A 72,089-nucleotide genomic window follows, 5' to 3' on the forward strand; every position below is an offset into this window, starting at 1 on the left:
TGCTACTGTATCCTACATTAACGAGTTAGCTAGAAAAATTATTTCTAGCCTGTCCAGTAGCAGCTTTACACTCTTGCTACTGTATCCTACATGTAACGAGTTAGCTAAAAATAATTTTTCACATTCCATCTAAGCATTAATGCAACGCTGACCCATTCCTTCCAACACTCCCTCAATTTTGACGGAGATTTCTTTAAAGTAAATCATAGTCTTGATTATATTTTTGCCGCAGTTGACATTTTTGAAGATACTGCCATTATTCTGACGGGAATACCTTCCGTAACAAATTTTAAACTTGGATAGTTGAATTGGGTAAAAAAAAAAAAAAAAAATGAGGTCCGTATCCGCGGATCTTGACACTAATGATCCGGATCCGTATCCGTATCCGCGGATCTACTTTTTTAACGATCCGGCACATCACTACTTGATACCATAAGATGTCGAAAAAAGAAATATGCTGAATAAGAAGTTGGCGGGCCGCACAATATGTGCCAGTTGGACAGCCCTGCAGTGAAGACAAAAACATACGTTATCACAAACAGGGCCGGTTAGCCAAAAGGCTTGAGAAGCTTGAGCTTCCCCTCAGAATTTTTCGAGGGCCCAAATATGACTAAAAATGTGCTTAACAATTCCTGTTTCTGCTTTTAACTTTTTTTTAAAAAAAGAGATTGCAGTTATTGGAATTTGATAAATAAAAATGTTTGAAGTAATTAAATAATTATAGAAAGTGAGGACACATTTGATAAAATGTAGTAACAAGCTATATTTTCAAATGTGGGATTTCATTCGACTCTGTTACATTGTACTTCTATGACATTTAATTTCCTTTGTGGAGTGTCAAATATGATTCAACATGTTACTACCCATATTTGCTGAGAATTAAAATGCAACACGTATGTAGTAAACACAATTTCTGGTGTGGAATAAGCTGAAATTTGAATTTTGATAAGCCATTTAGTGCACTTAGCACCAGTCAGTGTCGTATCAATCTGCATAAAATGTTTAATAAAATTTCCACAAACAAAAAGTGAGAGGAAAGGGGGCAAAATGAGACCAATCTTCCCCTTTTATCAGAGGTTAATCGGGCCCTGATCATAAAGCAGTTAAAAAGACCAAATAATTTTTACTTCCTTTTACAAAAAAGGAAGTATTGTAATCGCGAAAAAATTTTCTCTCAAAAATCGGCCTTAATATCCATTTTTCTCAACCCCGAATGAATGTTGAGTTTTTTTTTTCGAACCTACCACACGTGGATATATGCCTAGAAACGTACAGACACCTGAAATATCCATTTTGACGAATCCGAGATAATTACAACGAATTTTCGCATGACGTTCGTATGTACGTATGTATGTGTGTATGTGTGTATGTATCTCGCATAACTCAAAAACGGTATGTCCTAGAAAGTTGAAATTTGGTAAGTCGATTCCTAGTGGGATCTAGTTGTGCACCTTCTCTTTTGGTTACATTCGGATGTTAATAAGGGGGTCTTTCGCTACTTTTTGTGGGGAAATCATTGTTAATTTCGATGCAAACTCAAGTGGTGTTATAATTTGTCGGACACTTGGCGATATATCGCCAGTCCTTTGGTCACCAACTTGGCGACAAATTTGGCGATTTTTTTATTTTTAATTTGGCTTCAATTTGGCCACTGTTGGTGATATTTAGAGAGTAAACAATTGAATCACATTAAAATTGCCAATAATGTGGAAATGACATTAAATTGGAGTAAAAGGAAGTCATGTGATGCACACATCAGCTCCTTTTAAAAAGATCTGAGGAACTTTTAAAAAAATCTAGTCTAAAAAACAGCATTTTTTATCAAAAGGTTGTTTAAAGTTATTCGAAATCCAAAAAGCCAAAAAAAAAAAAAAAAAAAAAAAAAGCCAATAAGCCAGACGATTTTTTTCAAGAACGTCGATTTCCAAAAAAAAAAAAAAAAAGAGCCAAATTTCTCGAGTTTAGTTCAAAAACAGCCAATTTGTCAACCCTGCTTACTTCTTGTAATCTATCTCTCCTTGCATGGAACTGTTCGCTTAGTTTCGAATCTGAAGAAACGCCAGCAGCGGTCTCTTATCATTGGATAAGAGTCACGGCGACACTTCGTTTTCCGTGGAAATCGTCGTTTAAGCTATAATAATAATAAATAAATGTTTTTAAACTTATTTTCAGTGAAAGTCAATATAAGAAAAAAATTATCATTCATACTTCCTGTCAATTATGGGCATACAAATGAGAAATGAAAATTATTTTTGGAGAGCCCAAGCTCTGCTTGGTTTGCTTGGGCGGATTGCACGTCACAGGATTTTACGAGTAGATATGGTTAAATTGCAATTCTACGGATAGTTGTTGAATCAGATTTATTTCAGTTTCATAAACTTGAGTGAATAAAGCATATCATAGTTATAGAAGTACATTTAACAAAGTTTGGCTAAACCGTTGAATGCAGTGTGCATTTTATTTTGCTCCGACAATTTTTCTGGGAAAGTCCCCTTCAAAAATACATTTAAAAGCTGGAATTTTAAATCAGTTTTTCAGTCACTTTTGGGTGCCCTGAAAATTCTGAGAGGAAGCTCAAGCTTCCTGATCCTTTCCAGTAATCAAGGCGTGGTTCACGAAAAGTTTTTTTCCCTTATTTTATTTAAAAGACGAGGATCATCTGGGTTTCGTGCAATTCGTTTTGAAGAATACAAAGAAATCAAAGAGCTCCATTACTTTCTTTTTTGTAGAAATGGAGAATATTAAAATAGAAAAGCCATTGGCAAACGAGCACGACGGTCCCCTTATCACGACAGAGTGTAAAGTAAGGATTTTATTAATATTTTTTTTCACTTTTAGTGCACCAGTTAAATTACGGTTTATTATTTTCAGGTATCCAGGGTGCCACTTTTGCTAGTTCTCTTCCTAAACTTTTTCATAATATTAAACTTGGTCCCCTCCCAAAATAAATTTCTGTATACGCACCTCGGAGGTACAGTAGGACCTCGATTATCCGAGCTAATTGGAACCGCTAGTGCCTCGGTTGTCGGAAATCTCGGTTAATAGAAACTTAGTACAAAAACTTGTCAGGATAGCAAATTTCAAAAAGTATCAATAAAAAACGCAATAGAATGTTCTTAAAAGATGAAAATGAACTTATAAAAAGGAATGATTTTACAGTTAAAAAACTAAAAGTGGAAATAACTTGTAGTCAGTGGTTGGAAGTAGCGCGCTACAAGTAGCGACGCTATTGTAGTAGCTACATTTTTTAGTAGTTTGTAGTGTAGCGCACTACTTTTGAAAAAAAGTAGAGTAGCGAGTAGTTCGATACAAAAAAAAGTAGTTTGTAGCGATTTCAAAAAACTACTTTTAAATAAAATTAAAAAAAAAAAAAAAAAAAAAAAAAAAAAAAAAAAAAAAAAAAAAAAAAAACGAGGTTTCAAACGAATCTGACAGGTGGAAGTCTTAAACGAGTAAAAGTTACACCAATCAAATACGCGTAAGACTTAGAAAAATACGAGCTGACCTCAGCACGGTTGCTATTTTGTCCACTTTTTTGTAAAAAGAGTTGGGTTGCTATTTTGTTGTTGTCTGAGACGCCAAGAAACTGAACAAAAGGACAAAACTGGACGAAATGGACAAAATGGATGAAATGAAAAATAAACTGATTATGCATACATAAATTTATTGTTATAGTGTAGTATTAGTATATTATTCTAATACATTTTCTATTATGAATTAATCATTTAATTAAAATAGAATCATAAGCTTTTGAATTTCATAAATCTAAAAAACATTTAATTACACATCGGTGCAGCTAGTTTTAGATCATAATTTACTTAAATGTAATAAAATTTAACAGTGTTAATAAGCTATTGGGCGTGATTAGACGAGTATATATACAATAGTAGAAAATAAACTCAATGAGAAAGTCAAATGAAATGCTTGGAGATATACATACAAAACAAAGATTTACAAATTAAAAATATTTTATAACTGTTTTTTTTTTTTTTTCAAGTTTTTATTGATGTCGCCCCATAGTAAAATATTTATGTACTCAGCATATTTTATGAATATGTTAATGTCATACAAATTAAGAAAAATTACTACTTTAGTAGTGTTATGGGTACTTAGAACAGTGTACCAGAAGAGGCAATAATAGGCAAGATGGTAGATAGCTTTGAAAGGGCCAAAAATCTTCATTGGGGCTAATAAATTGACTAGGGAACAGCCTAGTCAGAGCCTGTTGCTGATCATCACATTTGTATTTGTATTGCAAGGACAGATTTCACTTCATGCCAACATTTCTTTTATTAATATCAAGTAGGTTTTCTTCTCTTTTTGTGAAATATAATTTTTAATGTTTTGGAACTCCAACCTTTAAAAACTTTTTATTTCTACTTTTTGATTTCATAAATGCACTTATTATGGGTAATAAACCCCTATATCACAGATAAACATCTTAAAATTTACAGCTGATGTGCTTGTTCTCTAAATGCTATTACATGCATTATAATTTGTTTTAACACTCATTTGATTTCTTAACACATTTACATAAACTTCAACTGGTCTTACTTTTTTTATTTTCACTTTAAAATATCTTACTATCGATTGTTTATATACATATTTATGTATGCTATTTTTGTATTAAAATATTACTTAAATAGAAAAAAGCTATATAATTATTTATTATTTTCGAACTTCAATTTTTTAACTCAAAACTTTCAGTTTACCCATGAAGTGGACGAAATGAACAAAATACATTTTGTCCGGGACGGGTTTTTTTTTTTTTTTTTTCAAGTTTTTTCCTGCGGTTTTTCCCGAGGTGGACAAAATAGGACAACCCTGAACCTCTGACATATGGTACCGTACGTTCTTTGTTTGATGCCATTAATTTGTTTGGCGAGATGATCAAATTTCCCCAATATTCGCCTCGCATAGAGCATGCATAGAAAGAAAAGAATAAGCTATAATTGCCAATTTAGTGCAGCGTTTGTGCTTTCGGGCAGCAGAAAATGTCCCGTGAATGAGCATTTTAAAATGTTTTAGGCCCTGACCAGTTAACAATAAATATTACAGTGTTATATAAATTTATGATAACGGAAATTTTTCCGTTTCATGCAAACTTTACCCGTCCAGCAAAAAGTTTTCGGTATCAATGTCATCAGCATATACAGTAAAATATCAACTTACGCGAGGGATGCGTTCCTCGCATAGGTGAAACAGTTGTGTTATTGAATAAAAGTACTGTTAGGATGCACATAATCAATGGGAAAGAATGGCGTAAAATTAAACAGTACGGTACGTATAGTACATAACAATAATAAAGTGCAGCACAAGCACAACAATGGTACTGTACAATAGATGCAGTAATTATATTCGACGCATTTTTAGTTGTTCAAGCATTTTAAAAATCTTTAAATTTCTTTAGTTGTCAGAAACTTTCTATTTTTCCTTTCATTTTCAAACTTTAGCTAAACGACCCACTTGTGTGAAATTATGTTTAATCAACGCCATATTTAGAATGAAAAATATACGGAGTGGTGATTTGTATGTCAAAGAAAGCGATTTTTAGCGATTTTTTCAAAGCGGTGTAAGAACTTCTGCTTTCAGTGATGCTAAAGAAAAAGTCCAATCACGGCACAAAAAAATTTAATTACCCAATAAAAAAGGCAATACTTAAGCCCATCGATTTAGTTCCGAAAATTTTCGTATTGCGGGTGAGGAATTCGCGCTAGCTCCAAAATTCGTTCTTCGAGAAGAACTCGCTACATAGCCGTTTCGCGTTTTTCGAATTGCATTGCAGTGCGAATCCTCTGCAGTTTAAAATTACACATAGAAGTAAAGTAAACATTCTTAGTTCTGTTTCATATTTCGGATATTTATTAATATTTGATTTTTAATGCTAGGACCGTTTGGGATATTTTTAATATTTCTTATTTTTTTTCTTTTTTACTGATTGAGTTTTGACATGTTAACATAACAAAAGTCAATTATTAAGTATTGTACGTTTTTGAGGTTATTCGGTAAAACTGAATATTTTTTTTATTCATTTCATCAGTAGCGTAAGAAATTAGATGGTGTCCATGTCCAGACCCATAACTTGAAGCTAAAAATCAATTACTTAGCTCCTACAGAATATAAGTTCCTATAAAATCAACTCCTATAATGGAAATTAAAATTTTTCTCTTTTGTTTAAAATATGTTTTTCTTCTCCTAAATCAATTTTATGTATATGTATGCCTATGTAAAATTTAAATCAAATTACACCTGCATCTATTTACATTTTCAAGTAGCCGAGTTGTACTTCTTGAATGAAAAATTCACTGTCAGGAAAGAATTAAAAATTTAAAGGTTGAATTCCTTCACATTTTAAATCCAATGCTTTTCATTTATTTATTTTTTAAAAAGTAGCGAAGTAGCGACTACTTTATGAAAGTAGTTTGTAGTTGCTACATTTAAAAAAAAGTAGTTGTAGTTGTAGTTAACTGCATTTGTAATAAAGTAGTTGTAGTTGTAGTTCGCCACGAAAAAAAAATGTAGTTTTTCCAACCACTGCTTGTAGTGAGTTTTAAAAATTTTAAATATTTTTACAATATCAATTTTGATACAGAAAAAAAACCCAGAAATTTCGGAAAAATATTTTTATTTTCTAATTAAAAATTCATCATTTTATTAAATGTACATTCTTGTTTATAAAAAAAAAGGCATAAAAAACCTGAACAACAGAGAAATGAAACATCTTATCCTTCTCAGGGCTTACCTATCTACAAAAAGTAGGCTTCATTATCGGCTCGGTTAACAGAAACCTCGGTTAATCGAGGTTCTACTATCAGGGCTGAACTGAGGTGTCGGAGTCAGATTAATTTTCGGCTGAAGGAGTCGGAGTCTGGAGGCGAAAGCTTAACTCTAAGAGTCGGAGTCGGTCAGTTTCTCTTCGAGTCCGCAAATCTTCCACAGCAGCGAAGTCAGAGTCGGAGTCGAAGGCTCTAAAATTCCACGAGTTGAAATCGATTAGTTTGTTCCCTCCGATTCTGCAGCCCTGGCTTGGAGGACACCATCACTTGGACATATGTCACTTCTCCCTGGTGCTTCTATTTCGCGTAATTTCACTAGAAAAAAGAGATATTTTCTATTTCTTTGGACCTTTGAAATACACTATAAAATTTATTTTTCACTTACATGTTTTTAATTATCAATTACAATTTCAATGAAATAATATTTTCAACATTTTAAATATATTTTTTTTACTGTTATAAAAGTAATTTAGATTGCTTATCAAAAATAAAACTTTTAAAAATGATAAAATTATTCCTATTTTCGTAAGGAACTTAAGCAATGGTTTCTGAGGATCATTTTTAAGCAAGGAAGTGGAAACTGGGACAAGGAAGCGGGACAATATATCCCGTCACCAAGGGCAAGTAGCTTCCGGTTTTGCAGGGGGTCATTTCTGGAGGGGGGGTCATAAATGTAATTTAAAGATTTTAATAGAGGGTTAGGGGCAAATTTTTCGTAGTCCCCAAAGTGCAGCTTTAGGCAATCTTTGGTCAGTTAAAACAAGGGTGCTTTGGGGGGGGGGGAGTCATGACCCACATAGCACCATTGAAATTATTAGGGGGGATATTGAGGGGCATTTTTATCTTTTTCAGGGAGGGGCGCGCTCTTAGAGGGACGTCCTAGTGGTATTTATTGGAGGGGGGTGCCCTTGCTCTTGACGACACCCCTTTTTAAATGGGGGCTATGACCCCCTGGATCCGTGTCTGTTCACCACCAGCCATTCTGGTTGTCAGAGGTAAGGAAAAAAGTTTTCTGTCTTTCAAAGATCAAACTGCAAAATCTACGCGATGATAATCAATCATTTCCATTCATTGGGTTTTTCGCCCTAAAATTTTATTGACCTGTTGCCAGGGGCGGACTGGCCCATCGGCCAGCGGGCCGGTGTGCCCTCCCGCCTGTATACGCCCTCGAAGGCTTCTGATCACCTTCGTTTTTTTTTTTTTTTTAAATTCCTTCGCGCTTTTTTTTTTTTTTTTTTTTTTGTGCACCCTTTAATCTAAGTGCTTTCTTTTTCTTTTAACCCTCGAACCTGTGTGCTTTCGCTATTATTATTTTTTTTTCACGCCTTAAAACCTATGCGCCCTTGGTTTTTCTTTGAGCCCTTGAGGGTCTTCGTCTTCGTTTTGCGCCCTCAAGCCTTTGCTTCGATTTCAGCCCTCGACTTCGTTTTTTTTCTTTCTGCGCCCTTGAACCTGAGCGTCTTCATTTTTTTCTTGTACGCTGCATACTTGTGCGATCTTTTTTCTCTCTTGCTCCTTCCAACATGAGCTTCTTCGGTTTTCCTTTTGCACTCTAGAGCGTGTGCGCCTTGTTTTTTTTTATTTTTTATATTTTTTATGCTCCCTCAAACTTGTGCGCTTTCGTTTTTCTAAATTTTTTTGCGCAAGAATTTGTGTACGCCTTTGTGTCGTCGTCGTTTTTTTTTTTTTTTTGCCTTCGGTTTATTATTATTTTTTTTTATTTTTAATTATTTTTACATATTTTTATTTTTTTCATTTATTTTTATCATTTTTTTTTGTTCTAATGTTTTTTTTTCTTTTCCACCTTCGTTTTTTTTTGTCCTTTGGCAGAAGGCTCTGGGGACCCCTCCTTCCAATTTCTTTCCTCACAATTTCCGATGTTTCGTAGTGCTGCCATCTGTCGATGATGTTTTGATGGGAGAAAGATTGTGCTACAAATATCCGTTTTCAATTTTAGACATTACGTCTAGTTTATCCCGAATTGGATTTGTAAAAATGAAAACTACATGACCCTATCCAGTAACAAGGCCTATTTTTTCAACGTTTTATTCACTCATAACAATTGAAACTCGCTAAGAGCTTATTATACTCTTTCGAACAGATGAAGCGAAATTGCGATTGAAGAAATTTAAAACTCATTTAGGGGGCATCAGACTCTTTAAGAGCTGAAATTTGATGGAGTGAAATTTCGAAACCTTCATGTATTCGAGTACAAAAAGCGTATTCGATATAAACCGAATTAATGGATTTTACCGTTTTTCATCAAATGTCTGGTTAATGGAGGGGGAGGGGGGGGGGAGCTTTTAATTCAATTCGTCGAGAAAAAAAAAATTGTGAATTCAATGGCAATCCTACATAAAATAAATTTGAAAATACATCTTAAAATAGAAAACAAGTCAATGAAAAAATTCCTACGGATATATTTTTTATTAGTTTGCTAATTAATGCTTGATTTATTTACTCCTCCAGAGGGCGCTATGCCGGTTATGGAATATAAACAAACTAGCGCACGTGAGCTGAGTGTGGGTGTATTAGAAACTTTCGGAAGGTTTTAAAATATGAATATTTATTTATTTTTAAATATTATACTTTTATTTTTTGGAGCTTCAAACTGCTACAAATATGACACCTTCTACGTCAATCAAAAGGTAATTTTGTGAGAAAAACTAAAATGTCTTTATCGTATCGTAGGTGATAATTCAAGTTATTTACAACTTACAATATTTGTGCAGTTTTATATTACCGGATAATTTTCTTATTTTTTCTGAATATGATCAGTGGAAAATATAAAGCTGAGACTGTCTTTAAAAATGAGGGAATTGTTCGTCAAATAATGCGCTTCAGTGACGTCAGATAATGTTTTCATTCACGTATTTTTTCAGCTATTAAATTCTGCGTCTTGCTGTTGCAATTGCTTGATATCTTTTAATGCAAATTTTATTTTTGAATGCATAAAATTCTTTAAATTAATTTTAAAGAGGATTAGTTAACTATCTGAACTTATTTTCAGTAAGTTACCGCCCTATAGGGCAGTAGCAGACGACGTCATCCTGGTGGACAAACAAACTCCAAGTGCTGCTGACAACTAAACGTGCTGTTCACTCGGCTGTCAAAGCATTTCGTTCGCTTCCATGTTTTTACATCGTAATGCTGCGTGTGATCTAACTTTTGTTGAATTAGGCGCTGTTCAACTAATTTCTTGGCATTGATGAGCATTTATTTTAATACTAGATAAGTTGAAGTGACTAATACAACCAGTATTTTGTTAATTTTATGTACAGATTCTTTTTTAGAGTGAGATTAAATTTTTGTTTACTTCACTCACCCATTCACGATGTTTACGCTATGTTGCTATTATTGTTGTTACGTTTGCGTTGCATCAAAAATTATTTGCATTCTCGACGAGTCAAAGTCACAACTTCGTTTGCCTGTAGTGTGGGTGTTATTTCTGCTTTTTTTTCCATCCCTTCATCATATAACTTTTTTGCCTTGTCATAAATTTTGTCATTACATTTCGTGTTACGTTTAACCACAATACGCAATGTTTAGATTCTAAAATTTTTTTTTATAATCACTGAACCGACTTGCTCCGCGTTGTGTTGCTATTCAATTTCATGCTAAACGAACTTCGTTGCACTTTTTCCTCTCAGTAAAACTCATCACATTGAGATTAGATAAGTCAAAGTCACAAAATAAACAGTTTGCCGCAAATTTTATGAACTCTCTCCCCCCCTCCCTTTGTTTTTGGGAATTGTTTGTTTGACATTTGTTGCCTTCTATACTATTTCTTTTGCTGTGCAGTGTAGGTGTTATTTTCTGCTGCTATTAAGTTTTTCAGTGTTTCTTAAAGCAATAAATTTTGATCAGACTACGGAGCCGGAGTGGGACTGATTTTGGGGTAAAGGAGTCGGAGTCGAAGGCTCTAAATTGCCGGACTCTTTCATTTCCCCTCCAACTCTACAGACCATGTTGTCAAAAATTTCCCCTTGGATTTTTTTTAAATGTTCTTTATTAAAAATTTATTATTCTTGAACGTTTGTATAGTTATGACAATTCCCAAAAGAGGCAAAGGATATGTGCTTAATACATGTTCTATCGAAAAAGAATGTAATCCCGGGACAGTCTCGCAAACGTTTCGCCCCTGTAGCGCTTAAAAAATGCAGCTTTTAATATAAAAATTTAAGCTATCGTTTATAGGGGGCTTTAGTCCTGTTTAATGTTTAGGCACTTAATACTTTCAGTGTAACTCCCCTACTGATATTTTAATGTTACTCAGATATAAGTACTGAAAATAGATGAATAAAATTCCTTAACTGAAATGTTTTATCTATTTATAAATTTAATAGTTTTTTATTATGTTGATCAGAACAGCTTTCCTGTTTAATTACATTGATGTGAGTCTTTTTATGTGTTCCCCGTTTTTATTTTTTTCATTACGATGGTAATTTTTTTACTACCCGATTGCAAACACTACCGCGAGCTTAATAAGCTTTTTATGATTCTCTACAGATGAGAAGTGCCAAAAAAGTTGTATCAGAAACACAAGAAAAATTTTCACTAGCTGGATCATTTGTTCAGAGACAGAGTTAGTCTTTAAAATTCTGCCCTGCGAATGATCTTGTTGGTATGAAAATTTGGAAGAACTATTTGCACTTCATAAGGATGCATTGAATTTGACAACAGAAATATGGACTCTTTTCTGCAACCAAGGACGGAGTAACATAGTAGTATATTCTAAATATAAAGTTTCTCACTAAATTAGACCATATGATTACCACATAATGTATTTTTACCACATGGACAGAAATAAATTCAAACTTAATAGTTCATGGTTTGTGTTAAAATTTTAAGTTCATTTTGCTTTATCTGTGTCAACTTTTTTAACTGGTTTGAAATTTAATTTGATCTAAAATGTGAATTCCATTAATGAATGTGTCACTTATTTTTATTTTGATCCCATGTGCTGATATATAAGTCAGAGATAACTGTATTAAGTTTTCAGAATGAATAGAAAATTATGGTTTAGTGAAAACTTGATTTTACGCTTTCTGTAGAACCAGTGATGAAAAACGTTCCAAGGTGGAAAACTTAAAATCAGGGTCTTGTTCAAAATCTGAACACATTGTTTAAAAATTGACTCTTATCCAATGAAGTAGGGGGGAAATGTGTAATCTTTTTACTTATTTTTTGATACAATTTCATTTATAGCACGATTCGTTAACATTTTTTTACAAATTCACTTCTTGGTTGGCATTTACAAATGTAAATAGCTTTAGAATTTTTGTACTTAAAATTGCTTAATCATTTGTGGGGACATTCTCGATTATATCTTCTTTGTTTTCATCATCATAGTATCATCATTCATTTGTATCATCAAAGGCGTTCAGTTAATCTGATCTTGAAGGAATTCGTTATTTAATGAGACGTCACGTGTCACCAACTGCTGGAATAATTTCAAGAAGGGTACCGGCAGCTCTAGTCCTCAACTGCCATGAAGGAATATTGGACGGTCAGAGGAAATCCTTCTCACAGACAAAGAAAAATTAGACAGTGCAAAAAGGATGCCAGAGCGGCTTCAAACAGCTATAAAACATTTATCTTTAAAAAAAATTTTGCGAGTCCTGTAGCTGGAAAATTATTTTGATCTGTTTGTAGAAAAACAATCATGTGGGCTTTCTGAAAAAGGGTAAAGTAAATCCGGAATATTTTAACGTATCAGTAGTCTTTTTCAGAGACCAGCAGAATGGAGTTCCACTGTATCTGCAATTTAACTGCCCATTGTGGGAGAAAAACTTTTTGATGCTTTATCATTCAAAAATCATCGAAATCAATTTAATTTTGAATGGAAGGCACAAAAATAACACATTCAAATAAAAACTTTTATTTCCAATAAAATTTCTATTGCTCCTTTTTACATACATACATATTTATACTTACACACAATGCTGTAGTTGTAGTATAATTGTTTTTTTTTACTGTAATAAATGCAAATGTGATGTCAATTGGTTTGAAACCACCTTTTCTTTTAAGTCGCCTCAAACATTTTTTCTTAATTGCAGCACTGCTGACATGTATATGTTATAAGTGAAAATCAGCCCTCATATGAAAAATTCATGATTATGACGAATTTTATGGGTTCTAAGCCATAGCTATGATAACCTAAAAATTATCAAACAGTTGTTGGGGTAGGTAAAAAGAATGAGCTGGCACAGAAACCACCTCTTCTCCTTAGAACAGAGTACCCTACCTTTATAACTCTAACGGGTTTGATGACTGTCTGGCAATTGAGAGAGAGGACTTAACAGAATAAATTAACATCTGCTACCGGGCCTCTGCCCTTTGCATTTTTATCTATAAACTTTCTTCGTTATAAATCCCCCCCCCCCCCGAAATAAAATCCTAGCTATGGCCTTGCAATAATCTACCCCACCTTTATATGTCCGGCCTAGGCCCGGATCTATAGTTCCTTCCCTCCCATAATCGCTATCGAATAATTGTCTTTAGTCGTAACATCATTGTTTTGTGAAATCCTTAGATTTTTTTCTTTTTAATGAAAAAAGGAGGAAAAAGTTTGTTTTTAAATTCGATCGATCCTTGCATTACATAAGTAAAAGAAATACAGTGAAGTCCCATTACAACGAACTCCAAGGGACTGATAAAATATTTCATTGTAACGGAATCGTCTAAAAACTTACTTTATTTTTATAAAAGTGTCAGTTTTACAAACATACACCCTAATATACATAAATATGCAACTTTTACAGTTACAAAAAATCTAAATTATAATTAACACATTAATTATTCTGAAAAAAAAATTAAAATATTGAACACTGAACTTTTATTCACTGGTCGTCATCACAAAAAGTGTTGCTATTTTCTTTTATGCGAGACATTTGGTCCCAGTAGACATTATAAAAGATTCTAATTGATAATCGTTATTATACTGACCACAAGAACCCTTTCCGACAGCGCTTGGATAGACACTAGCTTTTGTTGTCACACATAAACCCATGTTTCAGTATGAGTGCATTTCCACCTTGTTTTGAAAGTACAAATGGAGTTTTCACATAGCGACTTGTGAAAGTTGTTTTTTAGTTTCTGAAAACAGCATTAAATACAAAATATTCGAACTGACGTTGAAAAAAATATTTCGTGGAACAAATTTTTGAAAAAAATGTCTTTGTTAAAATGAGATGTTTTATACATCATCTTAATACGTTTTAAAATGGGACCGCACATTTTGTTCGTTGTAATGAAAATTTCGTTGTAATGGGATTTCACTGTATATGGAATTCTACGCACTCGAATTAGTTTTTTTTTTTTTTTTTTTTTTTGTGCTATGTAAGAAAACTACGTGTAAAAAATGGACCTTTTCCATTTTTGAAGTTTCTTTCTCATTTCGGAGAGGGTTCTAACTCCCTGGCTCTACCTTTGGCTGTGCCATTGTTTGTGGTAAATATGTTGGATTATAATCTGTGCAATACGTATTTTTCAGATTTTTAACTATCATTTGTGGTAATTTGGCTGCTTCATGTTATCATACATAAAAATAAGCACATTACATATTATTTACTTGTGTGTAATATTTATATATTGTAATACTGTAGACAATAATTTGGTTAATCTTTTAGTTCTTCCATCAAGTGACCACTTGACCAAAAATTAAAAACTTCGATTCTCCCTCTCCACCACCATTTTCTTCAACTATTTGGATATCGCATTTAAAAAAATAGAGCTTTGCACAATGCATTTGTTTTAGATATTAAAGTCAACGCCTTTTTAACGATTCCGTACCTAAGAATTATTTCGCAGGAAAAAAATTAAATTTCAGTTTTTGAGGTGAAATATCCTCTATGTTATTATGCTTCAATTTTGAAATATAGTCAGTACCCTGTTATGTTTTGATATTCATAAAAATTTGATTAATTATTCATCAGTTAAAGATTAGAGAGAAATTTAGAGTGGCGTTAACTTCAGTATTAGAATACAGTAAAGCACGTGTATACGTTTTTGAAGGGACTGTATGAAAAAAGCAAACAAATGAAAAATATGTATAATAAGTATAGGTTAATGTGTATTAGACTCTGCAGGGACCAATTTAAAAAACGTATAATTGATAAGAACATATAAAAAAGATAAGTATAAATGGTGCACTGTATTTTATTTTCCGGAAACGCAATAGCATTTCAGGTGAGCTACGGAACTCGAGAGAACTTCGAGCTATGAACCAAAACATACAATTAAATTTAATCGTATTTTTTCCTCTCTATATTTGTCGACAAAACCTCACTACAGGCGTTAACTAGATTTTCCTGAACGTCACAGCATAAAGGTGCCTAAAAGACACTTGCACAAGGGCACCGATCAGGCTTGGCACAAACCTACCCGCCTTGTTAAAACCAAGTATTTAAGAGATCAAAAACGAATTTTCTACAATAAGTACAAAAAAGAATCCTGCTCAAAATGGAATCACATATTGCTTTACGAATTGGAATTAATTTTACCACAATAAATAACAGTTTATTTAGGACTGTTGTAAAGATTCAAAAAACAAGCCTGTCGTTTTGAATTTTTCGGGGAGGGGGCAAAGGGCTATATTTAATGCAAGTTTTTATTGGAAAACAACAAAACTTGCACTCTTTTATGAAAAAAACATTAATTTTTCAAAGCTGGCCATTGAAAAATTAATGTTTTTACATGTAAAAGGGTTTTGCATTGCTTGCTCCTCCCTGGAAAACTCGAAATGACAAGCCTGAGGGGGGGGGGGGGGGCAGTTGACCCTTAAATGACAGGTCTGTCTAAAAACTTCAATGACTGAAAACTTACAATGCAAATTAGCAGATATACTCCACAATTCATGTTATAAATCTGAGTTGTATGAGAAGGATAACTTTTATCAATATTCAGAAGATTAAAAAGTTGGCAAAGGAAGTTTTTCTAAATATTTCAAAATCAGAATAATCATTTATCTTTGCAGATAATACATATACTCAATATCCAGCATGTATTCTAAACAGTAAAAACACTAATTATTTTATTATTTATGCTTTCTACTACTTTTATGTCAAGGCAGTTTTTGAGAGCCAAAAAATTTCTTCTATTCTTCCATTTATTTAAAATGTTCACCAATAATTCAGTTTTATTAGCAAGTGTGAAAACTGAATCTGTGTCCGGTGTGTTGTCTTTTTTTGCTCATGAAGTTCTAACAATTCAACAATTAATCTTCTCTTGAAAAACTGCACTAAAAATTTTGTATTTCTTAGGAGACCAAGTTTAGCATAAATTCTGGGATCAATTTCATAGAAAATATGATATTCGAAACAAAAATCAATCCTTTAGAAAATGAATCGAATTTTATATTTATATAATTAAACGCGCACAAAACAAGGTCATTGCAAAAATATTTGGACAGACGCCGGTATGCTAAACATGATTTTTACTTATCGTTTCAGTCACCGCACATATATCGCCGAAATTTTACACATAAAAAATCCGAAATACATCCACAAGAGAAAAGGTAATAAGCTTTTAAACTTCAGTACGCTTTAAATTCTTCTAATGCATTGGCACTGAAGCCATAAATCGAATAATTCAGGATTCAAGTCCGTCAAGTCAGATGGCTTTGTTGAAAGCTCATTTTTACTCAATAAATATTGGTCCTTATTGTTGATTATCTTGATTTTTTCAGTTTTTCATCATTTTTCTTCATTATTATGGCTTTGACAATATTCAGAATGCATTTTAAGCAAAGAAAAAGCATAAAAGAATAACATCGAACTCGCAATAACATGCAGCTAATACGGCGAACTGGAGGTTGCTTGTCCACCAGGAACGGTTGCCAGGTTCCGTTGCTATGCAAAAAGCAGCTGACTGCTACTGCCCTATAGCCTGGGCTAAGGCAGAAATACACCACCAGCTCAGACATTCCAGCCAAGGACTGCAGTTTCGTGCTTATTAGCTCTCATCAGCCCGGCTTAGGAAGTGACTGAGCTGGAAGTGGAAAGCAGCTTAAGGAAGCCGAGAGTGCCAAACAAACTGGACTTTCAGATGGTTCCTCAAATGTTATAGATAGGCAGTTTTTGCTGGACAAGGGGTGTCATTTTCTGTTCGTTTTCGTTCGCTCTATTCTGATCCAAAATTTTTGTTTCTCTTTTTTTTTTTTGTCACAAATGAGTAAAACCAGAATTTTTTTGTATGTGCATTTATTATTCTCAAATATTGAGGGGACGTGTCCCCCCTGTCCCCTATGCCAACGACACCCATGGTTAATAATCTTGTTGATTCTTCATTCAATAATGTATTTAATGTCACTAAATTTTTACTCTTGTAGATTTTGGAGAACCTTGCAAGGTGGAAATTTGTTGGCCTAACGACCAATGAAACTGACATTTGACAAATGAAGTATTGGAAAATCTACCTGCATTAAACCTACTAGAAGGTTAATGTAAACAAATCTCTGGTGTTTTCCTTTTAATGCATGGATTTTTAACTTCAGCAAAAGCTTTTGATGGCCCATGACAAATTGAAATTTTCAATATAAGCTGCTTTTAATGCTTAAAACTACGATGAGATTATCACAACTGTGCTCAAAATTTCTATGTATCTGCTGTAAAAAAATTCAAACATTCCAGAAATGTGGAAAAGTATAAAAATATGTTAGGTCTTGACCCTATTTTGAGCCTTTCAATGATACCACCGTATTACCCAGCATTATCTGGCATGCCGAAAAAAAAGGGGTTGACCAGCATGCCGGAAAATTCGAATTTTCCTTCATGCCGGATAATTCGAGGTTTATTTTGCAACAAAACAAAAGTAAATTTCCCCATTCAGTTCCAATCAGAAAGTAAACCACTGTAACTAAAAAAATAAATCCCGAAAGTAACCTTCTTCCAAAAAAATTGTGAATTGCATAAATACGTACTTGTTATTTATGGTAGGTCATTATTAATAAATTTAATTATATGCCAATAAAGTAATCAATACAGAAGCAATCATTGCTACTGCGATTTGTTCATATAAATAAATTATTTTAGGTTGCGTTTAGAGGTAAGTTTAATTTTTATTTATTGAATAGTTATTGTAAATTCGTTAGCACTGGTTTAGGGGCATTGGCTTACTGCTTAAATGTTTGTTTACTTCGTTATAATTTAATTTTTCTAAAACTATTTGTTATTAAACAACATTTTTCTTGTTAAAATAACGAATGACATTGTTAGTAAATATTTTTTACAAAATTAAACTGTTTATGAATACCAATAAGATATGTATAGAACTTGTATTCATTTTAAAGCTGAACATTATTGTGTTCCCCCCCCCCTAACCTCAATTTTTTCTGGCATGCTGGAAAGGACCAGGCAAGTGTTATTAAAAATCTGGTGACCCCTGAATTTTTTGCGGCATGCCGGATAATGCGGGGTAATACGGCATTTGATTTTTCATTGCATCATGTAATAATCAGTCTTTGCTTATGAATTTCATCAAAAGAGTGAGTGATGAGAAGAGAATATATTCTGGCAGACTAGACTATCTTAATTTTGTTGGACATTGGGTATACCAATGATGCAGGCTTGAAAGATAGGGGGGGGGGAGAGTCTTTTCTCCATTTTCTTTTAAATTACCCTTTGAATTCATTAATCAATCTAGACAACATTAACCAGATTTTTGTTTTCTGTTGAGTGAGGGAAAAAATATGTGCTGAATTTGTTTGAATTCATTCTGACACTTGAGTTTAACTATGTATTGACTTGGACATATAAATTTTAGTTTTTCAAGAACTCGTTTTTTCTTTCTGCTTTGTCATATAGCTGGAAAAGTTAGACTGAATTTTCCGTTACAGATCCTAAATATCACAGCTTTCATTTTATTTATAACAATTTTCAGTCCAACAACTGCTTCTCATTTAAAAATATTAGTTCATTCAATAATCAACTTGGTAAAAGTTTTTGGTATATTTTATCCCTTTCTTTTTAGGTGGATCACTTCTCTTACACAACCGATGACACATTTAAAATGAGATTTTTGGTAAATACACATTATTTCACTAAAAACAATGGATCTGTTTTCTTTTATACTGGAAATGAAGGAGACATTGAAATGTTTGCAAACAACACTGTAAGTTATTTTAAATTATTTTAATGTTATTTTTGTAGGAAATTATTTAAAACTATTACAGCCATATTCACCAGTATGGATTATCTGTGGTATAATTCGCAAATTGAAGTATCGCCCGATACCGACTAATCCACCATTCTTATTCACCACCTCGCTCCAACAGCGGATAGATGAAGCGTGAAAATTTTCCACTTGTAGATGGGTCATTCCATGCGAAATGAGCAAATCAGCTGTGGCTGACATATCACAGATTTCAATGAAAATTTTTATTTAGGTAAACCATGCATATCAATGAGGAAATGCAAAGTATGAAAGTTTAAAAACTGTTTGTTGCTTTGTTATTGAAATTAGAAGTTGATGCTTATGCTAAGCCTAAATTTTCAGAGTTCATTGCTGCCAGTTTGTGACTCAATAACTCCATAAGTTATAAACGTACACTTAAAAAATAAATATTTCCGCATTCTATAAACAAATCTCTATTGAGAAAGAGCAAAGTAAAATTTACTCGGATCTTTTTTTGAATCTGAGATATTAACAAAGATTGAAATTTTGCCAATTTACTTCAGATTTTAAATCACTCTACTAGCTCTTTTAATTAAAAAAATAACAGTAAAAATGATCCAGATTGAAAAACCATCTATAAGAAACTGTCTGCTCTAATTTAGTAACTGTTTATGAATTTCTTGATGACGAAATTGTACTTAAAAAAATCGAAAATTTCCAAAAATTTCATTTTTTCCTCTATTTCAGATGTTTTTTTGAAAATGAGGGAGTCCTCTAAATTTGCTCAATTTTTTTTACATAATATATCGAAGTGTCTTTTAGATTCTACTAAATTTTAATCATTGGTATCAGCCTATTTTTGTTACTAGAGTAACTTGAACTAAGGTAAAATTTCATTAGTTATTTCTTTTTATTTTATAAGTTTAGCAAAACTAACCATTTTTTTCGTGTTTCATTTTCTCAAAAGCATGTTTATGAAGTACATGCGGAAATGTACATTTTTTTAATTGAAATAAATGTCAATTTTACTTGCTTTTGTATCATTTAGTCGTTTATCAAGTTCTTTGAATTCTCGTTATTTCACATAAGGGTCAATCCATACAGGTTCCACACAGTATTCTCATTCATGTCCAAATATTTCTAAGTTATCAAATTAAAATAATTATTTTGAAAATTACAATATGTTTTTTCAGTATAATATATTATATAGAGCACAATATACGTAATTTAAGAAGGTGCCATGAAGTTTTTACACTTTTTATTTCTGTTTTAGTGTGTGAATTGACTAGCGAAATTGCTTAATTTCAAAGACCTGTATCTTTTTTACAAACCAAATAAAAAAACCAATATACAAATACAAATACAAATACAAATGTGACGACCAGCAACAGGCTCTGGGCCCAGCTAGGCTGGTCCTAGTCAATTAATTAGTCCCCAATGAAGATCAATGGCCCTCTTAAAGCTATCCACTCCCTTGCTCATTACCGCCTCTTCCGGTAAGCTATTCCAAGTGCCCACGACCCTGCTAAAGTAGTAGTTTTTCCTGATTTCCAAGTTAGCCTGAGATTTAAATAGCTTAAAACAATGACCCCTTGTCCTGCTTTCCCCGCAAAAATTTAATCCATTTACATCTTTCATACATCGTATAACATGTATAGTATACTTGAATGGAATATTCAATTGGCCAGGAAATTTTATTTTTAATTCAATTCTCTTTTGGTTTATAGTGGTCTAAAAATGTCATTTTTGTCATTTTTCCGAATTTTGAGGGGCTGTAATCTATAAAATGTACACAAACACACAGCAACAGTTACATACTCTTTTTAGGGTACAGATGTGATATACCCCCCCCCCCCCCCCCATTTGGCGACCTCCGATTTTTTGCACAAAATTGAAATATTTTTCTCGCCAATGAGGCGATAAATTTTTAAGCATGACATCCCTGGTGAAACTAACCTGTGGTTGGCAACGCGAAGGCAAACTTGTTCGAACTTGTTTACTTGGGTTCTTGGTTTTACGCAGGAGGGATACGTGTTGTTTTGTGCAATATACCTTACAGGAATGCTTATTTTGTGTTAGTTTAGATTCAGTAGTTGTGTTTTGAAGTAAAAACATTCGAAAATGCCAGTTTCTTCAAACTTGAAGGTTAATTAAAAGTTAACTCCAACGTGGTGTGTATCTGTAACGCGCCATTGTCAGATGATGTTTTGTTTTGGACTGAGTGTGAGGATTTATACCATAAAAAGGTAAGTTCTTTATTTTAGAATTCACATAAAAATTCTCACTTCGGAAATTCTTTGTTTTTTACAAATCCTTGAGGGGTTCTTGTAGCTTTTAACTTTATTTTTACTGTATGTTAATTAATTTTACAAAAATAGTTCGGTTATTTTGTTCTAAAAGTTAATTCTTATCGATGCCACGAATTATTTAGACATTAACGTGCCTCCTTTAGGTACTGAATTTTATGTTAACAATTGAAAGTTCTTTCGGTTGTACTCTTAAAAATGCTGAATTTTATTAATAAATCTGCACAATAATGGTGCATATTTCACACTTAAAACTGTGTCATTATTGTACACTGAACGGAAGGAGCCACCCTTGGGTGTACATACACATGAATATGCATAATATACATAAATATACATAATTGTGACCATACTCCGACTGTAATGTATATTAACAGTCGGAGGGATAACGGACCGAGCAGAGCGAGGTCCTGGCGAGCCAGAGGTCTCATAGTACTTTCGTAATGAGACCGAGGCAGGGCCGGCCAGCCGAGGTCTCATTACGAAAGTACTATGAGACCGAGGGCTCGTATCCCGGAGAAATGATGAAAAAACAATTAATGCATTAATTTCGACTTGTAATTAATACAATAATTTATTTCATTGTATTTTAATATGTTAATATGTTTACAAAAAACCCCGGCCCTGTACATTTTTGAAGCATATATTCGTGATGTTTTTTGTTGTGCTTTTATGTTGTTTTTATATATATTGTGTTCTGAAGTGCTTTGATCATGTTTTTTTATCTGATTTTTTCCTGTTGGCGCTAAAAAAGCATCGCTAAGAACGATGTATGACATATGTCGTCATACATCGTTTTCTTTGCGACGCTTTCTTGGCGCCAACAGGAAAAAGTCACCAAGGGTGGGGTATATCACATCAGTTCCCTTTTTAGCATGGTTCAGTGATTAGTTTTTGCCGTATTTCATTTTGTGTTTCCGTCCCCTACGTGAGTTATCCCCCTTTGAAATGAGTAAAATTTTTACATTTGGACTTGAACTAACCTGTTGCCATTATTTTAATTATTAATGTACAGCTACGTAACTCAGCATGTAAGACTATCAAATTATGCACTTTAACATCAAAGCATTAAATTAACTGTCATAAATGTAATTCAAATAGATTTTGGCCAAAATGCAAAGATCTAAAGGTCCCATTTTTGACTACGAAAATCACTTTTGATGACCTCCAAAAAATCAAAGTTGAGAGAAAAAATAAAAGAGGTTTTAAACATCTTTCATATGTAGCTTTTACGGATATGAATTTCAAAAAAATTGAAAATGGTCGAGCGCAACCATCCGTCGAACCTGTATGGATTGACCCATAAAACAGAAAGAAAATGCTATTTTTCTGAATTTTATTTTACGTTTGGAAATCAAAAACCAGTTTCGAGTTTCTTCAAGCAAATAGTAGAAACACAGCTCTATATTCTTGAATAATTTTAAAGTTGTCTGAATTTTCCCTCATTTGAATTTTTGTGTGTACGTGAAGGGGAAAATCATCATTTTACAAAATGTCACTAAGTTTAAAACTGATTTTGAAGACAAATGAGTTAAAATACAACTTCAAAAGTAAGGTATTTCTTTTATGATACTTAGCACATTATTGGGTATTAATTTCATCAAAGCTAATGCATTCCTTAAAGATTGAGATTAAAAAATAAAATGCTTAATTATGAGAAATTTGAAATATTTTCAGTTTTTGAGACTCGGTTAAAAGTTAACTATAATAACTTTGAAAATTTTACTGATATCAGATTGATTACCCTACTCCATAGATTGCAAAAATAAATAGTTAACAAGATACAAGCCTTCAAAAGTGCAACATTTAGCATTTATGAGAATGCTGTTCAATTTGACCAATTTTCAATCGCATGTAACTATTTAAATAAAAACTTTTAAGCAAAAATATTTTAGATATTTTTATATAGGCATAAAAGGAACCTGTATACCAAATTTCATAAAAATCTGTTACCATGCGGCCACCACTTTTTTGTGAATTTTGCTGATTTCGCATGGAATGAACCAGATGTAAAAGCTTCCGTGATTGGCAGCTTTTGATCAGATGACATTGTTTACATTTTTTGAGACTATTATTCTTGAGCGATTACATGTAAAGCATTTGTAAGGCAAATGAACGAAATCTAAACAAAAATGAAGAGCAAATTATTTAAAAACAAAATCAATAGGATTGTTTCAGTAGCAAAATTACGTTGGAATAGCCATATAACAGGAAACATTTTTCTGGAGTGTCTTAACTCATCTCAAAATCTGATTGCAGTTTATTCTTACAGTACAAAGCTTTTTGATATGTATAATTCATTTTCAACATGGAGTCCTCTTACTTTCAAATCATTTTGAATGAGATATAGAATATATTACCTATGTACAGAGCAAAGTCAACGATTTTGAAACAAAAGGACAAAATAATGGCGTAAAATATTTAAATATTGTGATTTAAAAGTTTTTTTTTTTTTTTCAATTTGTATCATTTTCAGTTTTGAAAGCTTAATTTGTACAATGAAAGTATGTACATTGCTACCACATTGCATTCAATAGTTACATAAATAATTTTACTTCTATGGCATTTCTTATTTCAATCTTGAGATTCATTTTTTCTTTTTTACTTAATAAAAGTGTTCAGATATATTTGATAAAAAATCCTATGTAGCACTCAAACTCGTGTTTGAAATATACATCTTTCAGACAACTAAGTTTTTCTCCGTTGCTAATTACAGATAGGATTATATTTGGAAAAATTAATGACGAAAGAAAAGCTGAGTGATTATTAACTATCATAATGATTGTTATATTCATTTCCCTTTTCAAAAAGCACGAAAAATTCTAAATCGGGTAGAAAAATAAAAATTGTCGAGGGTTTCAAACTCTTTTCCACTGCAATTTTAGCGTCAATTGTATGTTGTTCAAGTTTTGGCTATGTAGTACATAAATTATTTTACGTTTAAAACAGAAAAAATAGTATTGGCAACAAATTGATACTCAAGTGTTTATTCCTTCACTTAAATAGCAACTGTTTGTTATACCAATAAACATGGTGATCAGAAAATGTGTGGCCAAATTCTGAATGAGTTAGAGGAGATTAATATAGAAGTGTTTTCAGAGCAATGCATGTCTGAATACGACACATGAAGACAGAAAAAGATGCTGTGTAGAGTGATAATGTTAGGTAGAGAGATGGACAGCTTCTTCCTTATTTCAACTGTCCTACGTAGTATCCCATACCGCAGTCACATGTTGTATTCGGACAGTAACGGATCCTTGATTTTTTCCTCCCCAAGTCGGAGCAAAAACCTCCAAGCAGAAATAAGGTGAATTTCGTCTTATCAGAAGTTGCTGTCTGGCCACTGCTTCCCATCCCACCCCCATATTTAGCACTTAATTCAGGCATACTGGGAATGTTTTATATTGGGTTCTTCTTATATCCTTTCAAAATTTGTTTTTTGATCACCCTGTATAACGAGTTTTTCATAGTCTACTAAACCTGTAAGTATACTTCCTTCCCTTTCTTTGAAAAAATTCATACATCCCGACTGAATATTGTATACCAGCAGGAACTTCCCATGAGAAATCGGGGCTTTTAGAAACTAATGCATTCACATACACATGGGAGTGAGTTTTTGCTGTAATATACATAGAGTAAAAACTTTGCTCTTCCCCCAGAAAAGTCAAGACGGTGGGTCTGTAAATCAGTAGCAATGATTTTTTATTAGTTGTGTTTGAATTGAGTTTCCGGTTATCCCCGTCAGTCTTATATCGTAAGGGTAGTGTCCATTGAGCCTTTTCATATTCGATCAATTAACTGGTGACTGTATTACAATGCTTCTGCTTAGTGCCAGGAGAGCTCAACTTATCTGATCGCTCCATTTGAATACCACCATTACGTAACATATATAGAAGTATATATCATTTAAAATATATATTTACTTACATAATAATTTGTTGAAAGTGATCACTTGTCTTAAAATTAAATTCGATAAAGTATATTTTCCTGATGAAAATTACAATCATGTTTCAGAATTACAAGAATCTTCCTCAGTACAAGAATGCAGGAACTTTCTAATTGCAATAGGAAGATAGAAAGCAAAAACTAGAAATAAATTGACACGTTTCAAGAAATTGGTATTATTATTTGTGTCAAAGCTGTGAATATCCTTGTAACAGGGCTCTTTTTAAACCTGAAACAGAATAATTACCATAGCTAGATAATGCAGACGCGGATACATTTGCTACAAATATGTACTTTACTCAACATTTTCAAATTAATATCAATATTAAACAATGGTTATTAGATAAATTAATCTCTTGCTTTCTTGGATACATGATTGAAAGCACAATAAGCATTAAATTATTGAAAATTTTATCTACCCACTGCATATTTTTAAAAATACCTGCAGATAGTTTTGAATGCAGTAAGTTACCGCCCTATAGCCAGGGCTAAGGCAGAAATACATGAAATATATCGCCAGCTCAGTCTGCGCTAATTCCACATTAGCTACCAGTTTGTTTGGCACTCTTGGCTTTCTTAATAGGTTTTCCACCTCCAGCTCATTCACTTCCTATGCCGGGCTGATGAGTGCTAATAAGCACGAAACTGCAGTCCTCGGCTGGAATTGACTGAGCTGGCGGTGTATTTCATACAGATAGTTTTGAGCTGTGTGCGCTGATACTTCATATTTTTATCTTATTGTGGTAATTACTAACAATTGGCAACCACATATACAAAGTGTTGTCATTACATTGCTTACCTCAAATTACTATACATTATTTTGATAGATATGTAGACAATTTTTTAAAAAATGCACTAAATGCACTGTAGAAAAAAAAATGAAATTTAAATAAAATTAAAGTTTCCATTTGAAAATCAAAAATCTATAGTTTTTTCTTGCATAGTTTTTAAAAGAAATAATGTAAATTAAAATTTGACTTGAAAATATGAAAAAATTAGAAGTTGGCATAGCAAATCATGAAAACATTTGAATGTTTATTATCCGTCTATATATGATAAAAATTCTTTTTCTACAATTACATTACACATTTCTTTCTTTTTGCATAAAATTTGAGTTTGCTTAATTATTAGCTATTGCTCAGAGACAATCCTTAGTAATATTTTAAGTATTTTGCCAATCATGTTGCGTAATGAGATAATATATTGTTGATTGGAACGTAATTGTAAGAAATAAATTCATTCTAGTTGTTATTAAATATTATAATTTAACTATTTGACAACAATAAATTCAAGATTCAGTAAAATATTTTTTATTCATTAATTATGTACTACAAAAATGTTTAAATTGTATAAAAACATAACATAAAAATGAGTATTTATCATCAATCAGTTCTACCTAGAATTAAAAGCTGCACAATTTAAAATGTTTTTCATCCTATTCCATGCATTTTCTTCCTTCCTTCAGATTTGGCTGAAATAAGAAAACATGCCCTTAAAATACTTTCAAATAAACATAGGTATACAACAATGAATTATCAAGAAATAATTTAACCGAAGCTAAAAAAATAAATAAATAAATGAAAACTGGAACAAGCATCATTACTACTAAATTGTAACACATTAAAAAAATATTAATTATTAAACATTCCAGGTAAAAGAAGGGTGTGGTGTGAAATCCCCAGAACGATGGGTTTTAATTAATATTGCCAATTCTAATATGGTAGTTTATACACATTTAAGGACCTTAGAGCAGGAATATAAATGGAGGGGGCAAGTCCAATCATTGGCTTAACGAAAGCTGAGGCTACGGCTCTAAATCACGTGACTGAACAATGACGAATGGTTGACACGTTTTGCGCAAAACTAGCGAAAGAAACCTGATTTCTTCCAATGCTTTGCTTTAAAATCTATCACATGACTTGGGGTCTTTGGTTCGCTTAAGAAAGTCTTTACTCCCTCCATTTTAACTCTTCTCAATAGTTAGGACTTATGATCCCTCAGCTTTACTAATGATCCCATGTATTGAAACATTCAACAAAAATGTATCCAATACTTGTCCAGGTGCCTAGCAAAAACAGTTAGATAACTGATTTAACATTGCTAATAAAAAAAGTTGAAGCTATTTTTTAATAATATTCGTGGCATCAGAATTTTAGCTTTGCAGTCTGTGACGTAAGTTGGAAACCTCAAAAGTAGTCTGCAAGCTAAACCAACTTTTGATTAATCGTAAAATCTAAATCAGATCACAGAAACGCCTTAAAATAAGTCGCTATGTACTTTAAAAGTGCAAGTACATGCTTGCTGTGGATTATATCCCAGAAAATAACAAATCTTCTTTCGCTGAAGTTAAAGATTATATTTTCTATATGATTTTAGGCTAAATAATAGTCTGCAGACAGACTTTCTGAAGAATTTGCTACATAGGTCGCAGCCACGACTAGAAAAAATCTTAAAAACTTTGTGTCCTACCGGGCATGTTTGTCTAAAAAGTACATGCCTGAATAAACTTTTACCTGCCCAGGTTTTTTTTAATTGTATAATAATGAAAATATTTGAGTTTGTTGTCTAGCATTAATCACACGAAAAATTAATTTCACAGCTTTATATCTGAATCAAGAATTATTTCAATATACAACATAAAAAAAGTTTATATAAATAGTACATAATAAGTCATTAAAATTAAAAATACTTAATTTAAAAACTGTAATAAGGGGAGGGGGACCCAGAGTCCAAACTAACAAGGAGTTTACCTTGGCTCTCTGCGGCCCTAGGTATTAGGGCTGGGCATTGTAGGAATTTCAACATTGTTGAAATTAAAAAGGAATTTCAACATCGGGTTGAAATTCCTACATGTTATGACACATCACAATTTACTTTTTTTTTAGAGCTTCACTTATAACTGGGTCATTTCATGGTAATTTAGACATTTATGTAGAGTCTCAACCGTGACCTTTTTTTGCCATAACTTTTTAATTTACTATTTGATTAGCATATTATTTTATTTTGAGCTTTTCCTACCAACACACGGACTCAAATTAAAATAATTTGCAAATCGAACAGCAAACTAAAAAGTTATGGCAAAAAAAGGTCACGTTACGGACTCGACATAAATGTCAAAAATACCGTGAAATGACCTAACTGCTTGTTTAAATTTTAAAGAATAGATGAAATAGTACAAACAAATTCTAAGCACCAGCTAGAAATTGTCAAAAAAAAAAAAAAGCTTTGAAAGTGCAACAAAGCAATAAATATTACAGACATGTGTTTTGAGATTACAATGAACCTGTTTTTTCAATGTAAAAAGATGTGAGCTTATCGAAACATTCTCATGTTTTTGTATTTAAAAAGGTGTAACTAGAAGAACCAAAATTTGTGTATGTAAGCTGTGTTGCTATTTTGTGATTTCAACACTGCTTTCTTTCCACTTTTTTTTTTTTGATTTGGTGAGTGATTATACGATAAACTTAGTTCATCAATATATTTTCTGTTAAAAACTATAAAAAAAAATTGCGTTTCCTGCAACTTTTGGGGGAAATGTAGTCTCTTAGTTCGTTTATGATACTTACACACAGAAAGCCCTGTACTCAAATGTTTGGGAGGGGGCTATTTTTAATTTGCCAAATGATACTCTGAACTTTACCGAATGATAAATACCAGAATGAACACAAACACGTTTATCATTATTTAAAAAAAAAAAAAATTACAGTGCAGTCTTCAAATTTACCAAATTGTCAGAAAATATTTTTGACTAAGAACATTTTTGGTAGGTCACACACACACAGTGACCTCCCATCGGGGCGTCCCTGCTTCTGCCAGTGATTTGAGACGAGATTAAAACGGCAACTATCGTAGATCAGTGTCTGTTCATTAATGCTTGGATTTGTAGTCGGTGAGGTATAGATAAAAGCATTGGTGTGGAGAAAATTTTTCAAAGAGTTTAAATGATGTATGATGCACACCGGTCTTTTGAGATGCATCAGCCAGCCGTACTGGGTACATCATTTGTATGCCTGCACAAAGCAAAAACTAACTTTATGCCAGCACGGCAACTGTAAAACGCATTAAATTAAGATTTTAAAGCCGCAACCATACCTTTTTAAAAAAAATTTATTTGAGTAGTCATTATTGACGCTACTGGGTGTTATCTTCATGAAAATGCTGAATCATAATTAAAAAGTACTCAATAACTGAACCATTGTTGAGTTTACTTTGGATAGCTGTATTTTTCTATAGTTTAAACATTACACATTTACAGAAATGACAAGGTACATTTTGGCTTTGCATACTGATTAATGAGATGAATTACAAGCAAGTTTTTTGGGTGAAACATTAAAAAAAAAGAGGAGGGAAAAACTGAGTGTGAAACTTAAAAGACAAACTTAAAAATGAACATTTCTCTCCAAAGATCTTTACTGATCAAAAGTATGAATACAGGAGGAAGGGGGAAAATATAGGAGAGAACTTTGCTAAGTACTCAATACAAACAGAATAATTTTTCTTAATAATAAATTAAAAATGGAAGTTAATATCTCTGTAAAGACTTATCTCTCTTTCTAAAGTTCATAAATTAAATGCGAAGTACGTTTTGTTGACATTTTACTCTTCTAGTAGGAATAAAAAATAGCATGATCATGAAATTAGTTATAAAAACTTTGGTCAAAAATATAACATTGCGAATATTAAAAATACATTTTCAAAGCAACCTACCTGTCAATTACTTTCTTCATAAGCAGTGAAAACAGAAAATCGCATAAGTTTTCCAATAATCCGGCTACCATTGCTGTTTATAAATAAAAAGGAGATGTACAACATGTGTTAGAGAGTATAATTGCAGAATTAAACCTCCAAATTGGTGGCTAAGTTTTGAGGCTATAATCCACTATTTTTTTTCCCTAGATAATCTTCCATTTGCGATGGTGAATACCAAATCAGTGGATTATCTTCAACCGTTGTAACATTGGAGGATTATACACGATTGTGAATTAGGCTGTTACTCTTTTTCTCCAAAGATTATCTGAAATCAGTAATAAGCCAAACATAAAATTTTTTGCTTATATAGTTAATGCTTTACAACTTATGTTTATCCATAAATTCTTTTTCTTAAAATAATGATTGTTTTCAGCTAAAAATAAAAGCAACAATTTTTTTTTCATTTAATATTCAAAAACTATTGCTGGTTTTTTGATCCTGTAACTATCCAAATCCCTTTACAGTTTACTTTACATTTTAACTGTTACTTCCTTTAGGGCTTTATGTGGGAGTATGCAAAAATGTTCAATGCTATGCTAGTTTTTGCTGAACATAGATATTATGGAAAATCTTTGCCTTATGGAGAGTCCTCTTACAAGGTTAGTACATCACCATTTTAACCAAGCAATCATGATATTCTTTATTTGTTACAATTGAACTCTTAACTGCTCATGCAATTGAATAAAATGGAGATTGAATTGTATTATGGCTTAGTATAAGCAGAGAATACTTTTTCCTTTGTACTTTTTTGTGGACTAGAAGTTCAAACTAGACGTTTACTAGAAGTCCAAAGACTAGCAGTAATCTTTTTTGAAGATTACTTTTTTGTACATAAACACCTGCATGCTATTTAAATGACTAGGGGAGGAAAAAAACAAACAAGCAAACTTAGTGACATCTGTTTATAATAATCAATGTTTGTGTTATAAATCTCTTAATATTTAAAAAATTATACAATCTCCATTTTGTCCATTTTAATTTAAAGTTATTTTATTTCGTGATCAGATGTTAAAAATATATATACAGCCAACTTGCAATAACTCAAAGCCTTATTACTTGAATATTCCTTTATCTCGTAGTTTTCATTAGGTCCTAAACTCTGAAGAAGGGAAGACTTCCCATACTTTGTGTTACCAATAATAACTCGATACTTTTAGCCGGTCCCTTGGGACTGCAAGCTATGAAGTGTTGACTGAATTATCAATTTTTAAATCAAGCATTTAAAACATATCACAGCCTCTTCCCCCATTAATGCATTCTCTGAAAAGATGGACAAAGAAAAAATGTATGAACCAAACCTCACCAGTGGTTGGCTCTGATGAGCCCCCCTTTTTGTTATTCCATTCCATTTCATTTCAACACTTGTAAATTTAAGGGATTTAATTTTAGACGATTTGCAGACATGGAAGAATTTTTTAGGAGATGTTCTGATGCTGCTTTGCTAACGTTGCATGCAAATTTTATAAGATTACCTTTGAATGAATAACGTGTTCCTCCGCAGCTGAAAACTGAAAGAGAGAAGAATGTTTTGAAAGAACTTTGTATTTAGCAGAAATTTTAAATCGATTAATAAATTAGAAACACTCGTTGCTTACAGCATCTATGGTAGAAATATGAGGTCAAACTCTTAATTTCTCTTAAGTGGAGACACAGTTATGTATTTATGAAGTTATATATTTTTTTAACTTGAATTAATTATTTATTGTGGTTGATTTGTTCATGGGTTCAAAATCTTTAATTCCACTTTGATCACATTGAGCTGTGACTTCTGTATAAACAGTGTTGAACAGTTAACTGTCGCAGTGGTTTTCAAACGGGGTAACCCGGCATACTGGTGAGCCGTGGCAAGATCCTTGGTGTGCCTTGGTATTTTTCGGAGTTCTAGTAAAACGAAGAACATAGATGTATTTTACTTGCACAAGAGATAGAATATAATGTTGCTAGTTTAATTAATTGCTAAATTGCATTGAAAATTGCATACCAACGGTGAAACATTTATTTTTCCAGCGTATAAAGAAATCATACGGGAGTGATAGGTTCTGATACAATGAATGAGGTGGTCAGATTGAAAATTCCAGATAATATTATTGGGCAACAAATTAATGACATGACGGGTGACAGTAGAAAAATATTGGTTGAGAAGCTAAAAATAGCTAGAAATTTTTTATATCAAGTTGATGAATCAACAAACATAAAAGGTGCACTATACTTTTGCTAATTAGGACGGCATTCAAGATCCTTATTTTTTCTGCAAAGAATTTTCTCAGCATGGTGTTGAAATATTCAACAATACAGTTACATAAATAAAAAGTAATGGGATCTAGTGTTACATGTGCACAAGTGTTTGTAGTGAATGAAAAGTGGTATCGACAGAAAATGTCAAAGGGTGCAGGTTGAGAGCAAAAAATCAAAATTTATGTCCTCCATCATTAAATTATCCTGGCAAACAATATATCAGATGAGCTATAGTCAACCATGGTTATTGGTTAAGCAGTGAAAATCTTCAACTTCATACATTTATGGCCACTTAGTTCTCATATTTTCATTGTACTTTCTGTAGAGGTGGAGGTAAATGATCACTTCTTGCTTTTTCACATGGAGGTTTGTGGCTTTTGAGAAGTAAGGTCCAGCCAAGAATTTTTGATTTTAAGAGACAAGGTAAAAATTTCTGATGTTTCACAATAATAGTTCATTACAAGATAAATATTGTCTTGTCTGGGAAGACAACCATACGTGGCAGATATTTTTGAGAACCTTAACGAACGGAATCGAAGAATTCAAGGACCCGGTGTGATTGTGTTTATATTTGGGGACAAGCTCACTGTTCATGTTCAATCGGATCAGTTACACACCTTTTGAAAGAAACGCTATTGAATATGGTGGCAGAACATTTGGCCTTGATCAAAGAACAAAGTTTAAGCTCTACTTCTGTTTGACAGACCTTGAACAATATCTCAGCAAGAACTTTCTTTGAAGGCATGAGAAAAATTTAAAGACCTTAGGACTGGGGTTCAGTAAAGTGCATTTGGATGCATATTGCCTGTGAGTAAAAAGAGTACATAAAAATCTCTGATCATGTTATTCATAAGCTGTTAGTTACCATTTTGAAGAACGTATATTTGTGATGTGGGATTCTTAGCATTGTTAATTTATAAGAGCAACAAATATCATGTCTAGATCCTTGATTTGAAAACTTTGTGTAGCTCTTCCCAACATGTAGAGCTGAATTAACTCTGCCACTGTCTTTTCAAGATAGGCCCAAGAAACTGAGGTAATTGAAAGATTTCAAATATTTGAAATATTCGTTATTGAATTCATATGGAAATGCTGTGTTTTTCTCTTTGTGTCCTTGCTTAACAAGTGAATGATGAAAGCATTTTCCTTATTGACATATGAAACTTGATTCTGTGTGCTGCAAAGATTGAACCATCAGGTGTGCCGTCAAGTCAAAAAGGTTGAGAAGCACTGAACTATTGCATTGTGTTTTTCATTAATGAAATATACTGTACTGATTTTGTTTTTATAATTACAGTTGCATTAATAAATATGACAAAATTTTATCCAAATTTCATATAGCTAATGACTGAAGTTAAAAAAATGCATAATATTTGCTAGAGGCTGCAGTATTTTTACTGATAAGTTTTAATTTCTGAAATTGAAAGAAAGCAAGCAGACACATGAGCATAAGTATTTAAAAAGATAAAAATGTTTAAAAAAAAATCATTCTTTCATCATAAAGTCCTGTGAAAAAAGGATAGATCTGACAAAACAGGCTATTAAGATGCAAAAAGGAACGTGAAATTTGTGTTGTGAAAAAAAAAAAAAATTAAACTGCCATATTTATTAGCATTGTTGGGAATGTTTAATTTTCATTCCACTAATGTTTTCCATAGATGTTAATACTATCATTATCTTGATTTTTGAGACTCCATTCACATTGTAACAAATTGTTTCAACTTTTGAGTGATTCTAGTTTCAACCATTGTTTTGGTGTCCTTTGCAATAACTTTTAGCCGAATTAAGAAATTTTTATTGCAATCATGTTTTAGTTGATTACTTCAAAGTCATTGTCATCTACAAACACTTATGTTCATATCATGATATACTCTTCTCAACTTTGAAATTTGAAGTCAGCACTGGAAAAGGAGCTTCAAAATGCTGAAACTGTTTTTTTTTAATGCTGAATTATTTATTTTATGTTGTTAGTGTAGCTTTGCATTTTAACCCATATGTTAATTATTTTGTACTTAATTTTTTTTTATTGTAATGTTTTATTTTGTATTTTAGGATAATCAGCATTTAGGCTATTTAAGCTCAGAGCAAGCTCTTGCAGATTTTGCATATCTCATAACTGAGATAAAACTTAAAATAAAGGGTACTGCAGATGCTCCATTTGTTGCCTTTGGAGGTTCTTATGGGGGAATGTTAGCTGCATGGTTTCGAATGAAGTATCCACATCTAGTTGTAGGGTAAGCAGTTATGAACTATCATATATATTTTGTTTAGTTAATAAATGAATTATGTCACACATTTTTAACCAAAGAATTTTAAAAAAATGTTTAAGAGGTGTGGTTTAGCTGAAAAATGAATTCTATTGCAAGCAGATATACAATCAGAATTTGGTCTAAATGATATATAAAAAAAAAAGCAAGTATGCAAATACTGAATTTATTTGGTATTAATTAAAACAAGAGAAATGTTTGTATTGATATTCTAGTAAGCATGCATTTAGGAGCCGCCCTTCCCTATTTCCCTGACAATTTACTGTATTAAAAATATTAAAAAACAGTATAATTTCTATTGTCCATAACTCTTTCATCTGAATCTCTCTGTTCTTCAACGTTCATTTTTATTTCCTTTTACAAAAAAGGAAGTATTGTATTCACGAAAAAATTTTCACCCCAAAATCGGCCTTAATTTCCATTTTGCTCACCCCCAAATGAATGTTGTTTTTTTTTTGACTCGACCACACGTGGATAAGTGCCTAGGAACATAAAGACATGCGAAATATCCTTAATGATGATTCCCGAGTTAATTACAGCGAATTTTCTCGTGACGTCCGTATGTGCGTATGTATGTGTGTATGTATCTCGCATAACTCAAAAACGGTATGTCCTAGAAAGTTGAAATTTGGTACGTAGACTTCCAGTGTGGTCTAGTTGTGCACCTTCTCTTTTGGTTGCATTCAGATGTTCCTAAGGGGCTCTTTTGCCCCTTTTTGGGGGGAAATCATTGTTAATTTTGAGGTAAACTCAAGTGGTGATATAATTTGTCAGACACTTGGCGATATATCGCCAGTCTTTTGGTCGCCAAGTTTTTTCGCCAACTTGGCGACAAATTTGGCGATTTTTTTTTTAAAAATCTGAATTCAATTTGACCACTGTTGGTGATATTTAGAGAGTAAACTGTTGAATCACATTAAAATTGCCAGTAATGGGGAAATGACATTAAATTGGAGTAAAAGGGAAGTCATGTGATGCACACATCAGCTCGTTCCTTTATGAAATCACTACACAAAATTTTTAATTCAATTAACTGCTAGTGTTCTATTATCAGTAAAAAGAAATTCTGTGTGAATGTGTGAGCCTGAAAGTTCTCAATAATTCAAAAAATTATTTTTTTCACAGACAGTCTCAATTGCTGTAGATAATTGAGGCTTTACTGAGATACACTTTAAAAAGTTTTGATTCTTCTCACTATCATCACCTTTTTTTTTTTTTTTGCCAAAATCTAATGAACGCTGTGTAGAATCCCTGTCATGTCATATATTTATGCTCTACATTTTATCTTTTAGTTTTTCCAGCTAAAATTAGCTGAGAATGTTAAACTTTTTTGCATTGGATGTATTTCTTTAAGGAGAAAAAAATATAGTAAAAGCTAAGTTAGCTTCTGTAACATTTTAATTGCATTTTCTGATGAATGTTTTAAAATGATGTATATAATCTAAAGTTAATTATGTAACCTTTTTTTATTTTCGAAAATTTGGCCATAGAAACACATTGTTAAATCTAGAATTATTCAAAATGTAGGAAAGTAATATATTATCACATTCATAGTTTAATAATGTGGGGGAGGGGGGAGTAGCAATTGAAAGAGCATAGTGAAACATAGTGTTCTCCTCCCCTGTTATTAAAGTACACAGTCTTAAAATTCAAGCGACATTTTAAGGAAAGTTGCCAAATTTAGTTGAATTTTTATTTTTTCATGTTAGTATCTGCTCTTAGTCCCTGGATTATTTTTGAAAAGAAACATGAAAGACTTCAACCCAAAAACTGTAGAACTCTTGCTGTTTTTAAACTTTTGAGTTGTGAGAAAATATTTAATATCTCATTCAATTGTTATGATTTGTAAAATCATTTATCACAGTGGTGACGTAAGCATGTACTGGGCCGTTCCAGCATAACGTGTGTGACTTTTTGACACCATTTCTTGGCAAAAAACAATAAAAACCAATATGACATTTTTAAATATCTCTTACTAGATTCTATTGGAGTTACAGAACATATGTAAGAGTTTTTAGGTGGCAGTGTTTTTTTTCCTATGATAATTCTAATTTTTTAATAGAATTTTAAATGCAGCGTTACGTATGTGACTCGGAAAATTTGAAAATAAGCTGTACCTCATATTATTTTGTAATTTTCTGTGAAGTTTTGAAAGGTAAATGAACAGTATTTTTTGTGCATGTGTCTAAGTATACTAAGTAAGTATTCCATAGATATTTTTTTCTAAAGCTCGTAAAATAGCAATAAAAAATATTTAATTAGCGTTACGTGTGTGACATTAGAGCATTACGTGTGTGACCGCGTGCAGCAGTTGAAGGGGATTACCAAATAAAAATCTGCAAATTACGTCGGATTTTTGCCAAATTGCGCATAGAAGTTCTTTGATGATCAGGAACTCACATGGAAATTTTTGTCCCCTCCCCACAGAGAATTTCCTAATTCAAATTTAGTTAAAATCGGATCTTTGCGCCATTTGGCACAGAAGTTTTTTTATGCCAAAGAATTCACATAGGGGTATTTTTCCCCCCAAAAAAATGGCAGGTAGAGCCCCCTTAGGGATTTTTTTGCCAGAAAATCTGTGAAAGAGAGTTTGCTCTGTTAAAAAAATGTGGGATGTCACACTTCTTGTTACTCATTCTCTCCCCCCTTGTCACAAAGTGTTCAAATTTCACAAACCTCCTCCTACTCAAATTGTTATCATATTGATGGTGCAATTGAATATATCCATTTACTTCAAATTTTTATATTTTATTTTAACTTCAAATAGTGCTTATGCATCAAGTGCTCCAGTTCTGATGTTCCCTGGTCTAACACCATGTGGCAAATTTTATGAAACTGTAACAAAAGATTTTAGAAGAGCATCTACTCAATGTGAAAAATCTATCAAAATGTCATGGAGTGTCATCCGAAAAGTTGGATCCACAGGTGCTTAATTCGTTGCTTAATTTAAGTTATCAGATTAAACTTATGTAAGTAAACATAAAATTTGCTTTAAAAGAGATAATTTTGTTGAAAATGGATTTTACTACATATCAAATTGGGAGTTTAAAACAAAGTGGAACTGTATGTTAAATAACTATTGATTAGTAAATTGATTTTAAAAAACAATATCTGTGTTAAAAAACTTTTAATTAACCTTCTGTAGATTCAGAAAAACATCTTTCTTATCACAGTCTCTCTTATATATTTAAAGTATACCTAGGTCTTCCATAGGTTATTTTACTTCCCATTACCACTGATTTCATTTTTTTAACAAATACATGTAGAGAGAGTGTTGCTTGAATGTTATAATTGAAGCCTGTTGCTGTAAAAGTAGGTTTCTCCAAATTTTTCACAAATGCTTTTTTTTTTCTTTCAAATATTACAATAGTTAAACAACCTGAGATAGAGAGCTTCAAAATGGTCCCCTAAATGGTTTAAACAAAGCAGGAAAAATTATTGTAACTCATTTCTTTTTGCAACAACAGACATTTCAATTTATTTTAAATAAATCATCACGGATAGCGGAAGTTACCCACACCGTACTAATCTAAACATCGCATTGTTAGTGTAAACAAATAACCACCCCACATCTTTCATTTATTTTTATTTCATTCTGAATCTGAAGTTAATGAAATATAATTTTCCCTAAGCATGCAGTTTGTCTAAAATGGAAAGAAAATGAGAGTTTCTAACAGTTAAAGAAATGGCAAGGCTCTTCAACATACCTTAACAGTTAAACAGTGCGTCAAATATAATTATTGTATCCAGTGTTCAGTACTATTGTAGTGCTACATTTTATTATTACTAAATACTATATGTACCATTCTGTTTCATTTCATCCCTCTCTCTCCCATTGACTTTGTGCCTCATACCAGTTTTTTGTGTTGAATGACACAGCTTTTTTTTTTTTGAAATACAGTAACAAATCGGTCCTATATGTAAAAAATGGTAATATAAAGTTGAGGCATGGGTTAAAGCAGTTTGAGTGTTTCAAAATGTCAAAAATAAGTAGATAAGTTAATTAAAAATTCTTATGTATATCCTTTTCCACGACATCCTATACAGGAAGTTCCAACTTACTCGAGTGGTCTTGAAACGTGTCCCTCATGTAAGTGGAGACTCAACTGTACGTACTTTAGCATCCAAATGCTTCAGATTTTGTGTGGATGAGAGAGATTTCACAGAATAAGCATTATCACTTGAAAGATGATACTTTTATAGCAAGTTGTTTGCAGCTTTCTCACTTTAGCAATGCTGATACATGTTAATGCAAAAATCTGTTATCATAATAATTAGTTGTAGATTATTTAAAAGGAATGTTTGCTAGCTACTTGGGTGCCCCCATGAAGGAAATGGGAGGGGGGGGGGGATCATGGCACACACTACACTGTTGAAATTTTTAGGATTTGTGTGTTTTAAGGGTCTTTTTCTTGTCCTCCTCAAAGGGTACAAGCTCTGTACCATGAAAAGTTGGAACTTACTGCTAATCTGTTACTTATTACTACTATAGTTACTGTTCTATGATTTTGGGGGTACTTTTTAAAGATAATAAGTTATAACTAAACTGTTTTACAAACTCACTTTCCAGGCAATGGTGAAGTCAGCTTCTGCTTTTGAGAGGTTCATTATTTAAATATGAGCACAAAAATTGAAAGTTGGGATAAAAGTGTATAGTATTTTAACACAGAAACTGGATGGGGGGTCAAGGGGCTCTCATCCAGTTTTTTTTTTTTTTTTTTGAGATTCAAGTCCCCAAAATGCAGTTTTAGACTCTTTGGTTGCGTTCAGTTTTTTTTTTTATTTTTGGCGAGCCCCGTTGACTCAATTCCTGAATCTGCTCTTGCATATATGTATTTAATTATGTTTGATTAATGTGAGGTCATTTGTGTGTGATTTTTTTTTTTTTTTTTGAATTTGTAAAATTCTGAAATTAATGAAGTTTTCCCAATGCTGTCTGACTTTTTGGTGATTTCAATCTAAAGGCAAAATATTCTACCAAATATAAAATTTAATATCATAATACTTATTGCATATAAATGTTATCAATCAAACAGCATTTATAATACTGATTTTTTTTTTTTCAATATTTTTCACATAAAAGTTCAATGATGGCTTACTTTGTTTCATATCTAACACTTTTTAAAGCATTTTATTTCTTAATGTATTAATTTTGATTGTATTTTTAAATTTTATTTTCCCAGAAACTGGACGAAAAGACTTGACTGATATATTCAACTTGTGTCAACCTTTAAACTCTTCAAGCAGTATTGATGACTTAATTAGTTGGATAGTAGAAACATGGTCATATATGGCAATGCTTGATTATCCTTATCCAACAAATTTTCTACTTCCACTTCCTAGCAATCCAATAAAGTTAAGTATTTATTTTTTCATCATTAAGTTAACTTTGATTCAAAACGTTATGCTCAAGTTGTAAATTTTACTTCACCGTAAAATATATTCAGTTCTATTATGATTTAATCTATATTTTAGCACTCTAAATTGATGTACGTACCTTATTACATACTTACTTTGGTTTGTACAGGTTGGGGCATATCCCTAGGGGCAACCTCCCATGTTTAAGAGAGTGATGTGCAAGCTGTAGTGGGGATACATTGGTGGAAGTGGGTATTGATTGAATAACAGTATATGCCATTTATAGTAGCACCAATGGAATGGTGTGGTGAGCATTGTCATGTGTTGCCGAGAGGTATATTCACAATGATGGTTTTTTTAATTACTGTTCAGCAAAAATTCTGCACTCAGTTATAACTTGGCTGACATGGTCCTGTTCAACTAGTAAAACTATTCATTTTGTGAAGATTACTGTGCAGGATTTTTCTTACATTCCTATCAGAAAATTGCTAAGCAGCAGTGCCACATCTATGATTTTTCTGAACTGGAGCAAAAACTTGAGATTTCCACCATTAACTATCTTTTTTCAAGTGCTTATGTCTAGTTTCAATAAAAAAAAAAGCAGAAATATTGTGAATTTGCTGCCGAAAGTCAAACTCCTGGCTTACTTACCTCCTAAATCCAGCACTCCTGAGCATAACTATGTGCCAAAAGCTATGGAGATTACTGGATGGATGCTCTCACATGTGCCATATTTTTCAGCATTCTAAGGGTCTGAGGTCAGCCTGGCTTTTTTTGTTTACATTGCGGTACCTGAGCTTTCAAGTTTGATACCCAAACATGAATTTTTTCTATCATTAACTGGATCCTCTTGTACAAATTGGAAGAAAACGATAAATTCTATCTTGCTGAGTAGTAATCAAAAAATCACCATTGTTAATATACTCCTCCACAACACATCTGGTTTGGTCAACCTTGTAAACCTGGTTTAACTGTCAGGTTCACCTTTAACTGAATTCTTGTTTACATTTTACCAATCATATGTCTGGGTTGACTTTCTCAATCTGGGGGATGTTTTATTTTGATGTTGCTTCAAGACATAGATGCCCCACAGATAAAAAATAAGTTGGTACACTTAACATAATCCATTAAGTACTGGAACTGCAAGAACGTAATAAAAAAATATGTATTTTGGACACTACTATTTTAATTGGCAAGAATATTGCTATCCATTGATACCATTTTCATCAACGTAACCCCACCAAAACTCACACAGTGCCCTCTCCAAATACAAGAGACAGTGATGCTGTATCCAACATTTGGGTTGCATATTTGTCTTCAATGCACAATCCTAGGAGAGAAAACAAAACACTGAATTACATTAAAAGCACTTATTTTTGAGGCTTTAATTTTTGAAGTTTACGACCACACAAATTTAAGCCTCTCCAGATATTTCAACGTATATTTATAATCAACTTTCTTTTCTGTTTATGTAAAATTTGTGAAATTTTCAGCTGGCAACATCACTGATATTTTCGTTTTTGCAAAAATAAGTGCTTTTACAGTACTCAACTACTATATGTAAAATACCAACATAAAATATTTCATGAGACACCATATTTGCAATAAAGAAAAACACACTTGTTTTTAGCAGCATAATTTATTTATTTTTGCTTGTACTAGTTTAAATAAAAAATTGATTATATTTTGAAGACCTAAATTGGCAATATTAACAAAATAAATTTTCGGAATTATCATTGTATTTATTTTATAGGTTGAGTTTTAAGTCTTTCCGGCTTGGGGGGGGGGGGGGCAGGGGCGGATTGACTGAATTTGGCCCAGTTGCAAAAGAGTATTTTGGCCCACCTCTGTAAATTAAAAAAGTTAAATTAACCAGTACCGAATCTCAATTCTTCCGAGTCAAGCAAAAACATTAAACTACCGCTAGTTCCTTTTTTCCTTTAAGTTTCTAAATCAAGTTTTAAAGTTCTAAAAATCGAAAATTGTGAAACATAAAATAAAGCTAACAGCAACACATTTTTTATGTGCCTTCAAAGAAGGATACTAATGGTTATAAGTCTGAAAAGGCACATCTTTAGGTCTTTATACTGACAACATAGGAAAGAGGAAAGTGAGGAATCGGGTAAATTCCCCCGGAAATTTTTCGAAATTGGTTGATCTATATAGGCATAAGGAGAAAAGAATCGGGAGAAAGGGTTCTGGTTTCCTGCCAAGCGATATTTTCATGTTGATGTCAGAAACCATAATTTTACAATTTTCGGTAACATTAAGGGGAGGGAAAAAAAAGGAGTTCCCCAACGATTTTGTTCTCTCAACTTTTTTTTTCTTTTCAAAATTGAAGTTTATTTTAGTCCATCTTTGTTTACAATAGAATGTCAAGGCCTCTTCCCAGAAATTCTCTGAAATGGGAAATTTTAGAAATGCAATTTTAGATTACCTTTGGTAAAATTAATGGAACAGAGAAGCATTGAGAGCTCTCTACCAAAACGTTTAAACTTTGAACAATTAAAAAACGCAAAAGTATCATTGGTCACATTTGAGAGAAGAGGAGGCTCAGTGATCTCATTTGGTAGCATTTAAAAATTGAAGTATACTCACCCCAATTTTAAATTTTGTTGTAGCAATAAATGAGGAATCTTAGTAGAAGAAGCGGATTTTTTTCAGGAATGAATTTGTACAGGAGGATGCTATCTAAAGATATAGTTTATTTCAATTGATGAATTCCATTAATGCTTCGTAAATAACAAGATTTCAGTTTAAAAACTTGTCTTCCATCACTCTTCATTTTATTGGATTGTTCAAAATTTTTAATTTTTCTTCGTCATCCTGTACATATACATATATTAAAGCCATATACAAATTCTTGTTTTCTATAATTCCTTTGCAAATAACTGCAAATTTTACTTGAAATTTTACAACCTACAACTTGTTATGGACTTTTTTGCTTTAAAGATTAATGTTTTTAAAGTCTTTAAAAAGGACTGATTTTTTTATTTTGAAAGTTTCAATATTTTATATAAATTGGAATGCATGTTATTTACTTTTAATCCATTGTTCAAATAACTTGAATTTTACATTGCAAATAATGTTGAGAATTATTTTATGTATTTTAGGTTGCATGCCAGTATTTGAGCAAAGCACTGGTAGATGATATACAGTTGCTAAGAAATGTATTTAAAGCTGCCTCAGTTTATCACAATTACACAGGAGATGTCCCATGTTTTGACTTTTCTTCTCCTGAAGCCAAAAGTTTGGGTGTGAAAGGATGGGATTATCAGGTAAAGCAACCACTTCATCTATTTTCTTTTGTGATAGGTTTATTTAGATCAGTGGTTCCCAACCTGTTACATGTCCCAACTCTTTTTTGGCAATTAAGCAACCCACGACCGCATTTGTGTACCCCCTATATTAGTGGTCGGAGGTGGCGATGTTATTGTAGTAGCTACATTTTTTAAGAGTCTTTAATGTGCATCAATGTATTTATGACTGTCCATAAGATCTAATCCAGTAAAACATTATATTGAAATACTAAATTCTAGGGAAGAATGACATGACCCTTAGAGTTGAAGTCTTTAGTTTTATTTATTTAAATTAATTTTTTTATAGTAGCTGCTGTTAGAATTAGCTATTAAAAACTCTTTCAAAAAAGCACTTTATCCTAAGAAAAAGAAGGCAAAACACCTGGTTTCCCTAAAAAGAATTTCTGGAATGCTGAGTGACCATGATCTGTTTTTGTGTTTCATTAAGATCATTCTGCTCTTCATGAAGTACATACTACTTGCATGACTAAGAATTGGAAAGTAATTTGTGATTGCTTCACACTCAGTAAGCTAGTTTGTTGAAACCTATCTTGTTTGAAAAAGTTTAATGCTCTTGTTTCCGTTTATTTGTGTGAAATAGTGTGTTTGAGTTCTGGGAGGGGATTTAACCCTAAAACTTCTCCCATGGATGTGCCACTGATTAGTTTCTTTGGCATTGTAGTTTTCATATTTCACCAATATTCACCTTGAATGTAGTGTGGATTAGAAAGAAAAGAATATGCAATTACTGCCAATTTAGTAACCAATTTGTTTTCTAGCAGCCAAAAATGTCCTGTGGATAAACTTTTAAATGCCAGTGGTATTATTGTTCCAATATTCACCAAATATGAAAGCTACTGTAAATGTTATAGAAGAGGATGACATTGAACTGCCCTGGCCAGCTTACAATAAGTAGAACAGTGTTATATAAAAGAAACAAAAGTTTTTATTTCAAGCAAACTTTGCCCATTAAGCAAAAAGCTTTCGGTATCAATGTCATCCTCACGTAATTTAAAATTGCACATTGAAGTAAGTTAAGCATTAGTAGTTATGTTTTTTATTTTGGATAGCTTATTTGTTAATATTTAAAAAGAATGCTAGTACCATTTCGAATATTTTTCATATTTCTTTATTTTTGCTTTTTTCGTGATTGAGTGTTGATATATTAACATTATTAAAGTCAATTGTAAAATATTTGTAAGTTTTTGAGATTATTTGGTAGGATTGAAAATACATTTTAATTTCATTTTATCATTGGCATAAGAAAAAGGATGGTGTCCAGGTCCAGGCCCCTACCTCGAAGCTCAAAACTAATTAATTAGTTCCTGCAAATTATAAGTTCCTATAAATTCATTTCTATGATTAAAGTTTCCCTCTTCTGTTTAAAATATGTTTTTCATCATCTAATCAATTTTATGTACATGTATGTCTATATAAAATTTAAATCAAATTAAGACTGCTTCTTTTTACATTTTAAAGTAGCCAAGTTGCACTTCTTAAATTAACGATTCACTGGCATGAAGGGATTATAAAAATTGGAAGATTGAATCCCTTCACTTTTTTAATCCTTTCTTGCATCGAATATTTGTCAACATAGTAAAAAAGAGTTTAGAATGATAGATTGGGCCCAAAAAAGAATTAAAACAGAAAGAAAGAAAGAATAGAGTTATATTCAATGTTTACATGAGCGAATTTATTAATCTAAACCATTTTTTGAACTTTTTCGTTCAATCCTAAAGCGGTGTGTGTATATACTTTTTCCCCCCAAGTGTAGTGAATTATTGACTACATTTCAAAAGTAATTTGTTGTTGATTCATTTTAAGAAAAGTAATTGTAGTTACGTTTTTTAATAATTTAGTTGTAGTTTACAGCTATACATGATAACTCACGGTGCTTGAGCTATTTTATTTATGTGCAATAATGCATGTAACACATTGACTTTAGAAATCAGAAAAATATATCCACTATAATTTAGAACATATATATCAACCCTTTTGTAAATTCTTGCAGTCAAACATTGATTTTTCGATTTAACATATGTTTCTTGAAAGAACAAATCATTACAAAAAATAAATAAAAATCTTTTGTTTCTTTTTAAACTATCAAAAAGTGATACATTATAAATACAATTAATTTTTATAAAATAGGAGCTCAATGTCAACTTTTTAAATAAAAAAATAAACAATCATACTTTTATTTAAAACATTAACCACAAATTTAACATTACTTCAAAGGAAAAAAAAATATGCTGCTATTTTTCTGTGTGTAATAATTGTAAAATTATGTAATATTTTATATTTTAACAGTAGGATTAATGTTATGACTTCTCAAGGAATGCTTCATGACATCATTTGGGTTATCGACCCACAGGTTGGGAACTGGTTTAGATTGTTCTTTTCTCCCTCAAAATAAACATTAACTCTTTACTTTCATTGCATTACAATGTCAATTTTAGTGTACAGTTATTTTTAAAGCTTAAGTTTCATTACATGTTTCTGTGTTTATACTTTATTCATACTGTAGTCATGCACTGAAATGGTTAACCCTATGTGCCAAACTGGACTAACTGATATGTTTGAACCTTTGCCATGGAATTTCACTCAATATTCTGAGAATTGTTGGAAAAATTGGAGAACTAACCCTGACACTTCTAAAGGCCTTTACACATATGGAGGTAAAAATATCAAAGGAGCAAGCAATATAATATTTAGGTATGCATTTCCCAAAGTTTTATAGAAATATTGTTTCTTTATAGACATTAAAAATTAGTAGAAATATTTTAAAAACCAGAAATAATTTTAGGGTTTCTTTTTAGCAAGAAAATGTTTTAAAGCACACATTAGTATTATTATACATTAAAAATATAAAATCACATTTTGTATTGCAGCATGTAATTTACATGGAAAAATATTTTCTTTACTTTCTCTCGCTGTGTGTGCTCCATATTTCAATTACTGAAAAAATAATTAATACATCTTGAAGCTAATTAAGTATAGTTTTTATTTATTTTTTTTTTCAAAATTGCATTTGAAAGTAGATAAAATGCTGTAACTAATTCCTTTGTTCAAATTTCAAAGAACTGAGAAACATCTCATTCAACATCTATTGTATAGGGAGTACTGTGGACTACTGCCCTATTCTGTCAAAACCAAACTGCCAGTGTTGTATATTTCATTCAGACCGTACCTTAAGATGGTATCCAGTATTTCACAATATTGATGTAATTTCACAGGCACTGTAACTACTGTGTGCAGTTATTATTGTTTATTGAAGGACAGCTTTTACTAATGCGTGCCAGATCTAAAGGAGAGCAAACCGGGACTCCGTCTTTGGGTAGTATGGAATGAAATGAAAGAAAGGGGGGTTCAACCAAACCAAGCAATGTGAACAGAGGTCTTTTTTACTAGTCCCCTAACAGAAATCTTAAAACAGACTAACAGGTGAAGTAAAATTCAGCAAACACTCAATAGGAATATCATGAATCTCCAACGGTTCAAGCAAATGATGACCAAGGTGTTCAAACCTATAGGTAGAAAACACTTCGCAATGACACAGGATGTGAGTAATAGTTTCCTCATTAAAGAGGTAACCTCTGAAAATTAGATCATTATTGATACCCATTATAGCACAGTGCCACTTTAAGGTGTAAATACCAATAAGAAGACCAAGAGCCTTCCCAATACTATCTTAGTCAAGAAGCCTTTTGTATTTTTGAACTGTGCTCCCCAGAGAGAATCAGGTCTGTCCTCCTTAGAATGACAAGCTGAATGTGTTCAATGTCATCCCGAGATGATTTCTCCGATGGGATGGTTTCTCTCACAACAGCCATCTTAAACATGGGGCATTCCAAGGTATTTTTAAAATTATGTAGAGTCCGTAATGTGACCTTTTTTTGCCATAACTTTTTAATTTACCGTTTGATTTGCAAATAATTTTAATTTGAGCTGGTGTGTTGGTAGGAAAAGATCAAAATAAAATAATATGCTAATCAAACAGTAAACTAAAAAGTTATGGCAAAAAAGGTTACGTTATGGACTCTACATAAATGTCAAAAATACCTTAGAATGCCCCACATACTTACTGCTTGAGCATAGATAGGACTGTGACTGACTTGTCCTTACTCGTTTCGATACAGCAGTTTGTGCTGGGGAAGCCGTTGAATCCTCCGGCTGAAGACGTTTGGTTTCTCATACCTTCTTGGGAATGGTTGGCCCAGTGGCTTTCTCCTCTCATACCAGCCTCTTTCTCTCCTGATTGCGTGAGCGCCTGTTTCATTTTTGTGCACAAATGAGTACTCCCTGCCTCCCTGCTCCTGTGTTGGCGGGTTGCAGACATGCACCCTCAACCCTTCAGTCGGTGAGTTAAAGACTTGCACCCTCACCCCCTTGGTGGATTGCAGACTTGCACCCTCAACTCCTTCAGCAGCAAGGTTACTGGTTTTCTGGTGGTAAAAGGTCAACACCAGCACAACCACCCTGTACGAGTGCAAGCCTGATTATAAAGAGTTTTCGCCCGGTTCCTCGAGGGGACTGTTTTAGACATCATACAACCCAGATGCCATCCATCCATTAGCACGGTGCCTTACACCTTAGATTGGGTATCCATTTTAGTCGCCTTTTACAACACGTATGCACTACATTGCGACTATTCTGCTCCTTCCACCACACAGAGCCCTCGGCAGTAACGTTAGAGGGGTGGCAAATTCACCCTATTTCTGCTGGCCCTACCAGAGGTGCAGCAGCAAGAGAGGCAGCAGTTAGCCGAGCTTATTGAAAAAATATTATGATTTTTAAGTAAAATACTTCAATGATGATATTAGTAAAAAAATAATAAGTAAAACTGAGAGAAAGAATAGGCTAGAAGAGAAAATTGAATAATTCCTACTATTCAAAAGAGAAAAAGGAATTTTGCATGTGTGGTATCTTTCCAGGGTAAGCTTAATACTGCTACAGATCAGTGGCATGTATTCCGAAGCGATAGTAGAAGGCGTTCCATCCCAATAATCTCTTGTTTTGGGACGAAGATGCATTTGAACTCTAAATGGGGCAGGAGATATTTTTAAAAAATTCTAATCAAGAAAAATATATACAGTTTTTGGATTTAAAAGGGAAAAAACTCTTTCCATTAATATTTCCAAAGACCGTCTAAAACTGCATTTTTTTTAGCTGTATCTTTGGAAATTTTCCTAGTAATGCCCCCCCCCCCTCCCTCTCTCCAATCAACATCATTAAAGACTTAAATTTCAATTTCGAGGGAAAGCCCCCGAAAACTCCTCTCTTGAATATTGCTAGAAATCATGTTTCTAGAAATTGAATTACAATCACATTTTTACGATTTCAATTTCAAAACATTTGCTGGGAAGGGTCTTGAATCTCTCCTACCCCTAACATGACCAAATAGCATCTAAAACTGTTTTTTCTTAGGACTACAAGTTCAAAATATGTATGGCAGAGACTCCTCTAGAACTCCCTATTCCTGAGTGAATATTATATTTTTGTTTAGGTTGGCAATGTGTAAATCTAGTTCCGACTCCCTCTTAAAACAGAGAATCTGTATCCTCTCTATCTATAATATATATGTTTTAAAAAATAAAGGGGCAGACAAGCACACACGCCCCTAGCTTTTTGAACTTGCAATGGCCCTGTCTGCAATAGTAAAGTAATGTATTTAGTAATGTTTTACTTTTTATATTTGTATTGATTTTTTATTGATAGAATCTTTATAATGCTTTTATTTTAAAGTATTTTTTCTTTTCTTTTAGTAAATGTGTAAAATGGGTTTATTGTACATATTCTTCTAGTGTTTTGCAGCTGCAAATTCAAAATTAATGAAATTTTGAAGAAGAAAAAAAAAGTATTGTTATAAATAGAACTGAGCAATCTGTCTTGACTTTGTTTCTACACAAAACATTATTCTAGTCTCATAATGAATTTGCTAATGGTTGGGGGGGGGGGGGGGGGGGTCGGGGGCATCTTTAACTCTTTCTGCCCCAAGAGCAACCATTTTTAAAGCATCTAGGATTCCAGCCACACAGCCGAGATTCTTGTTCTATACTTTCCCCCTGTTCCTTTGTCCTCTCTTAGTACACTGCTGAGTTGCTAATCCGGTGAGTACATTCCTACTCTTTTTATCCTCTCATCAAGTAGTGACAGGTGTTCTTTCCACATGGAACCCCTGTTCGACCATTCCACGTGCAGAAAATTCCTGCAGCCTTTTCCCTAATACCAGGAGTATCATGCATTGTATTAAAATATGAAATTTACTTTTTAGGTTATTGAGAATTTAACATATTAAACCAAATATTTTTTAAAGGTCTTTCTTACACATAAAATGTCTAAGACAGAGTTACGCCAGACATAAAGAAAAAAGGAAAAATGCAAATAATAATAATAAGATTAAAAGCAGAGGCAGATACAGAAAACATTTTGGGTGGGGGCATCAGAGAGTAACAGTAAAAAGTACCTACTCATGCAATGTTTCATATCAAAGTTTTCACAAAGTTCTTTTAATTGTTTCTACCCTACTAGCAAAATTTCTTGCATCAATCTTGACAGATCTTGATATTATACTGACGGCGTCAATATTGACGTGTTTCATACTGCATAAAGATTGCATAAGGATTAAAAAGCAATATTACAATAACAACACGTATGCAACATTGCATTCATCTTAAAATATCAATATTGATATTACCTTACAATAGCAACATTGCATACATGTTGACGCCGTCAAGATGTATTGATTTCATGCTGTCGCCGTCAAGGTAATTAGTACACAATAGAACAGGTGGACCTTCGTTGATACTTGCGCATGCGCGCAGTTCTTTCTACCCAGCGTCCCTCGCATGCTGACCTACGATTCAGTCGGTTCAGAGGAGCTGCACGTGGCGTTGGCGTTAGGTTCTTTAGGCTTCGTTAAGTAGGTTGCTTAGTTATTAGTGTGGAATAGTATTGTTTTAGGAATAACTTATGAATGACTGATAACTGCATTTGTTTATTAATATAGTACTAAACAAGTCATATTGCAGACGATGTGCGATCAATGTTAGAAATGGCCGAAAATAACTTTTTTCGTCCCTAGACTTTGAAACAAAGGACATGAAGCCCAGAATTTCGTATTATCACTTCAATTTCATGAGTAAGATTAATTTTATTCAATGGTTATTTATGTTATTCTTTAAGATAAATTCATGTGTTTCGTCCATAGGATATTTTCAATGCTGACATCCATTTGGAAATGTACTTTATTGTATTTATTTACTTATTTATTATTTTGCTTTCTTTACTCTTAAATGTGTTATAAAAACTTCCTCAATTATTCCTAACTAGGCATTTTATGTCTTTATAATACAATTAGAAGCATGAATTTAAAAAATAAACAGTAATAACAATAATTACGCAAAACGAAGAAAGTTTCATTTTTTAAATTAAATTGCGAGTGCTATTAATACCTTTATATGAATTTCCGATCAGATGTCAGCTTTAAGGAAATATTCTTCGGCTAGAAAACTATCTTGAAGAATAACAGAAATAATTAAAGAATGAAATTTAATTCTCGAGTTAAAGTGAAAATAATACAAATAAATAAATACATAAAACACCTTGCAAACGTGCTGATTTCATACTGTCATGTCAATGTATCCTGACATTTTCCTGTCATATCAATACGTATGCAATATTACAAAAGCAAGATCATCTTGCCTAGACCTTGATTTCATGCTGTCATGACAACATCTTGATATTATCCTGTCATATCAATACGTATGCAAGATTACAAAAGCAAGATCATCTTGCTTAGACCTTGATTTCATGCTGTCATGACAACATCTTGATATTATCCTGTCATATCAATACGTATGCAATATTACAAAAGCAGCCTACCTTGATATTTTCCTGATATTATGCTGCATACACCTTGTCAGTCAATATTGTGGCAGTCTGCTGACAGCATAAATGGAGTAACATAACAACATTGAGGCAGCATTAATGCAAGATGATTTTTCTTGCATGTCAACCTTTATGCAATACTGAGGCAAGATATTTTGCTTACTGGGCTAGGCTTCCGAATGTGAATTACATATTTTACAGAAGAAAAAAAAATATGATGATGAATTGCATTGCAATATAATCTTCTTTTACACTGTCTCCAATGAAATTCTTATAAGAAACAATTTGACTCGATTCTGATATGTTAATGTGTTTTTTAAAACAATAGTTTAAAGAATTGTATTTGTGCTATTTAAAAATCGATGGAAAAATATTCAATGGAATAGTTAAAGTAATATGAGAAACCTGTGTCCCCCCCCCCCCCCAAAGTCCGCTACTGGTAAAAAGGTGACAATCAAACTCAAAAATGCTTTTGAGCCTACATTTGCAGAGACGTTTCTTATGGAAAATACCGAAAAATCAACGACACTCATACTCTAGATTCTTTGAAATCTTTGCAATAAATAGTTGAAATACTATTTTTAAATGCTATATTTTTTGTCTGAATAATATCCACTAATTAGGATTCCAAATGAAATGTTTTGAAATGTAAATATCCATCGTTATATGGGCATATTGAGCAATGTCTCTCTCCACCCCTAGTAGGATTGTGACTTCAAAAATTTGGAAACAAGGAAGAATGTGCAAGGCCCGATTAACCTCTGAAGTAAAATGAAGCTCAATCTCATACCTCACCCTCCCTTCGCTTTGGGTTTGGAGAATTTTCCCAAATTCTATACACACTAGCTGCGTCGCCCGGCTCTGCACGGTCTACTTCGAAAATAAGATTTATGTCAAGTGACGTGTGTTCAACAATCAGGCTTGAACAAAAAAAAAATCAGTAAAACTTTGTGGTAGATTGCGGAAAAATAACCAAAAAGGAAACATTTTAAATTCTCCGATTTTAGGAAAAGCCTCAAGACAAAAGTAAAAATTTTATTTGTTCATATTCAAAGAAAAAATGGCAACAGATATTTTTTCTCAATGATTTTCATCACGCCACAAATTTTAATAAAAGCATTATTACGGAAAGTTGAGATGAAGCACTGAATAATAATTTGAATGGAGGAAAGCCTACAAAAAATAGGGGTTTTATGTCGAAATCTAAGTAGCATAATTAAGTTTTTAATTGATATCTCCGCTAGTTATTGCCGGAGGATTATATTAAATAGCCAAACGTAAAGACGGGAAAATTAAGAGTCCATCGATACATGGTTTGATGGTCAGTTTAGTGGCGTTTGGGAGAAGGTAACTTAGACATACATAGATAATTACATACACTTAGCTTTTGATTATAGAAGATTGAAACAAAAGTCACTAAGGCTACAGATATTTTTCAATAGAGGCCCATCAGAATTCATATTGAATTTTATTCTCTCTTCTCCTCATGGACATTAGATATCTATGCATTGCAATTCAACGGATAGTTGTTGAATTGGACATATCATTTTCTTAAGACACTCCAGTGCATTAATTAAATGTTACAAAAGTGCATTCTAAAAAAGTTGGGCTAAATCCTGGAAAACTGCATTTTCTATCACCCAGACAGTATTTTTTGACAGAACCCTCCCCCCGCTTCAAGCATGCATTTAAAAGCAGACATTGAAATTTAAAATAAGTTTTTAATAATACTGTGGAGAAACTCAACTTCCCGACCCTTTTTAGTAATCAGGCACTGTCAACATGTTGGAAAAAGACAAAAATACTTTTCATTGCACAAAAAATATAAAAAAAAAATTAAGTTCATTTAACTCTAACATTGATTGCATTCTGGTTATTTACTTGGGGTATTTTTCACGGAGATAAACCTTACTGTCAGGTTTTCAGTATACATCTAAATTGTTATATAAGAATGTTTTTAACTAATTCAATGTGTGTTTCTTTCTTTTCTCAACTCTATTAAGAAATGTATATTTTGTGAAAATACTTATTGCTTTGCTTCATAAAAGTAAGTCAGTTACCCATAGCATTGTCCATACATTAAAAAATATCTTATATATATTGTGTGTTTGTATTCATGCGTGTGTTAGATGGGACTGCTTATAACTTTTTTCTGTCAATTTCTCTAATTTTGTTGGAATGGCTCAGATTAAAGTGATATGATATACATCATCCTTGTTTCATCATCATAGCCATTCACTAAATTTATTTTTAAATTCATTTAGAAACAGCTTTTGCATAAGCAAATTTTACAAAGTCCACACTCCCAAGAGCTTTGGACTGGATGGCCTATTTTGTTTTTTTTTTCGTTGCTTTTACGACATTTAATGCATGTTCTTTCCCTTCTTTCAATTTTTGCTCTTTTGTGGTCATGTTCATAAAAGCCTTCAGTCACTGTTGCAGCTTGTTTTCGAGAGGAAAAATCTTTCACAAGTTGTTCAATTAACTTCATTTTAAAATCTCATAGTGTTAGTGGACGTTGTGAAGGAGGGAAATTTGTCCCAGACATGATAATGAATGCATTTACAATAGTTGTGTCCAGCAAAGACCAAAACAGGTAGTACCACCACTTGATGAATTTTCTAGCAATTGTGTAGTATTCCGTTTTCTTATCTGCAACATCCACTCCGCCCATAAAACAATTGAACAGCTTAATGGCTCAGGACATGAAATTTCATTCATCTCAATTCCCTTATGTCTCTTTACTTTGTTTATGTTATAATCAACATTAGTAGAGAGCATACCTATTTGTTTTTTTTTTTTTGTCTATCCAGATAGTGCAGAACATTTTCGTTTCTTCGTTACATTGGAACAGCACTTTGCCCTTGTTCTTCCAGTTGAATTTTTTTTGCTTCGATGGGAATTTTTTCACGGTTCTTGACAATTGTTCCACAAGCATACAGTCCCTTTTTCAGTAAACCCCGAAGCAAATCAATGCTGGTGAAATAACGATCAAAATAGATGGTGTGGTACTTCTCTTTCAGTGCCGTACTTAAATTGACCACTACATCATATCTCAGACCATTGTTGGATCGTGGCACATCATCATTTTTCCTCTGTATATGTTGAAGTTATACACATATCCCAGGTAAGAAGTGCAAAGCATCCAAATTTTAATTCCTCTTTTTGCTGGTTATAGGGGCATGTGTATTGAACTATTCCCAATCTTCTTTTTTATTTGTTGAGTGCTTCATCGACATTTCTTTATAGGGGTTGATATGAACCTGAAATTTTTTTCTCAATTTTGAAAGCAATGGTTCCAGTTTTTGAAAAACATGAAAACCTTCTTTTCCTTTTTGAATTTCTTCTGATCATTTCGAAAGATGAAAATATTGGAGAATTTTATAAAAGCAATTCCATAGCATAATTTGCTTAACCAGGTCATGGCCTAAAATGCGATTTGATGCCCAATAATCTCGAAGTTTGTTCATTTTGACTAAACTCATTATGAGCAACACTGAAATAAATACCCACATTTCATTTATGTCTTCTACTGGTTTCCAGTTGTTGTCTGGTTTTCCTCTTCTGTCGGCAGTGAATTCAGCGTAACTGTTCGCGTTAATACGAACATTTTCCACCATTGCATCAGTAAACAAAAATTTAAAATAATTGATTTCTTCAGATCCGACTTCTAAGGAATGCTTCAGCCCTGGATCTCCTCAAAAGCTTCTGCGGTCATTTTCTTTATATCCAGCACTACACCAGGTTAAATCCCTATTATCTTCTTCAACTAAACATGTTTCCTCTTCTGATTCACTTTCTGAATTGACCTCAATTGCTGGACAAACAATCGAAACATAATTTTCTGCAAATTCCTCAGTATCAATATCTGAGTTATCAGGATCAGAATTAAAGAGAATTGCATCAATTTCTTCCTGCGTTAATACCTTTCTCCTCCTATATGCCATTTCAAAATAATCATAAATCTAGAAAATTAGCAGAAAAAACGCGGCTTCTTCTCCAAGCGAGAATAAATGCACTGAGAATTTCAAGTTGAAGTAAAAATGCGAAGCAACTCCACACATTCCTTTCTTAATTGTCACTTGTCCCTTCCTAATCTTGTGCACCACGCCCCAAGCTCACGCTTGGCTGCTCTGAAGGGGGTGGGAAATATTCTGGGCTGCACGGCTACTACGGGGCAGAAAAAGTTGAGGCTTGATACAGGCGCTTGTAACTATAGGATGACCACTGTATTTCACTGACATTTTCTAAAACTATCAATTCAAATCAGCCCTTATTTCCAGTGCAGACATGAATGTGTTGTTAATATCGTAAATTCTTCCTAATGCAAAATCAGTAATCACTAAAATATTCTTCTTTAAGAGTAATTTTACAAAATTAATGAAAAAACTTTCCAGCTTCTGTTTATTGAATGTTGGGCTTTTCATTGTCCTTCTGAGACATAGTTATAATGATTTAGTCTACTGTATGTGAATGGAACTGTTCCTTTTCAGCAATGGAGAATTGGATCCATGGTCAGGTCTAGGTGTTCTGGAGAATATTTCCCCATTGCTACATGCTATATATATAGAGGATGCTGCTCATCATTTAGACTTAAGAAGTTCAAATCCAGCAGATCCGATTTCTGTTATAAATGCTCGTAAACTGTCTTTAACACTTATACAAAAATGGATAAAAGATGCTCAACAAAGTTAAGAACAGAAAACAGTAAAATTATTAAGTTATTTGCAACATTCCTTTAGTACTTTTTTCAGAAATCGTTAAAATACTTAATTAAAAATATTCCTTATTATATACAAATGACTTTTTTTGGCATGCATCTCTGATGTCAAATTCATTGCAATGCATGATTTTACTGTGATGTTTTTAAATTAAAATAAGGGTAAAAATTTTATGTATTTCTTAATAAAATTTTGCAAATTATTCAACAGCTGTTTATAACTATTTTGTGTACTTTTATAATAAAGTTTACTTTTATAAACACATTTGAATGTTCTTTTCTTTTTTCAATCAGACAGTGCTTTTTAATGCAGAAAATATACTCTCATTAAATAATATAACCTTCATTTAAACCATGTGATCATAGCATAAATAATTTTTTCCCCGGATTTTTGATATATACAGAATAAGTTTGAATGAAGCAGCAAAATTTAACTGGGTGATAAAAAACATCAAAACAAGCTAGAATGTACAGGAACGCACAATGGTCACAAATGGAATACCATTGTACACAAAGCCAGAAATTGATGGATGCTAAACAGGTCAAATTTGTTATACATTTACGATTTTATACAACATTTTAGTTTTTGAGAGAGGTTGAAAGTGGTTGTCTATAAAGTTGGGGGCTGTAGCTCCAATACACACGTTACAAGGAAAATGCAGCGATATTTGGCAGCTTGTCAGAATGTCTTATCATTTGTGACTGTCAATTCGTTGCCGTTGCGACATGTATAAATACAGATACAGGCCTCAAATTTCAACAATTGCTTTAAATCTTTCGTAAAAACTAAAACGTTTTGTAAAATTGCTTTTCTGTTATAAATGTGTGACCTATTTGACATTTGCCAGTTTCTAGCTTGTGCACATTTATTGTGTCAGCATTATGTTTGAGACTTTATAATGTATGATTTTTGGATGTTTAGATCTTTTCCAACACCCAGTAAAGTTTTGCATTCTTGATCAGACTCACTCTAACTCTCGAATGCTGTAGCAAACAAAAACACATGATCGAGATCCATGAGAGGTATATACGATGCGCACCATCTGTTACAAAAGTTTCGACTTTATTATTTTCGTGAAAACCAGATGGATATGAATGGGAATGAGCTAGCTGACCTTGAACCTTAGTGCGCATGAGTGATTTTTCTCTGTCGATATTGTCAGTCACTGGTAAACAGAATTTGACTGAGTTACTGTGTAAAGCTCTGGTCAACTTTTGTAATTTCAAGAAGAATGACGGAACAATCGGAACAGGGATACTGCATCAAATTTTTCCAGACACTATGCGATTCAAGTGGAAACCATTTAAAAGATTCAGACGGCTTTCAATGATGATTTCTCGCACTTGATTTTAGTTCAATAGGCTCCTCGCCCACCTGATATGGCCCCTAGCGACTTCTGGCTGTTCCCCAAGCTCAAGAGGCGATTGAATGGTTAGTTTTGCTCCAGTCGTCTTGTCATTTTATTTGAAAATAAAAAATCCGACGAGAGCACTACACTTGAGGTCAGTAATGAAAAGTGCTGAACAAAAAGCATGATTTAAATTACTCAGAAAACTTGCTATTTAGGTGTTTCATTTGGTAGTACACCTCTGAGTCAACTTCAAAGAAGTATTGGGAAGAGGCCCCAACGCCCTTTTCCCTAAACAGTAATAACATTTCTAAAAATTGCGAATTTTGATAGGAATTTTTTTAAAAATATCGGAAGGTAGACCCGAAAGCCTTCCCCCCAACCACCTCTAACTTGTAAAGAAGATTAAAACTGCCTTTGTAAGACTTCAATCTCCTAAAACTTCAGAGAAAAAAATTGAAAACTAAAGTGCTGATCAATTATCCCCAGTCTCCCCTAATCATAATGAAAATTTTGAATCAAGGCTCCTCTGAAGCAAGCATGAAAGTTATTGCTTTTTTAGGATTTTTATCCTCATCTCTGCCAATAATCAATACCGAGACTAAGTAAAAAGACATTTGATTTCGGCAACAGTTAGAAAATAGAAAGTGTTTATTGTCTAAAAATACACAGGCCTGCAAAATTCGGGTCATGAAAAAGTAGTTGAACGGTAATGAGTGAGTTTTATTTTATTGGGTTCGCTGATTTCATATATGACATCTATTTTTCTCAATCACATGAGAGATTTTTCACCAATTGGGCTTTAACATGCTGACAGAAAAGCCTATTTTTTCCTATTCTGGGAGAAAGAGTTTTCAAAATATCTGTAAGCTTATTACTTACAAATGAGTTTATGCATCAAACATAGAATTGGAAATCAGAGTTACTAAATATATATACATATATATTAATTTCATAAAAACAAGAACATAGTAATAATTAATTATAAGGGTTCAATTATAAAAAAAGGGCAATCTTTTCAACTGGCGTTGTTTTTACAGCCAAAGACTACATAATGAAGTTTCTCGGCTTTCACCATGTAACCAAAATATCGCCATGAAAAGAATCTTTAAAATTTTTGTTAAAATGTAAAATAATCCGCTAATTAAATTAAGCAAATCTGTTAACAGCATAAAAAACTTCCATTAATTTGTCTTTGTGCACAATTTCAAACTCGCCAAGTTTTACTACTTATTTCGGATGAAAATGTTTAGTATCATTTTATGGTCACCAAAAATGTCTCACTATTTGGCGGCAATATTTCATTGGCGAAAATTAGTAACAGACAGTTTTACAAAGTAGGGAGGGGGAGCATTATCCAAGATATCCCAAAACGATTACCACAAATTTAGTAACATTTTAAATCGCACCAAGAACCCACACTAACTAATGCAACTATAGCAGGATTACGGGTGGCTACATTTTTTTAAAAAACCGTTTGTACTTCAGTAGCCATATAGAAAAAGTTTTCACTATGTTCCAAAAAAAAAAAAAATCAAAATTAATTAGAATTTTGAATTCAAGTTATGTTTTTCGCAATCACGATTTGCGACAGGACCCGACACATTGGTTACTACCACACTCGCTTGTTTCTAGAAACGGCTCCTGCCCCTCCTCTTGGGCGGTTGCGTGTGTGCGTAGACCTGTGTGTATGCACATTGGCATGTGTGTAAAGGCGTATGCGTGTGTGTGTATGAGTGTGCGTGTGTGTAGGACATGGACGCCACCTACCGGGAGCAGCGGCTCCCGGAGGGAGCCGCGCCTGCAGAGGACGGTGGGGTTGAAAAAGGAACCAAACATCAAGGACGGTCAAATAAAAACAATTAGCAATCGTGATTGCTCAAAAAAAAAAAAAAAAAAACATTAACTGATAAATTTTTTTAAACAAGTGAAATTTCATGTTTTGGAAACTCTTCAAATTTTTATATGCTTAAATGTCGTGCTATTGTTTCTGTCTAAATACAATTTCGTTTTTTATACTTATTGCTATTTTACTTTTATGGGTAAGGACAGAGCTGCCAACTGCTACGAAAAAATCGTAGTTTCTACGCATTACAGCTTTAATCTATGACGCTACGAAAGCGGGTCCAAAAATTACGATTTCCTGATTTTTTTTTAAAATTATTATTTATAATCCCGAAAACGCAAAAGAAAAAAAAGAAAAAGAAAAACAGCATGAAAACTAAACCGGTAAGTTTAGAAAATCAAACTCCTACACGTGTGCAAACGGTCTGTGCGCAACAAGCAACGCTCTTCGAAAGTTGCATGGTGTAAAGACGGATCGATTTTTAGATCGCAAAGCTGATCCAGTATTGAATCTTAGGCAAAATAGCGGCAAAACTGCTAAAAATTCCTTGAAGGATAAACTTTTTTTTTATTCCGTATTAATATTTTCTGTATCATATTTGAAATTTGTTAAGTATCATTGTTTGTTTTTTTTTTTTTTTTTTACTGCTGACAATTCATCACTGTTTAAATCTGCGGTAGCGGCCACTCCTCCCCCTCCCCCCACTGCAAAATGCTTCTACGATTTTGGATTTTCATAAAAAAATTTTGAAAAAAAATAGAACCGACTTCAAAATTGCTCTAAAAAGTGAAAAATAATTTTATTCTTTAAACACCATCGATAATACTTTTAAACATAATTTTTGAAGTTGGCGCAAAAAGTAAAATCCAGTGTAATCATGCTTCCTTCATATTTTTTTCAGAAAATCATCCAAAGTTAGGAACGAAACATTTATATCGCTACTCAAATATGCTGTTATCCATTGGCGTCGTCAGCTGAAATTTATTGGGGGGGACCATTTTGATTCTGTCATTTTCAAGTTGCATTAAGAAAAATTCGTTTATATATATATATATATATATATATATATATATATATATATATATATATATATATATATATATATATATATATATATATATATATGAGACAAAAACTTGACCTCAAATAGAATTGGATTTACATTTGATACAATACTTTCAAAGGTTTACATCTTGATTTACATAATTACACAATAAGAAAAAAAATTAAATACCAACAGATACATTTTTTCTAGACTGCACATGGAATACGAATATCCGTGCTATTTATTTGTGATCAATTTCGTCCAAGATGTTTTTGTGAACGTAACATAAAACAACATGAGTCAACCGCTTTTGTGTCATAGTCGACCTTAGATACAATTTCAGCTTTCTCAGCGCAATGAAGCTTCTTTCAGCTTTACACGACGAAGGGCGGCACACGAAGAGTAGCCGCACCAAATTTTCAACATTTTGAAACAGTGGACAATTGAATTAACCGTTTTTAATGAATAAAATCATCAAAAACGAAATCTAGCTTCATTGAATCAGCCGCTTTATGGAATCAAAGCTGTTTAGAACAAAATGTGACTCATATATAAGCCGCGACAACTGTATAATTAAATTTTATATTACATAGTGATAAACCCTGCAGCTCTAAATTCTTGGCACAAGTTGGATTCGAAAGAGTTTAATTTGATGTTTTTTAATTAAAAAATTAAAGTATATAATTCACCCTTATGACATTCACGAACCTACGAAAAACACAACTACAAAAATAAAATAAGACACAAATAATTAAGCTCTCATAATATCCTATTTTAATAATGCAACCTTTTAAAGTATTTTCTTAATTTTTTCAGGTTTTTTGTAACAAATGCACCAAAAATTTGCTTTTTTGTTGAATCCTTCATACACTCAATGCATAAGCAACCAAAAAACAGCAATAGCCATGCCCATGTACTCGTATATACCTTAATTTTTGATTTCTCAAAGTCAGCGGGGAAAGTGCCCCTCCTGATCCTCTTTAAGTGATAGGCCTGCCTTGAGAGGCACACCCCACAGATTGAAAAGTACTGGCCTACACAGAGAACAAACAGCATTTGGTGCATAATTGAATTCTGATCAGCGGACGATGGGAAAGAGATAAGAGAAATGAACTGCTTTTTTCTGACACGTGACAATAAGTTTTAAAATGGTTATTTCAATAAAATTTGTTCAGTAAAGCAGGATTATTAATGGATAATTTTCTGTTAAGCTTTAATAACTAAAAGGAGTATTATTTATTCCATTAAAATTTATAAAAGATGAAACATTTCAAAAAAAAAAAAAAAAGAGCGAGAGAGAAAGTTGAACGCATTAGCTCGGATAGGACTCATAATGTCAAAATATTGACTGTAAAGCATACCTGATTAACAGGCATTCAGGAGCTACTCGATAGGAGGTCACTGTGAACTTTCATAAACTTTCCTTTCCCGGAAAATTCTGACGAGTCTTCAAATTTCGAAGTTTTTTGTGAAATATTGCATTAAAAGGAGATTCTTATTAGATAGTGATGTGGGTAATTAGGAATTTCATTCAGAAAATCGAGAAATAACCTAATCTGAATAGTATAAAATCGGGGAATCCCTGCATGATACACTAAACAGAATGGTACTTACCTATCACGGTCTTTTGACTTTTTAAAAATGGTTCCGTGGATGTTGTTGATGATTCAGTAGTTAAAAATTACTCAGGTTCATTTGACGTAGAAGGTTTGCTACATTTTCCCGTTTCAAGTCACCTATCCATAGCCGTAATCGAATATGTAAAAAAAGTATTTTTTCCAAAAATGGAGCGCTCTTCAGGTCACTTACTCTCAAGGAGACTAAAAGACAATATGAAATTATTTTTGTTTTTGTCGGAACGTTTCCCAATAGGGAAGCTCCTTTTATTTCTGTTTTTTTTTTTTTTTTTTTTTTTTTTTTCTGGTCATCTTGCGCTTCTTTTTTCGTTGGTCTATCGGAAGTGACATCACAGTATCCATCGTTATGCTGACTTACGATTTGCTTTTGAAATTGCACGTTCATTTTTAGACTTCTCCTCTTTTTTTCTGTAACGTAACGCTTTTTTGGTCAAATTTGAGATGCCGCAAACACATTTGAGAAACCGCGCTTCGGTAAGGTACTTTGAAGCCACGTGTTGAATAATGACAAACACATGACACGTCCTTTCCCTTTCTACCCCAAACTTAACCTTTGACCAGCTAAGAGGTTTTCTAAATTTTTGAGCATCCTTTGGCCAGGGTGTTGTTGCCAGCTGCAAAAAATCGCCAAAGAGGTCAGGTGTCTCATTTTGTTTGGGTAACGTCGGGGTCGCTATAAATTGAATCGAATCGGAGAAACAAACACTGCCAAACTTGAAACAGAAACCTGGAAGCGCCGAGAAACGAGATAAGAAAGAAAGGGGCAGAAACTCAGATCCCCGTCTGACTTCTGTTGAGTCGTAAAAAGGGGGGGGGGGGAGTTGTCCATCTAGTTTCAGTATCTTAAAGTTGTCCCGTTGTTTCCCCCTAAATAGCAACAAATACGCTGGAATGACTTTCAAGCAGGGCTGTGGAGTCGGAGTCGAACTGATTTTGGGGCAAAGGAGTTGGACTCCGACCTTCTTTTTTACTTTCATTTTCACTGACTCTCCTTGCATTTTTTAAAAACTGACTAGCAATTGGTTCGATTACACGTATAAAAAGCTACTAATGAGAAAATAACTGCGATTATGGCAATCAGCTAACTTAAGTGCTTTCCGAACTTTCTGTAGCCGCCCCTAGTTTGCTTGCTTTTTAACTTAACAAATAGCAACTGTCAGCAAACGGTTTTGTTGCCTAACATTTTCAAGTAATCACTTTCAAATAAAAGTAGAAATATAGTGTTTTGTTCAATCTCAGTTATAAAATAGTTAAAGGAAAGTAACAATTTAGTAAGTCGAGGCCCGTACCTCGGGTGGAAACGTTTGAGAGTGTTCGGCAAATTTGCAAATAAGTTCTGGCATGAAAGCACGAATCTAAAAGATCCGATGATTTTTTTTTTGTCAAAACCATTTCTATATGCTTAATTCTCCATAAAAAGTATGGAACAAAATAAGTGTAAATGATTTCTTGGTTACAACTCTCAATAATTGCAGTTAATCTTTAAATCTTCATATTAAGGTTAATTATAAAGCAGACTAAAATTTAAATTAAAAATTTAGCAAAGAAGAAATATAGGTATAGCAAAAGCTATTCGTACAAATTTATATACCGCCGCATTTTGTGCAAAATTTGCTCCTGACGTATATGTGCCTTACTTTCGTTGAAATTGAAAAGTTAAATATAATTTAAAATATGCTCAAGAAAATTTTCAGAATTAAAATATTTATATTTTTTACAAACTCTGAAATTAACTTTGGGTGTCACCCGGGGCAAACCACCCCTTCTCAAGAACTTAGACTTAGAAAAAAGCTTTTTTTCTTTCAAGTTGCAACTTTCAAAATTTTAAAGCACACGATTTTATCAATATGTATTTGTTAAACATTAAAAGGGGGCAAATTACAAGTAATCCTTTTAAATTATTGAAAAAGAAAAAAATGGTATTTTTAAGTCATCTCACTTTGAACACGTAACTATTGGAAAATTTGATTTTCTAATTGAATTTCTGACGTTGTATGCATCTTAAGTTTACAATAAAATACAAAATGCGAAATTTTCATGGAAAAGAATTAATATTTCAATCTCTGTTTGTGGTTTTTTTCCCCCTTCCTGAAGGGGGAGAGGGAATTGAAAAAATACAATAAAGTAAAAATAAAAAAATCTGGAGTCGGAGTCGGGCGTTTAAAAATCCAGGAGTCGGAGTCGGTCATTTTCCTTCCGAATCCGCAGCCCTGCTTTCAAGCTGGGGAGGCCGGCGACACGACTATGGATGGCTGACATTGCACTCGGGAGAAGGTGTCCCCTTTCTAGCATCCTCCACTGAAGCTCGTGTGCGCAGAGAGCAGAGCAATGGTTTGTCATTGGAGTTCACTTTCCGACTTTCTGTTCACTATACACATCACCTATTTTGTTTTTATTTAGTTCTTTTTTTTTCGATGTTCATTTCGTTTTATTTGATATGAATTAAATATGGTAAATTATGTATTATGCAACTGTTTAAAGTCTTCAAAGCAAAAATAATTTCCCCAAAATAATGAATTTCATCTTGACAATTATCGAGGGGGTCCGATTTTCAAATATTGAGGGGGTCCGGTCCTCAAATATTGGGGGGGTCCGGACCCCTTGGACCCCCCCGGCCGCGACGCCCATGCTGTTATCAATGCATAACGTATGTGGTAGTGAAGAAACTAGGCCTGGTTAAATTTATAGTTGTAGTTGAGTTATAGCTGTGAATAATCTTATCTATCGTTTTTGCGCCAACTTCAAAAATTATGTTTAAAAGTATTATCGATTGTGTTTAAAGAATAAAATTATTTTTCACTTTTTAGAGCAATTTTGAAGTCGGTTCTATTTTTTTTCAAATTTTTTTTATTTCATTCTTTTTGGTGTAAATGTAGATATTTCAGCAAAAGTAAGAAGTTACCATCACGAAACTTTTCCTTTTTTTTTTATAAAAATGCTCCATACTAAAAAAAAAACAATAAGCACGCCTTAAACTTTAAGCGATTGGCACTAAAAATTTATCTTTGTTTCTCTCTGGAATTCATTTGTGTGTTAATTTAATTATAACCATTTAAATATCCCTAACTAGTTTGCATTTCACAGCGTACCAGTTGCTTGTGATGCAATCCTGTATAGTTGAGGCAAACATAACTAAGTAGTATTGTGAAGGCTAAGCAGATCCTGATGATCACTGCATCACCTCGCTTCCAGGTTAGCTTTACCACCACTATGGAGCAATGACACTGAAGAAACTTGATGCTTGCTTCAGAGAAGCCTTTATTCAAAATTATCATTACAATTACTATTAATGTTACTGTTATATGGCACCAAACTTTTATAACACTGGGTTTCATATTTAATCATTTAATAGGGAAACTGCATGAAATTTACTGTTTTTTGCCCATAACTTTTTTTTTTAAAGAACATATATGGTCAAACAAAGTAATGGGACCTAAGTTGAGCCATCCCCTATCCATTAAAAAAAGAAGCATCAAAATCGGTTCACTAGATGAGACGCTGTGAGTGGACAAAAAAAAAAAAAAAAAAAAAAAAAAAAAAAAAAAAAACATACATACGGTATGAACCGATAGCCGCCTCCTTTTTGAAGTCGGTTAAAAAGTTGGCAGCTCTGGGTAAGGAAGAATTTCGATTTTGAATCACATCAAAGCATGATGTTTTTAGTTCTTTCAGTTGAAACAGAAAACGAATGAAAGTAGCGATTGTTTCTCACAATTGTTACTGACCCAGGCAACGCCGGGTATTCTTGCTAGTATATTAATGAAATAAAAATAATAGTTAAGTGCTTGAAATTATAGTGAGTTCCTAGTTAAAATCCAAACTGGGTTTCGCATATCCAAGCAGTGATACACACTTTAAATTTCCTTTTTTATTATTTCAACAACATATATTAATATTTTCAAAAGACTTTTAAGTCACGCAATTTGTCATCTCTAAAATTAAATTTTATTTCTAGTTAAATTCCGAACAATGTTTTGCATATCCAAACACTGGTACACACTCTAAATTATTTTTTCTTAAAATTAAGCAGTGAATTTTATGGCTCTGATCTGAAACAGATATTCAATATCGAAATTTGCCGACCCGCCTAGGTCGCCTACCCCTGGAGCCTGGCCTGATTAATGTCTTCCAAAGACTTTTAAATCACATGATTTGCCACCCCTTAAATTAAAATGAATTTCTAGTTGAATTCCGAACTATGCTTTGCGTATTTTAAAAAAACGGGTTCAATTTCAAAATTTGCCGCCCCTAAAATCTGACGCCTAGGTTACCTACCCCAGAAACTGGGCCTGATTGTAGTGTTTCACAACCGTACAAGTCTTCACACAATTTCTCAAGCATTAAGTTATAATTTCTACTGCAAAGTTAAACTTTATAGAGAAATGAAAAATATAATCAATAACTCTGATGTTGTTTTAATCCAGTTGTTGGGCTATATGTCACTTTTAAACCAAATGTAAATACTTCTTCATCTTTGCAAGAGATGGAGCCACCTTTTACTGAAAGGTACAAAAGCTTGTGAATAATAAAACACAACTTACTTTTAAATAACTTAATAAAAAAGTGCGCTATTCGAAATAACGCTGTAAACCGCTTGCAAAAAAGGGAGGGGGGGGGGGGAACTCACTTAAGTTTTGTGATTTACCGCATAAGAGGTGTTTTTGATAGACTCGTCATTTCGAATTTTTCCACGGAGGGGAGGGCAAGGAATGTAATACTCATGGGGGGGGGACACCTGTTGGCCCGACGTTTGCTCCGACGTTTGATACCGAAAGCCCCAAGGAGCTTTGAACTTCACGAACAGTCATTTGTTGGGTACTTTCTAGTCTTTGGATCTGACGATTATCCCGTTTATTTGTCACACGCAACCTCCCAGATCTGCGTTTTGCTTTATAATTGCAGCGACTTGATAAAACTCAATAAATAGATTTCTTTGATCTATCTTTGATAATAGCCGAAATTTCAGGAACAAGCTTACCTTCAGCTTTCAACTGCCAAATCTTAGTTACCTCATCCGCTTTAATCTGCTCAGCATCAGCTCGTGGCATCTCGACTACCAAGTGTTATCGTTGGCAGACCTTAAGTACAAGAGGTTTGTGATGTAATCTCTTTTAAATTTGCATATACGAAAAAAAAAAAATCACAGAAACTCGTAATAGTGTCTAAACATTTACAACAAGCAAATTTCTATTTTTATCCAAAACAGTATTGTTAAAGCATATCAAGCAATTGTATTTTGGTTATAGTATTTCAAAAGAGTTTTTGAATATGTTTGCAGACTTTTGTATTTCTACTATCGCAATTCTAAATTCTACAGCTGAAGAACGTCATTGTCTAAACTTTTGCATCGCAATGTATCATTATTATAACGCATAAACAAATCCGAACCGCCGAATCAAATTGCAGACACGTGTTTCAGAGCTATTAAGAGCTCCTTTTTCATTGTAAAAAATGTGAGTTTATGAATCAAATTGCAGACATGTGTTTCGGAGCTATTAAGAGCTCCTTTTTCATTGTAAAAAATGTGAGTTTATGAATGAAAATTCATCCGGCTAAGAACGATATTTCCATCGATAAAAGGTTCCTGATATCCAAGCGCACCATTTAAACAAAAAAAGGGGGGGGGGGGCTTCCCCAATTAAAATAATTGCAAATTCGCATTGTTGTATTTTATTGTTTTCCCAATATATTCCCTCATCCGTATTAAATATGTAACCTTAACTCAGGTCCGTCGTTTGGGGTCGGTGCGGGGGTTCAATTGCCCCCTGGCATTGAAAATTTAATTTTTGTACATATAGTAGGCATTGTTTTTCGATTGGGGGGGGGGGTTGAAAGATTATTTGTTTCTCTAAACAAGGAATTTTTTTCATAATTTATGCGCCTGCAACAATTTTTCATAGCTTAAAGCACTCCTATAGGATGCTTATGTGCAATTACGAATGTGCTGTAAATAATATAAACCACTGATACAGTGAAACCTGGTAAGTTTACCACTTGAGGTGCACTACCTTAGTTGTCAACTTTAGCAGGTGGTCAACTTATAGAGGTTGAATTATATGATAATATCTAGTTCTGTGCCTGAAAATAGCGGTCAACTTAGACAGGTGGTCAACTTACAAGGGTGTTCAACTTTACAGGTTTTACTGTATTTAACCTGCCTAAAGTCTTTCTCTTGTGAGTGGTTTGGAATATAGTACCTAATTTTTTAAATTACGAAAATGAGCGAAATATATTTAATCTGTATTCAGCCAAATGATAATGTATAATGAAAAATGAACCTATTAGTTCCTTATGGGCTGCTTAATATTGTTCTTATTTTTGCAGAGGTGTTTCTTTCGTTTGCAGATTATAAAAAGTATTTTGAACGAAACAAAACATTCATTGAAACCGTAAACTTTTTTTTTAAAATTTATTATGCCAACATTATAAATTTTAGGTAAAAGAACAGAAAAACTGCATACTTTCTGTCACAATCCTGTGCTACCAAAATATTTAAATAAAAAAAAGAATGTAGAATTATATTTACCGATATCAACACATAGTCACTCCTGTGGTAACGTTTGAAAGAAGAGATACATTTAAATTGACCATTGAAATAAGTTTTTTTTATACACAAAACCATTTCAGAAGAATATTTTAATATTTTTTTTTTACCATGCCAACTCTATAAATTTTCGGTAAAAGAACAAAAAAACTATATATTTTCTGTTACAACCATGTGATAAAAAAAAAACAGTTAAATAAAAACAAGAATATGGAATTATATTTTCAGATATCAACGCATAGGCACTTAGTTAACAATGTTTCAAAGAAAATATACATTGCAATTAGCCATTAAAATAAGTGTTTTACATGCTAAACCGTTTCAGAAAAATGTTGCTAAAAATTTTTAACACTAAGTCAGTAAAACAATACTAATAAATAACACCAATTTAAAACTCCGTTTCACTGTCAGATTCATCGGAACTGCTATCCCCTTTCCAGTTAAAACAGTAATTTGCATCATCCAGATTTAAACATTCGCACATGTCCGTGCACGGAAATCCGCTGCGTCTGCCTTTGCATAAAAGTGTTAAGCATTTCCTTTCGTTGCATGAGCGTTTTACCAGTTCTAAAATCGCCCGGGGGGCAGGTTCCATTCCGGTCATCTGGGCAACAAATCCCCCCTGCCCCCCTGCACCGTTTTTGGTAGAGGCAACATAAAAATTCGTTTTCTTCGTACCAATACCTTTCAGAAAAACTAGCTCCCATAATTGTATCACAAAAATTGAACGGAAAACCACTTGCCCCCCGACGCAGTTATAACCGCCCCCCCCCTGCACCATTTTCGGGGTTGGTAACATACAAATTCTTTTTTCTCGTGCCAATACCTTTCTGAAAAACTAACTCCCACAATTGTATCACAAAAATTGAACGGAAAACCTCTTGCTCCCTAGCGAAGTTATGATTCCTCCCCCCTCTGCCCCCTTGCAGCATTTTCGAGGGTAGCAGCATCCAAATTCGTCTTCCTCGTGCCAATATCTTTCAGAAAAACTAACTCCCACAATTGTATCACAAAAGTTGAACGGAAAACCATTTGCCCCCAAGGCAGGTATAACCGCCCCGCCCCACGCAGATTTTTCGGGGTTGGCAACATCAAAATTCGTTTTCCTCGTACCAATACCTTTCAGAAAAACTAACTCCCATAATTGTATCACAAAAATTGAACGTAAAATCACTTGCCCCCCCCTTCCCCCAGCGCAGTTATAACCGCCCACCTGCACCATTTTCGAGGCTGGCAACATCCAAATTCGTTTTCCTCGTGTCAATACCTTTCAGAAAAACTAACTCTCATAATTGTATCACGAAAATCGCACGGGAGCTAAAATTTGACCGTTTGCTCCTTCACTAATATGGGAAAAATATATTGTTACAAATTTTGTAAATAGTAATTGTTTTTGTGATTAATTTGTTGCAATCGGGCTAAATTTGGCGTATGTTCCATTAATTTTCATCCAAAATTTTCGTAGTAACTTAACTGTAAATTGTTTCTTGTAATGAATATGCAACCCCCCAACATTCGTATGAAGTATATGTTCCCCGGATAAGATTTGTGAATGGGGGAAAAAAAATATATATATATATACATATATATATATATATATGAGCAATTGGTAGAACGTAGTAGGATTTTCTGGATATTTCTTTTTCGCTATGTTAAAGAGCCGAGCGTCTTGTGAATGAGGAGAGAGTTAGTCTGCTTTTTAAAGAAATGGGAAGATTGGTCGCCCAATTGGCCAAATTTTCTTCATATAAACAAATGCCTTCAACAGTTCAAAATCAGTTTCGAACTTTACTTGTTTCGTAATATTTTTATTTTGAAAATATTTCTAAAACTAATTTTAGTTGGGTAGTCCCCTAATGATAAAACTAAACAATTCATTAGGGTGCTGTGACTCATTAAAAATTGACTCGTGAATCAGCAGTGGACCCACAATCTCAGAAGCTCTGTATTTGAAATTGGTGCCAGTAATAGACGTTGATAGGCAGCACATTGTTTTTTATTGTATCCAGGAGCGGACTGATCCATCGACATGCGGGCCGGTGCGCCCTCCCATCTGTGCTCCCTCGAACCAGTGCGCCATCGTTTTTTTTTTTTTTTTTTTTTGCGCTCTCAAACCTGTGCTTATTTATTTATTTGTTTTTTTTTTTTTTGTACCCATTGGGAGTTAAGGTTGGCGCCTTCTTGGGGAACTCAGTCCGCCCCTGATTGTATAACTGTATTGTAATTAAAAACTGTCAGTGAACCTGATTTGTTAGAGGTTTAAGTAATCAGTCGCGGCTACGATTAAAGAAATTCCATAGCAATTTTGAAAAAGGCTGTATTCTGCTTAGCGATGTGCAAATAATAAAATTGCACATGTGTTTTAAAGCGTAGTATTAACCTAAAGTGTTTCCGACTGAACTTCTCAATTATGTATGACATTCTTATCAAAAGCCAACATTTTTTTTTTCTGTTTAAAATAGTATAGGGTCTGGTGGGGTAAAGTGGTCATAAAATCAAGGTTTTTTAACTTAAGTGGATAACAAATAAAAGAAATTCCTTAAACATTTAAACTTTTTTTGTTTTTATTTTACATTACGTTAATGATGAACACAATACATTGAATTTTAGAAAGAAAAATATTTATTTAAGCATTTTTATACCACTTTCTTTTCCCTATGTATTTATGACCACTTTACCCCATGGGGTGGGGGAAAGTGGTCATAGCATGAGGTAAAGAAGTCATACTTAAAAAAAGATGCAAAACCAGTATGAATAACAATATTATTTATATATTTTGGTTATTTATAATGATTACACTTATGAACACGAGTATATGCATGTATACACGGGTACATATGTGCATACATGAGTATACAAGTATATACATGATTATATGCATCTATGCATTAGATGCGAGTTATGTACATGTCTAGTCGAGTATATACGTGTATATCCGAGCATATACGTGCGTACACGAGTCTTCACGAATATATATGTGTCATGTGGAAATGTGTTTGGTAGAGTATAAACGAGTATTTACGCGTATTGACGTATATATACCTGTATAGACGAACATCATGTGCATGAATGTACATCTCTCGAGAACATACGTATGTACACGAACATATACGAGTATACACGTACATATAAGTGTACATACGTACACGTACGGGTATACACGAGTATGCATGAATATATGTTTATATGTCTAATGCGTATATGTACTTGTATACACCAGTATGGACGTATATAAGTACATATAGTTGTATGTACGTAAATTAGGTGTATACACTAGTATCTACGCGTCATCAAATGTTTGTATGTAGGTGTCAACTAGTGTATGTACTCACGATTATATATTCATGGATATATCAGATGATTTTATGCGCGTGTATACTCGAGTATATAGGTATGTGTCCAAGTATTTACGTGTTACGTGTTACGCATTTCATGAGGCTCCACCCCCTGCTCGCTCTGCTCGACAACCCCGTTCCTCACCAGCGGCGGGTGACAATTGATGCCTTTAATGTTTTTGATGATTTAATAACTGGCCCCTTATCTCCGGTTACTTAAGTATAAGAGGGGTGAGACAGGGCGAAATGGCTTCCCCTGAATCTCCTACCCCCATCCAACAGAACCAGTATTAACCTGGAAGACGTTGCCAATCCGGAGGAGATTGGGTTACAGCCACAGACAGAAGCGTTCAGAAATTAATGCTATAGAGTAGGCAGCTTTTCCCCTGCTCGTTTCGCTCGCCAACCTCGTTCGTCTCCTGCGGTGACTCAAAACCGACTGCGTTTGACAATTATTAATTTCAAGTTTCTTCACCCGGATATCCGTCCCCTTAAGGTTTAGAGGGGTGAAATCGAGCGGAATGGCGCTCGTCCGGCGGACGTGGCGGACGTCCTACATCCGACGGCACTAGCATTGACATGGAAGACGTTGCCAGTGCGGAGAAAATAGGTTTAGATACGCACAAACAGACAGACGCGCAAAGAAAATAATTGTAAAGATAAGCGAGTATATACGT

At 33.2% G+C, this 72,089-nt stretch overlaps 1 protein-coding gene across 1 annotated transcript; it reads left to right on the forward strand.

Moving 5' to 3' along the window:
- The first annotated feature begins 9,286 nt into the window (after positions 1-9,286).
- Positions 9,287-55,908, forward strand: LOC129218069 (lysosomal Pro-X carboxypeptidase-like). Its single transcript, XM_054852258.1, has 9 exons — positions 9,287-9,424; positions 18,747-18,887; positions 30,388-30,489; positions 34,178-34,359; positions 37,160-37,317; positions 39,576-39,746; positions 42,862-43,028; positions 45,574-45,761; positions 55,430-55,908. Exons 1-9 carry the CDS (start codon positions 9,335-9,337, stop codon positions 55,629-55,631), a joined length of 1,401 nt encoding a protein of 466 aa, XP_054708233.1. The 5' UTR covers positions 9,287-9,334; the 3' UTR covers positions 55,632-55,908.
- The last annotated feature ends 16,181 nt before the right edge of the window (positions 55,909-72,089 follow it).

This window comes from Uloborus diversus, chromosome 3 (genome assembly GCF_026930045.1).
Source record: "Uloborus diversus isolate 005 chromosome 3, Udiv.v.3.1, whole genome shotgun sequence".
Classification (NCBI taxonomy): Eukaryota; Metazoa; Arthropoda; class Arachnida; order Araneae; family Uloboridae; genus Uloborus; species Uloborus diversus.

Coding starts and splice junctions, on each gene's coding strand:
- LOC129218069 (XM_054852258.1), top strand. CDS start 9,335: ATGAATATTTATTTATTTTTAAATATTATACTTTTATTTTTTGGAGCT. Junction 30,490..34,177: donor ATGGAGAGTCCTCTTACAAG/GTTAGTACATCA, acceptor TTTGTATTTTAG/GATAATCAGCATTTAGGCTA. Junction 43,029..45,573: donor TGAAAGGATGGGATTATCAG/GTAAAGCAACCA, acceptor TTCATACTGTAG/TCATGCACTGAAATGGTTAA.